Source organism: Marmota monax, unplaced genomic scaffold (genome assembly GCF_021218885.2).
Source record: "Marmota monax isolate L192 unplaced genomic scaffold, Marmota_monax_Labrador192_F-V1.1 WCK01_AAM20220418_F8-fsc00039, whole genome shotgun sequence".
Lineage (NCBI taxonomy): Eukaryota > Metazoa > Chordata > Mammalia > Rodentia > Sciuridae > Marmota > Marmota monax.
The window spans coordinates 54,291-126,379 of NW_026693602.1; the positions used below are offsets into that span (position 1 = coordinate 54,291).

Consider the following 72,089-nt stretch of genomic DNA (forward strand, 5'->3'; position numbering starts at 1 on the left):
TAAAACAATCTCTTTGCAGACTTCTATGCAGATCATCTTGGAGCTATTTATTCATTTTGTATCTTAGGGAAAGAACAAGGGCACTACACAACCAACAATATCTCTGTTCTAAGCTTAGATTAGACTTCTGGAGAAGGATCTCCACAGCCAGGAATTGGAGATAGCCAAGATAGGTCCAGGACAAATACCAAATATGGAGACTCCCCTAAACACTATACCAGGAATTTACCACTTGAAAGACTTACATTCCAATTCCCAAAGAAATCTAGACTGTGTTACTTCCCTTGGCAACCTAATAGGTGTAAATCTCTAGATTACATACTTGTGGAAATAACAGAGAAACTATTTCCACATCATTTTCAATGTTTACTGTGCACTAAATATTTCTTTTCTGATGCTACTGTTTTTGTTTTAGCTACCTGCCCCAGGTAGCCCATGTACCAGTCATCACTATACTTCTACTTCTTTTACAAGGCTTAAAAACTAACTCCTTTACCGGGGAAGTATTGACACAAAGAAGAGAGTTTCACAAACAAATGAGGTAAGACAAGTTTTTTCATATAATATACCACAAAACAATTCTCTATGGCCCCATAAGATAAGGAGTATGTTCTCACAAGCCTTCATAATACTGCAGTAAAAAATGTTATTTCTTGCAGCAGTTTAGCCTTTCCATGCTGGTGGAATGTGATGTGATTCAATTGTTACTTCATTCAGCCAAGCTGCAGGGACAGAGTATACATGTCCTAGTGGATTGTATCAGTACCACTAGTCTGTCATGGCAATGTAACAAATGAGGTGAAACAGAAATTTATTTGAGCTAATTCCATAGTCTCCATATCAAGGTGTCTGCTGGAATGATTGCCTTTGACTCCACTCTGTGACATGTCTATTGCTATCTTCTGTCTCTAAGTTTGCATGAAATTTTTCTGTGCTTCTCTGTGTCCTTATTGTTGCTTTTCATAAGGAGAAAAATTTAATTGGATTAGACTTTATACCAATTAACTAGATTAACATTAATTATGTCTTTAAAAATTATATATTTAAATAGATTCACAGTCTGAGGCGCTAGGTATTTGGAACCACAATATATGAGACTTGGGGAGGGGACACAATTCAGCTAAGAACATAAACTAGTCTCCTGCTGAAGGCAGACTTTCTGGAAAGGGAATACTGAGTGAAGGGATATGCACATGTGACATTTTAACAGCTACAATCAGATTACAGCACAGAAGAGCTGCTGAAGTTACATTGCCACAAGAAATCTCTGGTTGTCGCTGCTTCTCTGCAGCCAGGCTTCTCTGGGTGTTGGCATTTTAAAAATTATTTTTCTTGATTAATCTCTTTTCCATGTGGCAACTAAATTCACACTGTTCTATTTTTTTTCCAATTTCCCAACTGAAAACTTGAGTTACCTTTCAGTTGATTTATCAACCATTTAGATTTTTTTCTTCCCTGAGTCCAACCCATATTTTGGGCCCTGTTTTGTGCTCTCTTGTAATTGCCCCAGTGAGGAACCTGGGTTGACATACCTCTGTTACTAAAGTCTTCCCTTAACATGAAAGCAGGATAAACCATAGTCTCTGAACTCAAAGGGACCTCCTAGGACATCCTCACTAGGGTTGCTCTTTAAAATGGAGAAGCAATAATATTTCTCTATTTGAGAGGTGACAAACCAGACAAACCTGCAACATCCCCTATATCAGTAGCAAACCAGACTGAGAAGCTTAGAAAGAATTTCATGCAGTTCTTCTCTGGGCAGCTCTCAGTTCTGACACAAGCTGCTTGCTGAGAAGCCATTTGATACCTAGAAGCCTGTGTTCTCTCATCTCTACAATTGGATGTTTTAGAGGTCTCAGGTGGATAATGGCTTCGTGGGGGCTCTGATATAAGTAGGTGCTGTGCTTCCACAGCTGATGAAACACCTTGAAGTTGTTGTGTAGATACTGCTTAACCTTCTCTGACACCATATCAACTTTCTTTCAGAAGTTTATAACCTATTTATCATGGGCACTCATGTCCTTCACATGCCCCAATACAGTATTTCAAATCTTCCTGGTCTGACCTCCAGATTCCAATTCTCTGATGTTTCGTGTACTGCCAATAATTATATGTCATCCTTGGCCTCCTTTTGCTCTATGCCATCAACAAAAGAAATGTGCTGCCGGCCTCTATAGCCTTGTCCCTCTTTGCTTTGAAAACATAGAGCTTAGTAGTCCTTTACATCCCTCTAAATCAGCCTATTCTATAATTTATAAACCCTGATTAAACTTACATATATTCGATATCAACCTATATTTTCATTTGTAAAGGGTGTTGATTAAATTCTAGCTGGTGTTTGCCTTTGAGGTAAACTGAAACATGATTCCATGGAGCCTGGAATGGGAGCCCCAAGATAACAGAGATCTATGAGAATGTTCTGTTTGTGTGGCACTCTGTAATACGCAGGACTGCATTTTATATACATATATCACAAAGCCTGCTCTTTTGAATAAGTCACTTTCCAAGTCTGATGAGAATAAGGAATGTTGCAAGAGTCTTGTGATCTGGTGGAGGTGTTTCAGTTTTGGAATCAGACACAGCTCATCCTGTGTCCTGGCCCACCTGATTATTAGTTGTGAGAGTCTGTCCACAAGAGAAAACATATAATACAGCCTGGCCATTGGGTATAAACCCAAATTGCCAAATATGTTTGCATTTGATGTATTTAAACAGTAAAGACTGCTGAAGATTACAGCCTATGTGTTTCTAACCTCCTGGGATCCCATCTTCCTTTTCATTTTTTTTTAAAAAAAAATTATTTATTTTTTTTAAGGTGTAGATGGACACAACACAATGCCTTTATTTCTATGTGGTGCTGAGGATGGAACTTGGGTCCTGCCCGTGCTAGGCTAGCGCCCTACCGCTAAGCCACAATCCCAGCCCCCATCTTCCTTTTCTTGCTGTCCAATACCTACAATGGGAAAGAACCTGAGACCAGTATGATGTGGGAAAGAGTGATCTACTTTTGGACACTTCCTGGTTGGAGCTTCCTGCTCCCACTCAGGGCACTGTTTCTCCTAATTTTGGGGCTTGAGGAGAAATATTAGTGAGAAACTGTATTGCTCAGCTCTAGCATATAAAGAGATAGACCATGCCCTTAAAGTCCCTGATATTAGGGGATCCATAGCGCTCAAATCTGGAATGTGGTTCCTGTGAACTGAGATATGATGGAGCGAGTCAAACTTGAGGATGTAGTTCCAAAAGCACACATACTTCATTAGTAGTATTCTTAGTCACAGAAAGATAATATTCTGAATTATGTTATTAATATCAATTTCAACTGTCACTTTTAACATTATTAATGTGAATACTAGAAATATTTAAATTACCCTTGTGCCTTACGTGTTGTTTTCATTGGACATTGTTGTTTTGGGGGTTGCTCCCCAGTTCAAATTTCAATCTGTCTCCTAACAAGAACAGAGGCCAGAAAAGTTAAATGAAATTTTATAGTAATTGTCATTGCATTATTTTCATTCATGAATAATATACAGGCATATATAATCCGTAAACTGAAATGACCTTATACGCAAGGTTAGATGCAAATGTTCTGCTGGTTGGTCTAGATCCTACTTTTGGAAGGAAATCTTGCCATAAAATAGCATCAGCCTGAGGCTCTGAGGTGTAATTACCAGACCTCAAAAGAAAAAAGAAAAAAAGAACCTGCAACCAAGAATCTGTCATTCTGGCCTTATGCATGACTGGATTGGGTATTATTTCCTGTTACTCAAAAACAAGGTTACGGGCTCAGACTCAGGGGCACAGTCTGAAGCCCTGTCCATTCACGAGCACTTAGTGAGAACTGTCCAATCCGGTGTGCAGCCAGCGAGGAGGGGGCGGGCTTCCGCAATCGGGTCCTTCCCCCCCCCTGGAGTCCGCCATTTCTGCCATTTGTCTCCAAGTTTCACTCTCGAGCTTCGGAGTCCGGGTGGCTCTGCTGTGCAGGTTCTGAAGGTCCTTAGGGAGCAGCCTGGCTCCTGAGCACCAGGAAATGGTGAGTGTGCAGTGGCACCTGGAGCCTGGGCAGGGAGGCTGGGGAGGGAGGCTGGGAACCTGGGCACCGGCTGTGGCAGGACCGGGAGCTCGCAGACGGGAGTCCGGCAGTCTCTGGAGCCTGCAGGCTGAGCCCTCCGCTGGGGCAGTATGCCCCAGTCCTACCGGCCATCTAGGTGGGGAGACGTCAGTGGCAGAGATCCATAGCCACCTTTCTTATCCTCGCAGGGCCTCCTCAGCCCCTGCGTCAAATACTATCTGGCAGGTGTGCGCCTGCAGCCCAGACTCTTGACGAGCGCGGTGACAGGTGGGACGATCATCATGATCACATCTCCACATGTTCTTTTCCTGCAGGAGAGAAGCTGTGGTCTATAGGGACCTCACTTCTTCCTGAGCTAGCTCGTTTTCATTTTTTTTTTTTTTTTTAGTTACTGAAAGTTGAACTGCGGGATATTATACTACTGAGCTATATATATCCCTGGTACTATTTACGTATTTGTTTATTGAGACAGGTTTAGCTAAGTTGCTGAGATTGGCTTTGTTAGGTTTGATTTATCTAGACTTTTCTATTGCAATTAAGTATATATTTTTTACATACATATGGATTCATATATTGATTTTGCTAAATTGTGATTCCTTGATATTATGGTAATATAGTATAGTTTTATAATATACATGTCAGGTAATGATAAGTACTTATTTTGCTCTTATAATTGAAAAGTTTCTTGGCTAAAGTTATATATAACTTTGTGGATGAATTTTAGAACTTCATGCCTTGGTTACTTATTTCATTAAAAGTAAAGAATGTTGAATTTTTTTGTTATGGCATTATAGCTATACATAATATTGGGTTCATTTTGACATAATCATACAAGTATGGAATATAATTTGCTCCACTTCATTACCCAGTGATTCCCCTTTCCCTCTTCCCTTCCCTCTCTTCCATTTATTTATAGTTTTTAAAATTACTGCTTTATAGATACACATAAAGCTAGAATTTACTGTGATATATTCATATATGTAATAGCAATTTTGGTGGGAATATATTTTGTAGGTTAATTTGGGAAAAATTGTCATTTTTATAATGATGAGTTTTATCATGTACACATGGATGTGTAATTGAGTCTCTGATGTAGTTCTGATGACTTTTGTTTTCTCATAAGTTCCACATATTTTCTTTCTAAACATGTGTACATGTGAAATACACATGCATATATAAAACTTAAACATGGTGTTTTACACTATTTTTTAAACTGGATAACTATGACCAAAAATGTGACTGGCCCCTAGTGACTATTTTTCCACAGGTTATTATTTATCTGTTCCAAGATGTGCATTCTCTTGAACATCCCCCTGGGTTTCAAGTGTTTAGATGAGTACTGTTGTGTTCTTACATATTATCATGGTCACATATGCTGTAATTTCAGTAAGTCTATGATGGGGAGTATTGTATATATTCAATAGCATACAGTTTCCACAAGCAGGTAATAATAACTTAAACTGCACTTGAGTTTATGAGTATTCATTTGTTTTATATCTTCATCAATATTTAATTTTGTCTGTGATGGGATTTTATTTTATATTTCTCTAATTTTTAAAGATGTTGAATTTTTTATGATTATTGAATACTTAGATTATCTCCTGTATGAATTGGCAGTTCAAGGCTCTTCCCTGTATTTCTTTTGTGGTTTCTGGATTCAAAAATAAGAAAATAAATCCAACAAGGGAGATAGAGTTTCATTTCAAGAAAAAGCCAATAATTTTACTTTTAATTATTAAAAAAAAAATCACCTTTTTTCTTCCCCTGAGTATATATTGTATGTTTCTTGTCTGCTTTATATTTAGAGGTTATTTCAAATGAAATTCTAGACCTTATCTTTAGAAATTCTATTCTTTTTCTTTCTTTTATTTTTATTTTTATTTTTTTGTGGTGCTGAGGGTTGAACCCAGGGCTTTGTGCATGCAAGGCAAGTACTCGACCAACTGAGCTATACCCAGCCCTTATATTTGGAAATTCTAACAGGAAAAATAAATAAGGAAAATCTCCCTTCCCTATGGCTGCAGGAAAATGAATATATTTCCTCAAAATTATTTAGTAAGTAAATAAATTATTGAATGACACATTTACTAAAACATACACTCCTCTTCCTTGAAGGTTTTTTTTTTTTTTTCTTCTTGAATGTTTTTGACAGTGAATCATGCATTTTATTATCTAGATTTTGGAATTTACTACAAAATCATATGCGATAAGATTTGGCAAATCCTAGAAATATTCATCCATAATTTATTGTTTACTGAATGATGTGCTGAGACATATTTATTTTTTGAAATAGTTACATCATTTTTTTTTCAATTTGCTATAAGCCTTTTAGATGTATTTCTTTTCTGAGTCAGACTCCGGTCCTGTGGTGTGCTTTTTTGCACCCTGAAAGCTCTAAGCATTTACCCTCATAAGGAATCTGGGTTGATAGTTGTGCTGGGGAAGAGTTCCTTAACCTTAAAGAAGGAAAAACACTTGTGTTGCTCCTGGGATGTCTTTTCTAGGCACTCTCTTCAAAATGGAGAGAAAATATTTCTCCAGACTGACATCCGCTATATCAGGAGCAAACCAGCCTTTGAGGAGCTTTGAAGGGATTTCATACAGTTCTGTCTCTGGGTAGTTCTCTGTGTGCTACCGAGTTTCCATTTAATGTCCAGAAACCTGTGTTTTCTCATCTTTACAATGGGAATGATTTTAGGGGACACAGATGAATAATGCTCTTCATGGAGCTACTAATACATGTATGTGCTGTGGCCCACATCTAACAAACCACTTTGCAGATACTAATTGTTTAACCATTATTTGCCACTCACATGAATTTTCTTTCAAAAGGTTATACTAATCTTTTCACTGTAGACAACCATGTCATCCACATTCCCAAATATAAAAGATTGAATCTTCTTTGTCTGAATTCCAGATTCCAATTCTCTTGTGTTCAAGGTGGCAGAACTTCATTGTGTTTCTCCTTGTCTTTTTACTTTGTGTTCCTGACAAAATATTTTTCTGCTTTATGCCTCTATTACTGTTTAGCTATGTTTAGAAAATGACATAGAAACCTTTATTATTTGCTGATTGTAGAGGAGGGTTGAGAATACTTCTGGCTGGTGTCAGTCCTTGTTATAAATTGAACCAGGACTTTCCTGGGTCCTGGAAAGGGAGCCCCATAACAAATCAGGTACATGAAAAGGTTTTGTTTATATATTATATATAGATATTACATATGTGCTTATTATATATAATATATACATATTGTATACACACACACACACACACACACACACATAGGTGTAGGTAAGTCTATTGAGTGCATTTCTTTTAGGTGAGGAATACAGTTCTTTATCAATATTTCTTCTCAGGTTCAAAAGAGAGATATTGCCCTGTGTGAGAGCAGGGAGTTTACCCAGAAAGTTTCCAGAAGTAGACATTTTCCCACCAAATGCTGGCCATGATCCATTCCATTCCATATATCAGACAGCAAGCAATATATATGTATATGTAAATATAGTGTACAATATATAAGTGTATATATTACATAGTAGTATGTACACACTCATACATAGAAATCCTGCTTTTTTGAACAAATATCACTAACAACTCCTAAATTAATAAGAAAAGTTGTATGAGTCATGTGGTGTGGTGTAGTGGAGGTATTTGGGTTTCAAAATAGATGCAATTTGTTTGTTTGTTTTTATACTGGGATTGAAACCAGGGGCACTTAACTACTGAGGCACATCCTTAGCACATTTTAATATTTTATTTAGTTAACAGGGTCTTGCTAAGTTGCTCAGTTTTGAACTTGCAATCCTACCTCAGCCTCCCAAGCTGCTGGGATCACAGGTGTGTGCCACATGCATGGCAACAAAATTCATCTTTTTTCTTAATATTTATTTTTCAGGTGTAGATGGTCCCAACACAATGCCTTTATTTATTTTTTTTTAATGTGGTGCTGAGGATTGAACCCGGGTCCCACCCATGCTAGGAGAGCGCTCTACCGCTGAGCCTCAATCCCAGCCCCGCAACAAAATTCATCTTGATTCCAAACCCCTTGCTTATTGAGGGGCTTTCATCATAGGAAGAAAAAAATGTAATGGACTGGCCATTAGGTCTAAGGCCAAATTGCAAAATTTTGCAAAATTGCAAAATACTTCATTAGTAATTATGGTCACATATTGGTAATATTTACATAATGGGTATGTTGGATAATGTTATTAAACTCAATTTCTACTGTTTATTGTTTTATGTGAACACTAGAAATTTTTTTAATTACCCTTGCACCACATATTAGTATTGATTATTGTTGCCTTAGGGTGATTCTTCCCAGGTCAATCTCTTTCCTAATAAGAGAAGAGAGCAGGGAAGTTAATGAAATTTTGCAGGATTTTCACTTTGTTATTTCCATCCATGAATAATATAAGACTTATATAATCCAGAAATTGAAAGGCCTTATATGCAAGGTTAAATACAAATGTCCTCCTGGCTGGGCTATTTCCGACATCTCTAAGGAAACCTTACCTTCAATTAGCTGCAGCCTGAGGATATGGATTTCAATTCCCAGCACCTCAAAAGAAAAAAGCTACAGGCAAGGGCCTGCCATCGTGACCTCATTCATTTCTGCATTTAATGTCACCTCCTGTCACTCAGAAGACTCACTAGGCTCAGTCTGAGCATGTGAAGAGGTAAGCCCTGTCCACTCAGGACCCCTTAGGTAAGCATTGTCCAATCCAGCACACAGCCAGTAAAGAGGAGCAGGTTCTGACCATCTGGCGTGGCTTTTCTCTCTGGAGCCACCAGTGTTGGTGTCCATCTCTAAGCTTCCTCTTTTATGTCGAGGGGACCTGGTTTGCTCTGATTTGCAGGTGCTGGAAGATCTATATGGAGGACACTGGGCCCCTCAAAATCTAGCAAATGGAGAATGTGCAGTGTCATCCTGAGGCAGGGGGTGAGGCTGTTTGAAATTGGCTGCACCGACTATGGTGGGAACTGGCAGTTGTGGCCTGGAATACTGTGGCAGTCTCTAGTGTCTCAGGCCTGGGTCCTCCTCTGGAGAAGTTTAGCCCTGAATCCCCACTGGTCAGTCAAATGGGCTTATATCAGCAGTGGACTCTGGAAGTCCTGTCCTATCCCTGCAGATTATCTTCAGCCCCTACCGGAAGTCCTGTCTGAGCACATGTGTACCAGCATTCCAGCACCTTCCCGGATGGTGGGGGATTGTGGAGTGGAATGATGATCCAAATCTCAACTCCATGTATTGTTTTCCTGCACGAGGGGAGTGTTTTCTGTAGTGATCTAGGGTTTTCTTTCCTGATGAGCTTGCTTTTTTTTTTTTTTTCCTGGGAGGATAGTGTCATTGTGGATTAAACCCATGGGTCCTTTATCATTGAGCTACATCCCTGGTACTTTTTTATTTTTCTTTTTTTATTTTGAGTCAGTTGCTGAGTGTGGCCTTGAATTTGTGTCCCAGTCTCCTGAGTTGCTGGGATTACAGGAGAGTTCCACTCTGCCTGTATCCTCCTGAATGTTCTCAATGTATGGAAACAAAATGTCAAATCCAGAACCGGGTCTCCCAGCCTAAACCTTTATATGTGTATGTCAATAAAATCTTAAAATTCCAGCTCCCTCTCCACATTCCCAATGATAACTTCCCCTCTTCTCAGTATTGTCAGTTATTTTTCCCATATTACATTTCAGATGAACACAGTATTTTTTAATTGTTTTACCAAGAATTGGGTGAAATTATTTAAAGGATTTTTTTCCCCCACTGGCTGGGTGTAATATCACATGCCTATAATTCCAGAGACTCAGGTGGCTAAGGCAGGAAGATTGCAATTTTAAGGTCAACATCAGGAATTTAGGGAGACCGTGGGCAATTTAGAAAGATTTGTCTTGAAATTTTAAAACAAAGGTTGTGTATGTAGCTCATATTTAACATGCCCCTGTATCAAATCCCCAGTACTATAGAAAGAATCAAAGGCAAAGATTTTTGTTGTTGTTGTTTATGAGCATTTCACATGATAGAAAAGTAGAGAAGAATCACTTGACCTTTGCAATAATATATGTTTGTATTTTCCCTTTGTCTCTCAAGGCCAGACAGCCTGTCAGAATGTCTTTGTGCTGAGTGTCCCCTTTGTGGAATTTATGTCAGAGGGTTCTCATTTCCCCTTCTGGTATTTTCCTGGTACTGTGTTTCAGAACTGTCTGATATGAGGATCCCACAGCTAATACCTCTAATGTCTCCTGAGAGTCTAGAAATATGAGTTCTTGGGTCTCATCTTGTGAGCGAGCAGTCTAAATTTAGGGAACATAGTTTCCCTGGGAAGTAGCTGAGTGCTCTAAAACTGGGAGAAATCCCCCGGTGTACCCTGCATCCAGAAGGCACTTTAGTTGTTTCCTTCTCTTGGCTACTGTGAATACTGCTCCAGTGAAGATGAGAATGCAACCATTTATCTAACATACTGACTTCAACTACTGTGGAAATGCACCCAGAATTATTATTATTGTGTTAGATATTATAGAACTTTCAACTTCCAATGCTTTTTAAAAAGAAAAAAATGGCTCTACTAAATTCATATTCTAGCATATAAGCCTTACCAGTGATCCTTGCCTTACAAGTGTTGCTTTCTTCCAAATTCATATAATTGGAGTACTAGTTATTCTTCAACTTTTCATATTAGCCATTTTCTACAGCTGTGCTCAGGCTGCAGAAGGTTTTATAGTTGATTGCTGCAATAAATTCCTGATGCAATTTTGTTAGAATCCAGGCTGTCGTATACTCACTGAAAGAAAGGTGATGTAAACCTATTATAGAAATAAATGGGGATCAGTACTTTTAATCTCTCTTTTTTTTCCCCCTCACTCCTGGTAGGGATTGTATAGCCTATGGAAATGCTTGTACACCAATGTGAATCCACTCCTTTGTGATCTAGGGATACATGCACACACAGTTGCCATTGCTCCCAAATCTTGGAGGTTTAGGGTATAATACATTGAATGGAAAAAGATGAAGTTGTGACAAATTCTTTACAGAAAGAATTGTTAGGCTTTTAGTGAGGTAAGCAAGGGAGAAGGGTTCAGGAAGTGCTGAACTACCACCTGGGCTGCCAGTGGTGGACTAAATTTCCCCTGTAAACCCTTTGGTGCTGGCTAGATAAAAGCTCAGCTGTTGTCAACAGCAGTTTGCAGAGTATGCTGGCAAATCCCTTTTTAGGATAATCTGGGACCCTCGAGATTTAACTCCTCCCTTGAGATTTGGGGATTCTGTCCTAGTTAAATGGCACATTGCCCAAGGCAGGCTAGTGCCCAAGTATACTCCAACTTTTTCTACTCATCTGATGGTAAATATTTTTTTCAATTGTCCAATGTATGTGCCTATAACTTTAAGAGGGACTCAAAACTGAGTAGATAATTTATTTGGTATATCCATGAATGGAGGGAGAGTCAGGAGGCTCATATTCTGGTGTATTTTTAAAATTCTCTCTCTTACTATCTGCTTTCTGAGGAGTGCTGGGATATATTTCCAGCATCACATTCTGCACACAAGCCTTACCAGTGATCTGGGCCTATAGTTCTAACACCTACCTTTAGATTGGATTGCATTATTTATTCACATTAAATACTTTCCTTGATGTGCTTAGATTTATGTAGGCTCTTTTATTGCCCTTAACAATAAAAGTGATATTTACATACATATGGATTTACCTATGGAATTCTCTGTATTGATATTTATTAGCTTTAAATTACTGTAATATTATAATTTTATACCACACATTAGTGTCAGGTAATGATAACTTGTATTTTTGCTCTAACATTTCAGAGACTTCTTAGCTAATTTCATATATAATTAACCTTCCAGGAGAATTTTAGAAGTTTTTGTTTTGGTCCCTTCTTTAATTAAAAGTAAACATGGTGAAATTTTGATGGGGTATTATTATAGATTAACTTGGGCAAAATGGTCATCTTTATATTGATGAGTTTTATCATCTATACGTAGGGTGTGTAATTGATTCTTTTATTTGCTTTTCTGTATTTTTATTTTCTCAAATTCTCCACATTTCCTTTTTAAATATGCTTCCATATGAAATGCAACATTCATGTGGCATCTATATAAAACATACATAGTGTTTTATAGTATTTGTCAGTGGATATAACATAACAAAAATATGTCTGGCTTCTAGAAACTATTATTTCTCACAGTTTATTGTTTATTTATTCCTAACTGTTCATCCTCTTTAACCATGCTCCTGGGTTTCAACTCTGGAGGAATATGGTTATATCCTCATATGTACAGGTGCTGTAAGTTCAATCTGTATTCCTGGTGTGGGTGTATAATATATGTTGGATAACAAAGTACTTTCTACAAATGGATAATAACAGCTTAAACTCTGTCTTTATGAGAATGCATTTATTCCATATGTTCACCAACACTATTTAATTGTATGTATATAATGTGATTTTGTTTCACATTACCTAATTTCTAATTTCTATTAGAGTATAAGGTTTCAAAATAATTTTTAATTATCTTCCGTATTTCTGTAGTGTCTGTTGTGATATTGCCCTTTTCATCACATATGCTGGTAATTTGAGTTCTCTCTCTCCTTCTCTTAGCATGGCTAAGGGTCTGTCAATTTTATTTATTTTTTCAAAGAACCAACTTTTAGTTTTGTCAATTTTTTCAGTTGTTTCTTTTGTTTCAATTTCATTGATTTCAGCTCTGATTTTTAATTATTTCTTGCCTTCTACTGCTTTTGCTGCTGATTTGTTCTTCTTTTTCTAGGGCTTTGAGATGTAGTGTGAGGTCATTTATTTGTTGGCTTTTTCTTCTTTTAAGGAATGAACTCCATGCAATGAATTTTCCTCTTAATACTGCTTTCATAGTGTCCCAGAGATTTTGATATGTTGTGTCTGTGTTCTCATTTACCTCTAAGAATTTTTTAATCTCCTCCTTGATGACTTCTGTAACCCATTATTTATTCAGTAGCATATTGTTTAGTCTCCATGTGATGCAGAAATTTTTCTTCTTTATTTTGTCATTGATTTCCAATTTCATTCCATTATGATCAGAAAAAATGCACGGTACTATGTCTACTCCTTTGTATTTGCTAAGAGTTGCCCTATGGCATAATATATGGTCTATTTTTGAGAAGGATCCATGTGCTGTTGAGAAGAAAGTGTATCCACTTGATGCTGGTTGATATACTCTATATATGTCAGTTAAGTCTAAGTTATTAATTGGGTTATTGATCTCTATAATTTCTTTATTCAAGTATTGTTTGGAAGATCTGTCCAGTGGTGAGAGAGGTGTGTTAAAGTCACCCAAGGTTATTGTATTATGGTCAATTTGACTCTTGAACTTGAGAAGAGTTTGTTTGATGATAGCTGCACCATTGTTTGAGGCACATATATATTTATGATTGTTATGTCTTGTTGGTGTATGGTTCCCTTGAGAAGTATGCAATGTCCATCTTTATCCCTTTTGATTAACTTTGGCTTGAAGTCTACTTTATTTGATATGAATATGGAGACCCCTGCTTGCTTCTGCAGCCCATGAGAGTGGTATGATTTTTCCTAACCTTTCACCGTGTTGTGCAAGTTGGTGTGGGTGGATCTAATCAAAGAAGAAACCAAGTCATGTTAAATACCCAAAAATAAACAAAAATGGCTGGGAATACAAATCATGTCTCAATAATAACCCTGAATATTAATGGTCTAAACTCACCAATCAAAAGACATAGACTAGTGGATGGGGGGAGGGGGGGCGGGGGACAACAATATGCTGCCTCCAAGAGACTGATCTCATTAGAGGGTCTGGGTTGAAAAATCTGCTGAGATACGAATTGGTCTCCCCCTATATGTAATCTGATTCCTCTCTCTTGAAGCTTTTAAGATTCTATCCTATTCTGTGTGCTGGGCATTTTCATATAATATGTCTTGGTGTAAATCTGTTGTAATTTTGTACATTTGGTGTCCTGTAAGCCTCTTGTATTTGGTTTTTCAATTCATTCTTCATGCTTGGGAAATTTTCTGATATTACCTCATTGAAGCATTCCTTTGGTTTTAAACTCTGTGCCTTCCTCTATCCCAATAACTCTTAGATTTGGTCTTTTGATGCTGTCCCATAATTCTGGGATATTCTGTTCATGATTTCTAACTATCTTCACTGTGTGATCAACTTTATTTTCTAGGTTGTATACTTTGTCTTCATTATCTGATGTTCTTTCTTCCAAGTGATCTAGTCTGTTGGTTATGCTTTCTATTGAGTTTTTTATTTGATTTATTGTGTTCTTCATTTCAAGGAGTCTCTATCTCTCTTGAAGTAATCTTTTGCTACCTGTATTTGCTCTCTTTTCTCATTGTTGGAGTGATCAATTTTTGCCTGTATTTGCTCATTTAGGTCATTCTTTAATTCACAAATCATTTTAACTATGAACCTTCTGAACTCCTTCTTTGACATTTCATCAACTTCACTCTCTGTGGGTTCTGTTATTATAGTGTCCTGGTTTGTTTGGGGCACTTTCCTCCCTTGTTTTTTCATGTGGTCTATGTGTCTTCCTTTCTTGCAGTGTGGATCTGAGACATTACAGTTTCTTTCCTATATTCTTGTAGTATCTGAGCAGATTGTCTGTATCTCACCTTGATGTTGGACTTCCAGACCCTACTGGTGTTCCAATGAATTCTATTGCATCCTGGATCTGGGTCCTGTGCAAGTTGGTGTGGGTGGGTCTGGGCTGCTGGGCTTGACCTCCCTCAGTGTCTGCTGGTCAGAAGGGATGGTCCTGCGCCAGAGGCGAGGCTCTGGTGAGTGTCTGCCCTGCCAGGGGAGAGGTAGACCAAGCCTGCTGTGTACCTGGGACCCGCATAGGCTGGTGGGGTGGATCTGGGATGCTGGGCTTGATCTCCCACCAGGCTTGACCTCCTATGGTAGTCTGTTGGTAGGAAGGGGCCAGAGGTTAGGGTCTGGCAGGTGTCTGCCCCACTGGGGGAGGGATGAACTGGGCCTACTGAGAGCATGGGTCCTGTGAGAGATGGTGTGGGTGGTCTGGGCTGGATCTCAGCTCCCTCAGTAGTCTATTGGTTGGAAGGGGTGGTCCTGCACCAGAGGCTAGGCTCTGGTGGGTATCTGCACCGCAGGGGGAGGGGTGGACCAGGTCTGTTGTGCACCTGGGACCTGCACAGGCTGGTGCATGTGGACATTCTTTATTTCTCCCCCTCGAATGCATAAGTCGCACCTTTGCGCATTGTGATATATATCACCATTCCTTTTTATTTTATTTTGGAACAGGGTCTTTCTAAATTACTGAGGCTGGATTTAAAGTTGTGATCCTCTGGACTCAGCCTTCAAAGTAGCTGTGATTACATGTGTGTGTGTCACCCCTCCTGGCCCCTCCTGGCAGGGATTGCATTCAAAAAAAAAAAAACAGGGATTGAACCCAGAGTGCTTAAACACTAATTCACATCACCAGCCCTTTTTTATTTATTTTTTTTTTTTTAATTTTGAGGCAGGTTGCTTTGAATTTGCAATCCTCCTGCCTCTGCCTCTTAAGCCATGGGGATTACAAGCATGGGTTGCCAGGCAGAGATTATACGTGCCTTTTATATTACATTGGTTAAGGATGAAATCTAGACTAGCAAAACTTCCTAAATTACTGAGGGTTCCCTTCAATTTTTGCCACCACTCCCATCAACAACATACTTCTTTTAAAGGCTGAATGATAAGCCAAGTGTGGTGATACATGCCTTTTGTAATCCCAGGGATTTGGGAGGTTGAGAAAAGAGGACCGTAAGTTTGATGCCAACCTCAGCATCCTAGTGAGACCCTCTACATCTTAAAAACCCTGTCTCCAAATATTTTTTAAAAACTAAAAAAATTATTATATATGTATGTAAAATTTGTGTGTATATATACACAGCTAAATATATGTGTGTGTATATATATTTTTATTCTTCCATGGACATTTAGGTCATTTTTATGAAATGGCTATTCTGGATATTGTTGCAATGAACTTGGTAGAGTATATATTTCTAAAGGCGTATTTCATCTTTTTAAATTATTTTAATGATTAATTACAACTTGAGTGGATTGAGGTATGTCTAGAAAATTGGTATAGAACACCTGTAAATGTGTCTGTTGGTGTGTTTTCAGAAGATTGGGTTGGACATCAGTGGGAAAGACCTTCATGAATGTGTAGTACCAACCAACAGGTTTATGTTTTAAAAAATGCAGAAGGGGAACCTGTCACTGGCTTGAGATCCAAGCTTCTTGAAAGGGTCCTTTTTTCTGATGTGTTACCTGCATTAGGACAAACGACACACATAATATGAAGTCTAGAGACAGGAAGCAAACCTCGGATCAGCAAGCCATTCTTTATTCCAATTGGTGGAACCCTGGTGTGGCTTATTTTGTGGACAAAAAAAAATGGTGGTTCACTGAAGCAAGAATCTGGGTTATATAGGCTTTGTTTAGGTTGGGACAGGAGGGTAATACCTGGGGTTTATTGTACTGGGGTCCTGTGGACCCATTAGGGTGGGACTGGAGGACAATTCCTGGTGTCCACTGTATTGGGGTCTTGCTGAACATTAGGGTGAGACATGAATGTGAATAGGAAATTTCCTGGGGCTCACTGTATTGGTTTCAAGTAACCCTTTAGGATTTGGGGTCAGATGCCAGTCAGGTGGAGTTCATTTTGTGTTTCTTCCCTCTGGCTGAATACTGGGATTTAAAATGAGAAAAGCTTAGGGAAAATGTGCTTGGACTTATTTCCCCTATCCTTCCACCTGTGAGCATCTGACTTCAGATTCTTTAACTTTTGATTGTGGGCTTGAATCCCTCAAGTGTCTCTCTAGCCCTTAGTCTCGGACTGTAGCTGCTTTATTGACCTCCTTAGGGTGTGAGGCTTCCAGTTGCTTGGACTGAGCTGTTACCAGTCCCCCAGTTTTGCCAGCCTGCAGAAAGGAGTTTTGGGAATTTTATTACATAATGATGTGAATCCATCTAATAATCCCCTTCTATGTACACTTATACATTGCGTATTTTATTAGTTTTGTTTTTTTCTGAAAAACTCTGATATGCATAAGCTCAGCAAAATATCTGAGTCATATGGTATATCTTGTTTCCATTTTTTGAAAAACACCCATATTGTCTTCCATGATATCTGTACCAGTCTGTATTTCTGACAAGTGAATCCAGGAGTCTGCTGTTCTTCACATCCTCTGCAGTACATGTTATCTACTATGACTTTGCTAACAGCCATCATAACAAGCATGTGGTGGGAGCTCATTGTGATATAACCTGAAACCATGAATCTCCCAGAAGAAAATAGGAAAAATTCTTTGACATTAGTGTTAGTAATAGTTTGCAATAGGACAAAGAATGTACAAGAAAAGCAAAAATAAACAAGTGAGACTATATGAAGCTAAAAATGTTTCTATATAGCTAGGGAATCAATCAATGAAATGTTAAAGTAGACCATGGACTGAAGAAAACATTTGCTAACCACATATCTGGGAAAAGTTTAATATCCAAAATATAAGAAAATTATACAACTCATCAAAAAATAAAAAAACAAGAAAAGAACACTAATAATTAAAATATGGTAAAATGCCTAAGTAGACATTTTCCTAAAAATTAAACAAATGTATAAAGGTATGTAGAAGGTGCTAAGCATTATTAATTATTATAGAAATGCCAATCAAATTTATAATTTAGCTTCTCTGTCTCATTTATCTCACAGAAGTGTGAGTGCTAAATAGTATATATTCTCCATCCTACAGAAGGCATTAGTTCACAAAATGCTGAACCCTCATTTCCTCACATTATTCTTTCTCATTATTCCATCTTAATTGTCAAGAAAATCTAGAAACTGGAAAATAACAGCTTATAGATAAATTACTAGATAGCCATGATTTTTAAAAATTACTTCAAGAATGTATAGAATACACTAATAGACTTAGATGTGAAGAAAAATAACATAAAAGACCTACAAAATTGTGAGGATGGCCTTAGGCCTGAGCCTAAGCAACTCCATTTTAAAAACTTCAGTTTGAAACCTGCAGGCTCACCAGGCATGCCTAACAGAGCCTTCCATTATGGCCCTCAGGCACAAACAAGTCACCTCCCACACTGATAAACTCAGAGTGGAGTCTCTGGCAGGCTGTCCTCATCCAACAAGAGGGAAAGGCAAAAAGATCAAGGTGGGGACCACCAGATGTTTTAACCCCGGGGTGAATGATGTCACTTAGAGGCCCAGTGGCAGCTGATAAGGATTAAAAGGGAAGTCAAAAGCCCCAAGATTTGGTATAAATAATAGAGCAAATGAACAGACATTTGGCGAGCTGAAAATGATGCCTTCACACTGAGAGCCTGATGAGGACCTGGACTGATGTCCCAACACTTTTCATTGTTTGCCTAATCCTCTGCATTTTCCACACCACTGTCAAACTGTACTGAAACTTCTTCCTAGGACCCTCTTCTCAACTGGCTGCCAGCTCCACCCCAGGAGAAGCCTGCCTTGGTTCCTGACGTAATCACCATGGTCTGAGTGAATGTGCATCTGCTGTACTTAAAGCCTAAGGCTTGAGACTTTTGATCTGACACTTGAACTTAGCATGCAGAGGGAATGTCTGTCATGAGCCTCTCATGATTAAGTGTGTTTGGACTGCTTAGAATTAATCTGGAATTTTTTGCTGTGAATTGATTATGTCTATTGCAGTGTCTAGCATTAAGGATTGTCGTTTTCTTGATTAAGAACCTATAGAGTGAAATTGTATTGAATGAATTAAGTGAATACAGCATTGACAAAGGCAGAAGCACACGGACATTCTTTGTTTCTCCCCCTCAGCTGCATAAGTCGCACATTTTGTCCATCACGACAAAAATAAAATTTAACTTAATTACAAATATGCTCATAAGAACCTGAAAAACTGGTCATGAGAGTCCGTGCCAGTAGCCCCAGCTACTTGTGAGGCTAAAGCAGGAATTTGAGTTCAACCTGGACAACAGAGTAGTAATCTAGATCAAAAATCAACCAACCAATAAAAAACTAAACACCACATATTAATATTTTTTTAAAGGTACCTTCACTGACACTGGTGATTTCAACCAAACTTTTAATAATGACTCACTAATAATAATTCATGATTACTTCTAAAAAGAGAACAAGCAGACCTTACCAATTCTTTTTATAAGGCCAGGTTTACCAGATAACACATCACAAGAAAGAAAATTATAGGCTATCTGCCATTATGGATGTTTACTAATATATTCAAAACTGCTAGTAAACTGAAGGTAACAACATAAAAAGGAAAATTAGACCTCATGACTAAGAGGGACATCTCTCAAACTCAGCAATATGTTATAATAATGTTCAATATAGAAAAGCTTTTGGCAAATCTTATGCCAATTTATGGTAAAATATGGCAAATTAGGACCAGAGGAAAACTTTTTTTTTAATCCACTAAAGGGCAGCTGAGAGCTACCTTCAGTAATCATATTTTATGATAGAAATCTAAGTGCTTCACAACTTAGTTTGGGAAAAAGGAAAAAAAAATAGTATGATTTTCTGACTTCTACTAAATATTATTCTGAGAATATTAAACATGGATATTATACTTCAAAGAAAAAATAGCATATGCAGATGATATTATCTTTTATATAATGTTTCTAAGGAATTTTCACACACTAACAAACATTAGAACTACATCAGTTTAGTACAAGCATAGGTTATAAGGTCGACATAAAATTATATAAATTACTCTAACAATGAGCAGTGTCAAAATTGAGACACAAATCCATTCACAAATGTAGGAAAAATAATAAATAAATTTAGGATCTGTCCACTGCAAAGTAAAAAGTAAAGGTGAAAATCAAATGCAAAAAAAAAAAGTATTGAAACAAATGTGAGAGTAGCTAATATTTAATGATCAAAAGTCTAATTTTGGTAAAAATTATAATACTTGTTTGCAGTCATAATCTAATCATTTCACCTTGTAGTGGCATCCCCTCTCCACAGAAAATCTTAAGCTTCTCCAGAAATCTTCACCATAATTGACCTTAGGACTATCAGCAAAAGAGTTTCTACAAAAGGGTTCAAAGTAGTTAAACTTCTTATTTCCTATTGCTCTATCTTCCTTGGCCACCAGCCTGGAAGAGATCAGCACTTCAGGTGCAGAATGCCCCTTTAGATCAATGTCACTCCACAGGATCTCCCCATGCCCCCCTCTCAATTCTTTTCCTTTATCTTAATATTTTATCTTTTACTTTCATGAGATTCTTTTTTTCTCTGTTGCTTCCATATATGAGAGGAAATGTACAACATTTACTTGGTCATGGCTTATTTGTCTTAACATATTGCTCTCCATTTGCATACATTTTTCTACAAACAGCTGATTTTTGCTCTTTCTGGTTGAATAAAGCTTCATTGTGTGTATATACCACATTTTCTTTATCCTTTTATTTGTTCATGTACATCTGGACAGATTCCATGACTTGGTTATAGTGAATTGTGCTGTTGTAAACACAGGAATATATCTATAACTTGCTGTTTTTTAGTCTTTTAGATGGTGAGGAGTGGTATACATTAGCTGTATCATATGATAATTCTGTTTTTAGTTTTCTAAGGAAGTATTCATAATTGCCACTACCAGTGTGGCCAAATTAGGAGGTTCCATGAGGGGTGATGGGAGATTGGAAGAAATAGGACTCACATATGCATGTCTTGAAGATAAAGCAGCTGGGATTGGGTGGAGTGAAGCTCTCTGATGGAGAAGCAGGTCTAAAGAATTACACCAGCAATCTTTATTATATATTTCTCATTAATCAGATTCAAGCATTATTCTTTGTGTTCATGAAAATTACAGAATTAGCAACATTATGCAACTTATTCCTCAGTTATATTCTACAGTTACAATGTGTAATGTTAGGAGCATTGTGTAGCTCTCAAGAAAGTCCATTGTTTAAAGTTACTATTATGTGGGCAGGTTCAGGTGCAGCAGAACTGGTGGAACATTGCAGTTGTCTTAGGAAGAGAATTCCTTCATTCCCAGGAGCTCTGTGCCTGAGAGCAAGGTTGAGGCTGATAATAAGACTCAAGCACAGAGCCTCCATGGAAAGCATTACCATAGCAACCAGGCACCCTGCACCTTTGCACAGAAACTTTCCCAGGCACCAAGCATGCTACAGCCATGAAGTCATTAGGGACCCCAATCTCAGACACTGATATCCCAATCACTGTCACTGCTCTCCACACATAATGATTTTCCCAACAACATTTTACAGGGTTGCCTTTCCCCAGATGCTTGCCATTTCTCACGATGATGCCCATTCTGACTAGAGGGTGATGAAGTCACAGTAGAGGTTTGATTCGCATTTCCCTGGTGGCTAAAGATGTTGAAATATTTTACATAATTGTTGGCCATTTGAACTTCTTCTTTAAGAAGTTTCTGTTTATTTGCCAAGTTGATGAATGAATATTTTTTTTTCATGTTGAGATTTTAAAAATTCACCATATATTTATATATTAATCATTTGTCAGTAGTAAATGACAAAAAAAAATCTCATTCAGTATGTTGTCTCTTCATGCTGTTCATTTTTTCCCCTTTGCCTTGCAGAAGCATTTTTGTTTTGCTCCCATGCTATTTGTTCTTGATATTATTTGTTGAGATATATGAGTATTTTTGAGGAAAAGGCTGCCTACTCCTTAATGTTGTAGTGTTACCCTTAGGGTTTATTCTAGCAGTTTTTAAGTTCCTGGGATTATTCTCAGACCTTTGATACATTTTGGATTGACATTTATAAATGGATATTCCCATTTTCCCAGTATAACTGGGTAAAGAGGATTTCATCTCACCAATGTATATTTGGGGACCTTTATCACTAATTAGATGAATCAAGGTTCATATGTCTGTGTAGCTCCTATTCTGTTTCATTTTTCTCTGTGTCTGCTTTTGTTATTATGGCTCTGTAGTATAAATTGAAGTCAGGTATAATGAGGCCTTCAGGTTATAGTTTACAGAATTCCTTGCTTTTCTGGTTCTTTTGTTATTCCATGTGATTTTTAGGATTGTTTTTTTCTAGGTATAGAATAATATGGGTATTTTGATGAAGACTGTATTGATTCTGTAGGTGGATTTAGTTAATCTGATGTCTTTATTTAATCTCCAGATGGCTTTAGTTTATTTAATGTAGTTAATGTATGTGGCTTTAGTTTATATGTAGATGACTTTAAGTTTTTTAGTAATTTTTTTGTAATGTTTCTTGTAGAGATCTTTCCTTTCTTTGGTTAGACTTATTAGACTTATTACTAAACTTTTTCTTTTTTTTTTTTTTTTTTTTGTACTAGGGATTGAACTCAGGGACACTCAACCACTGAGCCACATTCCTAGCCCTATTTATATTTTTTATTTAGAGATAGAGTCTCACTGAGTTGCTTCATGCCTCACTGTTACTGAGGTTGGCTTTGAACTGCTGATCCTCCAAGTTGGGATTACAGGCATACGGCCCTGTAACTGGCTTACTAAGAATTTTTTAGTTATTTGGAATGAAACAAGTTTCCTCATTTTTTCCCAACAGATTCATATTGTGGGCAAAAGCTATTGGTTTCATATCTTGATTTATTTATTATGCAACATTGCTGAATTTGTTTATCATCACTAGGAATCTTCTGGTGGAACTTTTAGTATTTTCTAAGTTTAGAATTATATCATCTGCAAACAGAGACAATTTGACTCCTTCCTTTCCTCTTTGTAACCCTTTTATTTCTGCCTCTTGCCAAATGCTTCAACTAAAAATTGAGTATTTATTGTATAGGAATAGTGGCAGAACATCCTTCTATTGTTCCTCATTTTAGAAAAAATGCATTCAGCTCTTCCCTATTAAATAGGATGTTGGCTTTAGGTTTGTCATATATAGAATTTCTTTTGAATTGTGTTTGTTGCACTCCTGTAATGAAAACAACTTTATCATGTTGTATGATCTTTTTAACATGCTATTGAATTTCATTTGAATTGCTACTATATTGAGGGGGTTTTATCTAAGTTCATCAATTATATTGGTGTGTCGTTTTCTTTCATCAGAGAAGTGTTCTTGTCGGGATTTGGATTTTTTTTTAATAGTACTGGGGGGGGCTGGGGATGTGGCTCAAGCGGTAGCGCGCTCGCCTGGCATGCATGCGGCCCGGGTTCGATCCTCAGCACCACATACAAAGATGTTGTGTCCGCCGAAAACTAAAAAATAAATATTAAAAAATAATTTTCTCTCTCTCTCTCTCTCTCTCTCTCTCTCTCTCTCTCTCTCTCTCTCTCTCTCTCTCCTCTCTCTTTAAAAAAAAAAAATAGTACTGGGGATTGAACCCAGGACAATTCTAACACTAAGTAGAATCCCAGTTCTTTTAATTTATTTGAGAGAAGGTCTTGCTAAGTTACTGAGGCTGGTCTTGAACTTGTGATCCTCCTGCCTCAGCCTCCCAAATTTTGGATCATGTGGGTGCTGGTCTTTTGGCTGGTTTTTAATATCATGGTGATACTGGCTTCATAGAATAAATTTGGGAGGGTTTTTATTTTTCTATATCAAGGAATAACTTGAGAAGCATTGTGTTAATTTCTTCTGATTATCTGATGGAATTCAGTATTGAATTCACTTGTCCAGAAGTTTTTGTGTTGGAAGGCTTGGTATTAGTGCTTCAGTTACATTGCTTTTTATTGTTATTTTAGGTTTTCAATATCCACTTTGTTCATTTTGGGTAGGTCATAGGTACCTAGAAATTTAACCATTTCTTTTAGATTTTCCAATTATTAGAATATGAGTTTTCAAAATAATTCCCTGATAATCCTCTAAATTGCATTGGTTTATGTGATAATGTGAGCTCTTTCATCTCTAATTTTATGAATTTGAGTTTTCTCTTTTGTTTGAGTTGTTTGTCTAAGGGTTTATTCATTTTGTTTATTGTTTCAAAGAACCGACTAGTTTTTTTTCATCAATCCTTTATATTCTTTTATTCTTTATTTCATTAATTTCATCTCTGATTCATATTCTTTTCTTGTGCTCATTTGGGGAATAATTTGTTGTTATTGTTATAAGGCTGGGAGATTGACATGTAAATTATTTGATTTGAATCTTTCTGGTATTTTATTTAGGAACACAACTGCATTTTCCTTTTAGAACTGCCTTTAGAATATCCCAGAAGTTCTGGTACATTGTATTTCTGTTGGTTGATTCTAAGATTTTTATCTCCTGATTTTTATGACATACACTCAAAAGTGTGTGATTCAATCTCCATATGATTGTATACTAGCTTAATTTTTCTTGCTGTGTATTTTAGGCTATAATTATCTGATAAGATACAAGGCATTGATTCTACTTTTCTCTATTTGTTAGGACTTTATTTGTGGCCATAAATATGATTTATTTTAGAGAGAGTTCCATGATCAGGTGAAAATAAAGTGTGATCAGCTATTGTTACTCAGAATATCTTATAGATCCTTATTATTTCCATTTTATCTATAGTATGATAGAATGCAAGCCATTTGTTTTCTTTAAAATTAGGGTTGATTTTGTAATTGAAAGGTAGATATGGTCATGTTAGATCAGTTTCATATGATTGTAGGGAAGGCAAATGGATACAGAAGTGAAGTGCAGAGGCAAAAGCAAAAACTGCTCACCTTAGATGCCAGCTTTATTTATATCAATAGATTACTTTAGGTCATTGGCTTCATTAGTACACATTGTTCATTGTCAGGTTACAGATTTAGCAACATTATGCAGCTTATCTCTCAGTTATATAATAAGTTACAATGTGCAACGTTACGAGCTTTGTGTAGCTCTCAAGAAAATCCATTGTAAAAAGTTACTGTTATGTTGGCAGCTTTAGGCTCAGTGAAACATTGTGGTGTCTAACAAGAGAGATCCTTTATTTCTAGGAAGTGTGTGCCTGAGATCAAGGTCAAGGCTGATAGACTCTAGCACAGAGCCTCCTCATAAAGGACATTATCATAGCAGCTAGGCATTGCACATGTATTAGTTATCTTACTAGTTCCAGGGAGTAACTGCAGAGCATTCTAAGGGTTGGAAACAGGGTGCCTGTTATCCCCCAGGAGTTTGCTCACCAGAGGAATGCTTCCCTGTATATTTCCACAGTCAGAATCCCTACAAATATCATAGTGAACTTGGAATAAAACTGTGGAAAACCTGTGGGAGTTGGATTTTGAAATAGTGATGTTAGTAATAAAATGATCAGGTAGCTATCTAAATTGGATTTTTGTCATGAGCCTATGTCTACAATATTCATAAGGACAATCTAAAAATAACATGTTAGATATCTTCTTTATGTTCTACTTATTAGTCAGGTTTCATTTTTCTATTATTTATTGTCAATATGGCTCATTTCTCATGCAGGTGACTGTCCCTTTTGTACAGTTGCTTCTGTGTTAGTACAGGAATATCAGATGTAGGTTTTGTTTGTTTTTCCCAGCACAATCTTGTGTCTAGGTGTGGTAGATACAAAAGTAGGGCTTATGTACTAGTGTAGATTGGAGCTAATGCAAGACTGAGGAGACTATAAAGTCCAGAGTACTGAATACATGGTGAGAGGGATGACACTGATCATCAGGGAAACAAGGTTTGATTTTGAGTTAGATACACAGGCAATTATAGAAGACATGTGTGTAAAATAGTACAAGATTGTGGTTGATCACATGGAATTCTTAGCATGTGTATTGAAGATAATTAATAATAACAAGAATAATAATGATGATGATGATTATAATAATAGGATATTACTTAAGATATGAGAAAAAATCATTTTAACAATAATAATGGTATAAAACAATAAATATAAGAAAGAGTGAGATTAGATTATTTAACAGAAAGAAATAATCAAGATTAGAAATACATTTGTGCTGGAGATGTGACTCCATGGTAGAGAAGTTGCCTTGCTTGTGCAAGAACCCAGGTTTAATTCTCACCACTACAAAAAAAAAAAAAAAAAAAAAAATTAAAAAGGAATTTTTTATTAGAGCATTATAGTTATACATATTAATTGTGTTTATTTTGACAAAATCATACAAGGTTCAATTTGATTTGCTCTCTTTCAATCCTCATTACCTTCTTTTATCTCCATCCTCCCTCCCAATATTCTCCCATCATCATGCCCACCCACAAGAATAGGATCCTAATTAGAATACAATATATCCCATGCTTGTATAGAACTAAGAAGAACCAATAAAATTAAATAAAACATGAAATTGTTTGAAGAGTGAGATAAGTTTATGCTGTTAGAAACATCACATATTTATACATGTATCAAAATTTTTATTGCATAAATATGTACAATTTTTATTTTATTATTAAAAATAAGTTTAAATTTAAAAAACAAAAATATTCAAACAAGATTGTTGTTGCTATTTGTTATTTTAATAATATACATAAATACCATAAAATATTTGAATTCAAATTCAATATTTACTAAAGTATTTACTAAAATAAATATTTCCTTTAGTTTTCTACCTCATTGCATTTCAAAAGTTTGTCTTATACCACTGGTATTGGAATCACTAGAGAGGTTGCTACATATTCAGAAAACTCAGTTCCATCCCAGAACTATTGAATCATATTCTGCATTTTAGTAAATCTCTGATTCATGGTTATGCTGAGAATTCCCCTTCTTAATCATCATAACTTTCTCATCTGAGAGATATATACAACTTAGATTATGATATAAAATAACAAATGTATATTCTTGTGTTGATGCCTGAATTTTTATATTTTATTTCATAAAAGTGGAGCATATACACTCTTTTTGGACTTATGTCACTTTTTCTTCAGAGGTAGATAATGGTATCACTGTGTTTAAAAGTATCTTTATAAATAATTAAAGTCATCACATGAGAGTCTTTTTACAAACTCTCATCTCAACTTTAATTAGATCACAAACTCTGTGGATTATCATTTGGTCAATGTGCTATTTATTTACCTATTCTTGTTTCAGGAACTGTTGACATTCAGGGATGTGGCCATTGATTTCACTGAAGAGGAGTGGGAATGCCTGCAGCCTGCTCAGCAAAAATTATATAGAGATGTAATGTTAGAGAACTACAGAAACATGGTCTTCCTGGGTATGTATAACTTCCATTCAGAATTCTTCATTATTGTTATTTAATTTTCTTCCCTTGCAGAATATCTTCTGGGAACTTCTCTGCAAGAATGAGTTTTAGGTTTGTGCTTTCAAGAAAAAGGCATTGTTTGGTACAGATAAGTGTTAATGATATTCCTTTGAGTCTTTGATCTCTTCCTTTCTTGGTTAGTTATATATTCTTCACTTTACATAAGTGGTACTTAGATGAATTCAGTGATGTAAAATATTGTGGCCTACACATAGCATTGGACACATTGAGAGGCCCAAATGTCAAGGAGGACGTCAAACTTCAAATGTTGATGGAAAAGTTATCCACCAGAAAATATTTTTTTAGAAGCTTAGGTTTATTTCTCTTGTTATCATTGAACACATATGCTCTATGTTTATCATGCTTTCAAATTCTTTAAAGTCTCCTTTTTTCTCCAGTGATGTACCAGTACATTCAAATTAACCACCAAAACTCCCCTTAGCTTATGAGGATCAGCATGGTCTAAAAGAGATACCATTATTTGTGGGTCTCTAGGAAATTGATGCACATTTTTGGAGAACTCTAGGTCAAACCATTGTAATAAACTAATATTATAAAGCAGTCTCTCTAATAATATTCATATATTTATTCATTAAAATTTTCTTATTAGAGCTCTAAAATACTTGTAATGGATTTTCTGTGAAGTGAATCAAGGTTTTCAATGAATGCTCTTTTGGGGTCTGTAGTCACAGTTGCAAAATGTAGTTACATAAAAGGGCTTGTAAAATAGTATATCTGTGGTTATATACAATTTTGTTGGTTAAATTTTCTTTTTCTTCCATTTTATTGAATAGGTTTTATGTTGTGGAGTAGATTTTCTCACATAATTTGGTTCTGCTTTATTTTTATCCATTTTTTATGATTAGATGGCAATTTCCATTATTTTACAAATTAGGACAATGTAAGTTGAAATTAAGATATGCATGATCCTTGTTTCTATTGCCAATAAAATTACATGTGCTTTTACTTGCTTGCATAAATATTATTCCCTTTTAATGACATTTATATTTTATCTGTATTAGTTTTTCATTCTCCCTATGTACAGAGTAATGTAAATTTTCTATATGTTAATGTAATGGGGATAAAACCAGGCATGATCTAATAATGAGCTATGCCCCAGTCCCTTTCTATTTATGTTTGGAGGAAGGTTCTCACTAAATTACTGAGGATGGTCTTGAAATTGCAATCTTCCTGCCTCAGAATTCCTAGTACCTGGATTACGTGTGTGTGTGTGTGTGTGTGTGTGTAATGACATTTTTAAGGTAGCTTTAAAATATTTTGGAATTATTTTTATATTTTATGTGTTGTTTGAAATTTTAATCAAAACCACAAAACAAAACTTGCTGTCCACCATATCAAGTATATTGTTCAGTAATGTTAATTCAAATTTTTATGTAATATATCTGTAGAAAGTTTACATCTCAAAAATCAATACATAAATTCTTATGTAAACAAAGGCTCATTTCTATCTTCTCTCCTCAGTAATGCCATTCTCATTTCTGTTCAGAAAGTTTTTGTTTGTATATTTGTTTTTGTTTTGTTTTGTTTTAGGCATCTTATATAAGTAGAATTCTGCCATATTTTTCTTTTTGGTAGGGACTTATTTCAGTTAACCTAATATACTGAAGATTTATCCTGATTATAGATTTTGCAAAAATTTATGGATTTTTTAACGTGAAAAATATTCTCTAGTTTCTATATTACAAATTGTCTCATCCACTTGTTTCAAGGAATATTTGGTGTGCTTTCTCATGGTAGCTCTTTTAGATAATACTGTAACAAACAATGGCATGAAATGTTTTAATTTGCTACATATGCAAGGGATTATCACACTCCCAATTTAATATGCCTATCTGTTTAACTTGATGTCAGTACTACCCATTGTATATTGTAACTTATAATGTTTTTAAGTCATGACACAACATTCTCCCAATTTTGTTTATACTTTGAAATTTGGGGGGCTTTTCATAAATTTGAGATTCCATAAAATTTCTGGAATATGTTTTTCTGTTTGCAAAAGGAAATGGGAGTTTGATAGATATTTACATGAAGTCTCCAGCTAACTGAGGTGTACAAAGTTCTCTTAATTTTATCTTTCAATTCTGGAACAAGACCATGTTCAAGATTGTTCAACCAATTGCCACATATTTCTAGATTTTTGAGCATCCCTTCTACTTTTGATTTCTAACTTTATGCTATGATATTTACAAAATAATTTTACTATTTTCATACCTATTAACCTTTGTTTTATTCCTTACCAGTTGGTCAATCCAGTTTAATATTCTATTTGCTATTGAGAACATTTAGTATATAAGTCAAATATGTTTAAAGTATTTTTCAAAGTTTTTGTTTTGTGATTACCATTTTGTTTGACTTTTTCTTACAGTAAATGGGGATTAGTGTCTCCTAGTATTATAGTGTTGCTTTCTATTTCTGTATTTACTTTTTTTAATCTTACCTTTTTAATGTCTGAGAAGACTTGAAAATATATCTATTCTCATGGCAGTATTCTAAGGAAAAGTTCTTTTTATCTTTGTATAATCTACTTTGCCTCTTTTTAAATTTTTTTTTTAATTTAGAATATATTTTATGCCATATAACTTCTTGTTTTAAATGGTTTCTGTATCATAATTTGGCAACCCCAGCTTTTTTTTTTTTTTTTTTTTTTGGTGACTTTTGTATGTAACACTCATATTTTCTTGCTTTCATCTACTTCTTTCCTTAGATTTAGAGTTCCCTGTAGATTACATACAATTAAATTTCTTTCAGATTTATTATTTTTTGAAATTTTTATTTGTTCTTTTTAGGTATACCATAGTAGATATATGTATTTTGACATATTTTACATACATGGAGTATAACTTCCCATTCTTGTGGTTGTACAAAATGTGGGGTTACACTGGTTGTGTATTAACATATGAATATAGAAAAGTTATATCTGATTCATTCTTCTTTCTTTCTTATTCCCATCCTACTCCCTTCCCTTCATTCCCCTTTGTCTTATCCAAAATGAACTTCTATTTTTGCCCACCTTATTGTGTATAAGCATCTGCATATCAGAGATAACATTCAGTCTTATGAAGTAATATTTTACTTCCTCTATATTTAATACACAACAGTCACTTCTAAACATCTATACAGACTAGATTTTTCAATTAAGGACTCAATTTGTCTACTACATACATGACAGTCTTGAATAAATTGCACATATGTAACAAGAGTCCTAATTTGAAAATGTCTTCAAAATATGATCATTCTGGCCCTTCCCCAACCCTGTGAACTCTAATGATCACATTTTTAGAAGACAATTCTTCCCAAGAATTTTAACACAAAACATACAAAACTTGTTTACTCATTATACTTTTGTCATACACTGGCAACCTCTTTAACAGCTAGAAAAGCTAGATGTAGATTAGGACTTGTTGGTCCTTTATATACACTAAGTACACAGCACAGTAAAACAAAACCCACAGACATAGGAACAGTGGTTACTCTTGCCTCATTGTAAGCACACTGGCATGGTGCTCCAGAGAATCAGCACACAATATATATTACCCAACATATTTTGGGGGGTGGCTATTTCCCCACCCCCCAAAAAATTTTTATATAAATTAAAAAAAAAAATTTATACAATGTGCTATATTTACTTCTACTTTTGACATATATTAAGTACATCTAGAAAGTCTAGATATTTCTTTTAAAAAGTACTTAGCATTAGTAATTAGTACTTAGTAATGAGGAGTAAAATACACATACAAAATAATGGTTATAATATATGAAAAATTTCTTTTACATATAACCAGTCTGGCACAGGACAATTTCTTCTTGTGGTCCAAGTCTTCATGATGTCTTCTAACCCACTGAAAAAAAATGTGGATAACTGCCACTGCTAGATGTGGTCTAAAAACTCCATTTCAAGATCAATTCCAGAAGATGTTTCTGATTTTTTAAAACAAATGGCCATTTTCAAGACATTATTATGTAACTCTATTATATGTTGTCAAACTGTTTACATTTAGAATATCCAGATGTGTGGCCTGGGGATGTGGCTCAAGCAGTGATGCGCTTGCCTGGCATGCACGGGGCGCTGGGTTTAATCCTCAGCATCACATAAAATAAAATACAGATGTTGTGTCCACCAAAAACTGAAAAATAAATATTAAAAAATTCTATCTATCTCTCTCTCTTCTCTTCTCTCTCTCTCAAAAAAAAAAAAAAAAAAATGAATGTCCAGATGTGGCAAAAGTTTTAAAAGTTGAGAACAGCTTTTTCATATTATATACACAGGCCTTGTACAACAGGCCAGTAAATCTACCTGAAGTGTGGTAGACATTTTCAATTGATCAAATATGGTATGTTACCCTACAGTTTCTCTCTTTGGTTGAATAAACACCAAATACCCAAGGGTGTTCACCCTTCCACCCATCATGTTCCAGGGCTTCACTCACATTCCAGGATGGATAAGGCCTTTGTTTTCCTTGTCAGGACAAGTTGTATTCTTGTGAAGCCCTCCTGGAGTGGTCACTGAGAGCCCTAGTCTGTGCTGATTGGCTGCACAATCCATCATCCACTCACCTTCTTAGGCCCTTAAAGCCCCTGATGGCCTCTAGGCATTTGGTTGGCCACCAGTCTTCTTGACATGCCATGCCCCCACCACACAGAGTTTGCCATTTTCTCAGTGCTGGCTTTGGCTAGGATGGACAGGATTGGGCCAGGGGATTTGGCAGCCCAGAGATCCTGGGTCTGAGGTTCTATAGATCATTGCCATTATCAGGTCATCCAGGCAGGGGGAGAGGCTTTTAGGTTCTTCACAGCCTTGGCCAACCAGTGGACAGTAACATTGGGAGCTCCAGGGGTCTGCAGGGCAGAAACTTTAGGCTTTTCATGGGCTCCCCAGCTCCTCACTAGCCTGGGGCTGGAGCACCCCAGAGCACCCTAGGGAGCAGGCCATGCTCCATTTTTTACCACACTCTGTGGAATTAATTCAGCAACTCTTTTTTCCTTTTTAGATTTAATTTTGTTAGTAAAGCTTTTCCTTTTGATTTGTGGCTTGCAATAATGCATTAATAATCAAATGAATTTTTAAAAGTGAAGAACTTGCTACTGTTACTTTGAAAGTTGTTTTCTATATTTCTTATAATTGTTTTTCCTACTTTGCTTAATGATTTAACTTGTGGCTTATCACTTTTCATAATGGCATACTTGAATTTCTCTACCACTTCCCTTTATATATTCTATAGGTTTTTAATTTTGCACAGGATCTCACTATGTTGCTAAAACTGGACTTGAGCTTATGGGCTTTCTGCTCAGCCTCTCCCAGATGGCTAAGATTACAGCTTTACACACCATGACTGCCTCTTTCAGACATTTTTTTCTTGAGGAATTATTCGCATTCACAATTTCTGCTTATTTATATTAACAATCTTTGTCTAAATTTAGTTATCTAATCTCCCTTCAAATGTTTACTTAGTGTAGTTTTGGGTAATTTATAACTCTCACTATCCTAATGTTCAATTCCTAATGTTTCGGGGTTTTTTGTTGTTGTTGTTGTTGTTGTTGTTGTTACTTTGATTAAACCATGGTTTCCTTTATCTTTATGTGCTGTATATTGTTAATTGATTTGTCCATTAAAAAAAAAACGGACAACAGTAGATTATATAGTCCTTGTGGAAAATAGTTTTAAAATAAATTTTAAAAGGCAAGTATAGTGCTACTAGCTTGTAATCCTAGCTAATTGGAGGCCATGCAAAAGATTTCAATTTTGAGGCAAGTCACAGAAATTTAGGAACATCATGTCTGAAACAATTTTAAAAGCTGTGTTGTAATTTAGTAGTATAGAACCCTTGGGCTTAATCCCAAGCACAACACATAAATAATTAAAAGTAGAATGACCTCATGATACAGAAATGCCAATATTAAATATGTATCCATAAGAAATGAAATCAGCACGTGGAAGAGATAGCTCCACTATTGTGTTCAGTGAAAACATTGTTCTCAATATTCAAGATATGGTCTCAACCTGTGTGCCCATCAATGATCAAGTTAGTAAAATTGTGGTATTTATATGCCATTGCTATTTACATATCAAAATATCTTGCCATTTAAAGTAACATAGGATGAATATGCAGGACTTTGCATTAAGTGAAATAAGGCAGATACAGAAAGTCAGTTGCAGGAAAATTTGACTAACATGTGGAAGTCAGAAATCCACAGAGTAAAATTGTGGTGACCAGGTACTGTGTTTTGTGGAGTGTTGGCATATTGTTAGTCAAAGTTTAGAAATTTTTATTTGAATGGGCATAAGAAGGTCAAGAGTATTTTTGTATCACATGGTGAGTATGTTATGTTCTTAGTAAGTACTAATAGAATGAATGCAATACTTTGTTAAGCACAAAACTGATAAATATATGAAATAATGCATGTATTAATTCACTTCATTTAGTCATTTCACCATATATATATATATATATATATATATATATATATATATATATATACACCTTAAAATACCATGATATACTTAGCAAATACACAAAGTTGAATTTTTCAATAAAACAAATCAGCAAATAACACAAATTAAAAAACATAAAAAACAACTTATTAGTTTTGAGTGCCATGTTGGCTTCATCCAAATAATATGGATGTAGGCTGTGTAAGGTTTTTATTCCCTCCCAAACTAGTTTTCATGGAGAATTTTCTAGACATATTGTGTATTTTTCTTTTTAAAAATTTTGTCCTTATTTTTTTAAGAGTCCATAGTCTCTTTGCTCTTGTTGGATCTGTGGTATTATCATCCAAAATCTATCTGTTATTTCCAGATCTCTCTGTCATGGTAGATGGAAAGTAGTTTTCAAACACTTCAAGAAAGCCACAAATGCTTGTGTGTCTTTTATATTTTTCTTATTCTACTGAGAATGAAGGTAGCTGGTGGATTTTTTCTAATTGCACAATGCTATATTGTGGAGAAGCAATAGCTGTATTTGGAAAAAGTTACATTTTTTTCTCTCTACTATATTATTCTCCTTAGTAATATAATCATCTTGGATACTATGGTCTCTACAATAGTTTGAGTAATTTTCACAAGGTAATTTTTGTCTGTACATTTTTACTTATATATTTCTGGAGTAATGATGACCTTCGATTTACTAATATGCTATCCCACTGATTTCCTTACATTGTGATAATTTCATATCTTATCTATGCAAAATATATTCATCCCAGTCTAGTAAGTAAAATAATTTCTATATTGGTTTATTTCAGGCATGGCTTCTCATTATATGCAAGAATTTTCACAAGAACAGGGCATAAAACATATATTTCAAAAAGTAATAAATGGAAAATATGGAAATTATGAACTTGACTATTCACAACAAAGAAAAATATGGAAAATTGTAAGTGAGAATGAACATCAGAAATTATATTATCAAAAGTCAGCCCTTATTCACCACCATAGAATTCATATTGAAGAGAAGCCCTACAAATTTAAAGAATGTGACAAAGCTTTTAATGAAAAATCTCACCTTATTTGCCATCGGAGAATTCACACTGGAAAGAAGCCCTACCAATGTAAAGAATGCGGCAAAGCATTCATTAAAAAAACACACCTTATTCACCACCAGAAAATTCATACTGGAGAGAAGCCCTACAAATGTACAGAATGTAGCAAATCTTTCATTAAAAAAATGCACCTTATTTATCACAGCAGAATTCATACTGGTGAGAAACTCTACAAATGTACAGAATGTGACAAAGCTTTTAGTAAAAAATCAAGACTTATTCGCCACCAGCGAATTCATACTGGAGAGAATCCCTACCAATGCAAAGTATGTGACAAAGCTTTTAATCGAAAAAGTAGCCTTATTCGCCACAGCAGAATTCATACTGGAGAGAAGCCCTACAAATGTAAAGAATGTGACAAAGCTTTTAATGACAAATCAAACCTTACTTACCACAGCAAAATTCATACTGGTGAGAATCCCTACAAATGTAAAGAATGTGGCAAAGCTTTTATTAAAAAAGCATACCTTATTCCCCACCTGAGGATTCATACTGGAGAGAAGCCCTACAAATGTACAGAATGTGACAAAGCTTTTAATGAAAAATCAAGCCTTGTTTGCCACAGCAGACTTCATACTGGAGAGCAGCCCTACAAATGTACAGAATGTGACAAAGGTTTTAGCAAAAAATCAAGCCTTGTTCGCCATCAGAGAAGTCATAGTGGAGAGAAGCCCTATCAATGCAAAGTATGTGGCAAAGCTTTTAATCGAAAAACTAGCCTTATTTACCACAGCAGAATTCATACTGGAGAGAAGCCCTACAAATGTGAAGAATGTGACAAAGTTTATAGTCAAAAATCAGCCCTTAATTACCACAGCAGAATTCATATTGGAGAGGCTTACAAATGCAAAGAATGTGGCAAAACTTTTAATCATCCATCAAACCTTACTAGACATCAGAGAATTCATATTGGAGACAAGATCTACAAATGATAACAGTATGCCATTTCTTCAAGGGTGGGTCAAAATTTATTCCACACCAGAGTAATTACAGCAGAGAAAAATTATTCAAATGAAAAAACTGTGACAATGTAAAAATGTCTCTAACAGTTGGTCACCCCTTACTCAGCACCTGAGAAAACATACTAGTAGGAGAGAGTATGAGTGGAAAAAATTGTTTTAAAACTCATAGCCATTGCTCAGACATTATTGAACTTTGGAGAATTCATAGTGCTTAGCAATCTTAAAAAGTTAAATAATGTTTCCAAGCCTTTATTTAAATTTCAAATTTATTGAACATCTGAAACCTTATACCTGTAGTGAAGGTTAAACAGCATTTGTCCAAAATATGTGTTGTATATAAAGGCAAAATATTTACAATAAAAAAACTTTGACAAGTATAAAAGAAGTATAGTAAAGTCCTTATCCATACCTCATAACTTGATATATTTGAGAGTCAGTAAAAGAGAAAATCATTTAAATATAGAAAATGAGCAACTGGCTTTAATATTTGCTTAAAATTTATTAATTATTATTAGGAGATATGGAGAAATAACAAAATCATTGTAAATATTATACATCCAGAATGCAAATAACTCATCTTTGAAAGGATACACATTTCTTATAAATCAAAGATTACTGAATATTTGCACTTTTGAATACTGGAGAAAACAATTATAAGAAACAATTATAAGAGGCTTTACATTCAATTTTAATGTTTTAAACTTTATTTCTTGTACTGTGGGTTAAATTTAAGGATGCTTAACCACTGAGCCGCATTCCCAGTCTTCCCCCCTGGCCCTTTTAAATTTTGAGGCAGGGTCTGCTAAGTTGCCTAAAACCTCATTAAGTTGCTAAGGCTGATTTTGAACTTGTGAAAATTTTTCCTCAGCTTGCCAATGTGCTTGGGTTACAGGCATGGGCCACCATGCCCAGTTTACAGTGCATTTTTACCTATATTCACATTATGTATGCAACATGTTAATGAATATAAGTGAATGTTAATATGTTAACACTGTCATATATTGAATCATGTCATTATCTCAAAGATATCACAGTTTTCCACTTGACTAAGGGATTTATGTAACAGACATACTATTGGATAAATAGTACTGTAACATCTCTTATTTAACACACTAATCAAACTTATTTGGGAAATATAATTTGCATAAATCAAATTGTTATAGTTTTTCTGTTTGTGTTTGTGGAGATATTAAGACAGTTATAAGAATGATATAGAGAGATGAAAATGAGCCCTAGATCTTTATATTTTGAATTACAATGTTAATATCTTACCTTATAGAATGACAGTACTCCTAAAGGCTGGGCATCTCTGGAAAGTCATAAAATCTCCCAATCAGGTGGATTATGAACACCCCAGAGACTAGGATCCTACAGTGCATATTTTGTTTTAAGGAGTCATTGAAGAGAGAGATATTCTTAGTGCTTGCATGGGAAATCCTGTGGTCAACAAGAAACTGGCCTATCATGGCTCTTGGCATGTTCGGTAGAGAAAAAAGACTGAGGAAGACAAGCATTCCTCATAAACTAAATAAGAGTAACTCCTGACTGACCTCCAAAAATTTAGAAAAACAGCCCAGAATAGGACCACCTGTTTAGTCTTGGACACCCCACAAGGAAATATGACCAGAAAAAAAAGTTTAAAATTATATAAACTTTTAAAACTCCTACAATTTATTTTATTAGGTATCTTTTGATTTTAGAGACCTCTTTTATTCTACTTTATAATATATAAGGGCTATTACAGATTGTATGATAGATAGTATATGGCATGCTTTCCCAGTACATCTGCACATCTCAGTCCTTATATTGTAAACTAAACCTGTCCCTTTTTAGGTCTTACAGGTACAGTAGCACATGTCTCCACACAGAAACACACAAAATTTGATTCAAATGAACACCAAAAACACACAAAAATTATCCTATATTTCCTCCATGTGTTAGCACTGTGGGTCAACAAAACACCCACAAACTTTGATTTCATTTAAATTAACTTGGATATAAAACATTGCAATCTAATGATAACTTTTCTGGGCAAGAGAACTGTGGAAATAGTAATAATGTGTGTGTAATTTTTTTAATTTATTAATTTATTTGTTTGTTCAAATTTGTTATCCGTAACAGCAGAATGCATTTCAGTTCTTAGTACACAAATGGAGTACAATTTTTCATTCCTCTGGTTGTGTACCAAGTAGAGTCACATCATTCGTGTCTTTATACAAGTATCTGGGGTAATGATCTCCATCTCATTCCACCATCTTTTCTACCCCCATGCCCCCCCTTCCCCTCCTTCCCCTTTGCCCCATTTGAACTTCCTCCATTTCTCCCATGCTCTCCCATCCCCATTATGGATCAGCATACACTTATCAGAGAAAACATTTGGCCTGTGGTTTTTTTGAGATTGGTTTACTTTACTTAGCATGACATTCTCCATCCATTTACCTTCAAATGCCATGGTTTTATTCTCTTTTAATGCTAAGTAATATTCCACTGTGTATATATACCACAATTTCTTTATCTTCTCATCTATTGAATGACATCTGGGTTAGTCCCACAATTTAGCTATTGTGAATTGTGCTGCTATAAACATTGATGTGGCTACCTCCCTATAGTATGCTGTTTTTAAGTCTTTTGGGTATAAACTAAGGAGTATGCTAGCTGGGCCAAATGGTGGTTTCATTCCCAGTTTTCCAAAGATTCTCCATATTGCTTTTCATATTGGTTGCACCAATTTGCAGTCCCACCAGCAATGTATGAATGTGCCTTTACCACCACTTCCTCACCAACACTATCTGTTCTTTGTACTCTTAATATCTGCCATTCTGACTGGAGTGAGAGAAAATCTTAGAGTAGTTTTGATTTTCATTTCTCTAATTGCTAGAGATGTTGAACTTTTTAAAATATATTTGTTAATCAATTGTATATCATCTTTTGAGAAGTATCTGTTCAGTTCTTTAGTCCATTTATTGATTGGGTTATTTGTTTTTTAGTGTTAAGATTTTTACATTCTTTATATATCCTGGATATTAGTTCTCTATCTGATGTGCAAGTGGTAAGAATCTGCTCTCATTCTGTAAGATTTCTGTTCACCTCACTGATTGTTTTCTTTGCTAGAAGAAGATTTTCAGTTTGAATTCATTCCATTTATTGATTCTTGATTTTATTTCTAGTCCTTTAGGAGTCTTGTAAGGAAGTAGTGGCCTAATCTGGCATGATAAAAGATTTGGACCTACTTTTTCTTCTATAAGACACAGGGTCTCTGGCCTAATTCTAGGTCTTTGATCCACTTTGAGTTGAGTTTTGTGCATGGTAAGAGATAGAGGTTTAATTTCATTTTGCTGCATATGGATTTCCAGTTTTCCCAGCACTGATTGTTGAAGAGGCTATCTTTTCCCCAATATATGTTTTTGGCACCTTTGTCTAGTGTGAGATAACTGTATTTATGTGGATTTGTCTCTGTGTCCTCTGTTCTGTACCATTGATCTACAAGTCTATTTTGGTGTGATTACATGCTGTTTTTCTTACTACTGCACTGTAATATAGTTTAAGGAATGGTATTGTGATGCCACCTGCCTCACTTCTTCACTTTTCTTGTTAAGGATTTCTTTGACTATTCTGGGTCTCTTATTTTTCCAGATGAATTTCATGATTGCTTTTTCTATTTCTATAAGGAATGTCATTGGGATTTTGATTGGAATTGCATTAAGTTTGTATAGTGCTTTTGGTGGTATGGTCATTTTGACAATATTAATTCTGCTTGTTCAAGAACAAGGGAAATCTTTCCATGTTCTAAGGTCTTCTTTAATTTTTTTTCTTTAGCATTCTGTAATTTTCATTATAAACATCATTTACCTCTTTCGTTAAATTGATTCCCAGGGTTTTGTTTGTTTGTTTGTTTTGAGGCTATTATAAATGGGGTAGTTTTTCTAGTTTCTCTTTCAGTGGATTTGTTACTGGTGTATAAAAATGCATTTTTTATGGATCTTAATTTTATATCCTGCTATTTTGCTAAATTCATTTATTAGTTCTAGACGTTTTCTGGTGGAATTTTTCAAATCCTGTTAGAATCATATCATTGGCAAATAGTGATAGTTTGCTTCTTTTCCTATCCATATCCCTTTAATTTCTTTCATCTGACTAATTCCTCTGGCTAGAGTTTCAAGAACTATGTTAAATAGAAGTGGTAGAAAAGGGCATCCCTGCCTTGTTCCAGTTTTTAGAGGGAATGCTTTCAATCTTTCTCCATTTAGAATGATGTTGGCCTTGGGCTTAGCATAGATAGCTTTTACAATATTGAGATACGTTCTTATTATTTTATTTTTTCTAGTGTTTTGAACGTGAAGCAGTGCTGTATTTTGTTGAATGCTTTTTCTGCATCTATTGAGATGATCATACAATTCTTGTCTTTAAGTCCATTGATGTCATAAATTACATTTATTGATTTTCATATGTTGAATCAAGCTTTAATCCCAGGGATGAACCCCACTTGACAGTGGTGTACTATCTTTCTAATATGTTTTTGCTTTCAATTTGCCAGAATTTTATTGAGAATTTTTGCATCTGTGTTCATAAGAAATATTAATCTGAAGTTTTCTTTCCTTGATATGTTTTTGCCTGGTTTTGGAATTGGTGATATTGACCTCATAGAATGAGTTTGTAAGTGTTCTCTTTTTTTCTATTTCATGGAATAATTTGAGGGGTATTAGTATTAGTTCTTCTCTGAAGGTCTTGTAGAACTCAGCTGTGAATCCATCTAGTCTTGGGCTTTTCTTGGTTGGTAGGCTTTTGATGGCATCTTCTATATCACTGCTTGAAATTGATTTGTTTAACTTGTGTATAATGTCCTGATTTAGTTTATGTAAATCATATGACTCTAGAAATTTGTTGATGTCTTCAATATTTTCTATTTTACTGGAGTACAAATTTTTAAAATAATTTCTAATTATCTTCTGAATTTCTGTAGTGTCTGTCATGATAGTTTCTTTTGTATCACAGGTTTTAGTAATTTGAGTTTTCTCCTTCTATTCATTAGCATGGCTGAGGGTTTATTAATTTTACTTATTTTCTCAAAGAACCAACTTTTTATTTTGTCAATTTTTAAAAATTGTTTCTTTTGTTTCAATTTCATTGATTTCAACCCTGATTTTAATTATCCCCTGTCTTTTATTGCTTTGGGTGTTGTTTTGTTCCTTTTCTAGGGCTTTGAGGTGTAATGTTAGGTGATTTGTTTGTTGATATTTTTCTTCTTTTAAGGAATAAACTTCATGCAATGAACTTTCCTCTTACTACTGCCTTCATAGTGTCCCAAAGATTTTGATGTGTTATATCATTGTTCTCATTTACCTCTAGGAATTTTTTAATCTTCTCTTTGATGTCTTCTGCAACCCATTCTTCATTTAATTACATATTATTTAGTCTCCAGGTGTTGGAGTAGCTTCTATTGTTTGTTTTGTTGATTTGTAATTTCATTACATTATGATCTGATAGAATGCTGGGTACTATCCCTATGTTTTTGTATTTGCTAAGAGTTGCTTTGTGGCATAATATGTGGTCTGTTTTTGAGAAGGATCTATGTGCTATTGAAAAGCAAGTATATTTACTCATTTATGGATAAAATATTCTATATATTTGTTATGTCTAAGTTATTAGTTGTATTATTGAGTTCTATACTTTTTTTGTTTAGCTTTTGTCTTGAAGACCTATCCAGTGGTGAAAGAGGTGTGTTAAAGTCACCCAGTATTGTTGTGTTGTGGTCTGTTTGACTCTTGAAATTGAGAAGAGTTTGTTTGATGAATGTAGATGCTCCATTGTTTGGGGCATATATATTTATAATTGTTATGTCTTTTTGATGTATGGTTTCTTTAAGCAGTATGAAATGACCTTCTTTATCCCTTTTGGGTAACTTTGGCTTGACATCTACTTTATTTGATATGAGGATGGAAACCCCTGCTTGCTTATACAGTCCATGTGAGTGGTATGTTTTGTCCCAACCTTTCATCTTCAGTCTGGATTTCTTTTCTTATGAGATGAGTCTCTTGAAGACAGCATATTGTTGGGTCTTTTTTTTAAAAAAATCCAATCTGCCAGTATATGTCTCTTGATTGATGAGTTTAGGCCATTAACATTCAGGGTTTTTATTGAGACCTAGTTTGTGTTCCTGGTCATTTTTGTATTTTAACTTAACTTGATTTCTCATTTGATTGATTTTTTTTTCTTTAGTGTAATACCTCCCTTTGTTGATTTTCTTTGTTTTTATTTCCTCCTCGTGAAATATTTTGCCACAGATGTTCTGTAGTGCAGGCTCTCTAGTTGTAAATTTTTTTAACTTTTGTATATCATGGAATGTTTTTATTTAATCATCAAATCTAAAGCTTAATTTTATTGGATATAAGATTCTTCATTGGCATCCATTTTCTTTCAGAGCTTGGTATATGTTGTTTCAGGATCTTCTAGCTTTCGGGGTCTGGCTTGAAAACTCTGCAAAGATTATAATTGGTTTTCCCCTATATGTAATCTGATTCCTTTGTCTTGCGACTTTTAAAATTTTCTCCTTATTCTGTATGCTGGGCATTTTCATTATAATGTGACTTTATGTAAATCTGTTGTGATTTTGTACATTTGGTGTTCTTTAAGTTTCTTGTATTTGATTTTCCAATTTATTCATCATGTTTGGAAAATTTTTTAGTCAGAAATTTTTCATTGAATAGATTGTTATTTCATTGAATAGATTGTTTTTGGTCTGTAAGTCTATGCCTTTCTCTATTCCAATAATTTCAAATTTGGTCTTTTATGATATCCCATAATTCTTGAATGTTCTGCTTATGTTTTTTTGCCATTTTCACTGTGTGGTTGAGTTTATTTTAAGGATTATATAGTTTGTCTTCATTGTCTGAAGTTCTGTCTTCTGACTGATTTAATCTGTTGGTGATGCTTTCTATTGAGTTTTTAATTTGGTTTATGTTTTCTTCACTTCAAGGATTTCTGTTTGTTTTGTGGTTTGTTTTTTTTTTTTTTCCAGAATCTCTATCGCCATATAAATGTAATGCCTTGCTTCTGTATTGCTTATGTAGCTCTTTATCAAAATGATCTTTTATGCCTGTATTTGCACTCTTATATCATTCTTTAAGTCAAGGAACATTTTAATCACATGCACCCTGAACTCCTTCTCTGACATTTCTTCTTCTGTGCTGGCCGTTGATTCTAATAATGTAGTATCTTGGTTTGTTTGGGGTACTTTCTTCCTTTTTTTTCCCATGTTGGTCTTGTGTCTTCCCTTCTAGTACTGTGGATCTGAGGTGTTAAAGCCTTTACCCTATAGGTTTATACTGTATCTGTAGGGTTTCAGTACTTGTCCTTTAAGGGGCAGATCAATATTAACAGATCCCAATTCAAACAATACACAGCCTTAAACCAAATAGCTCCTATTAAGACATTTATGTTTTTGTTACAATATACAGAAATGGTGAGTTCACTTATTATCTACAATATAAACAGTAGGTTTGCAAAAGGGTCTATAGGTTTTTTTAAATTTTTTTTTTATTTTTTTAAGTTGTAGATAGACACAATATCTTTATTTATTTATTTATTTATTTATTATGTGGTGCTTAGGATCAAACCCAGTGCCTCACATGTTCAAGGCAAACACTCTACCACTGAGCTACAACCCCAGCCCAAGGGTCTACAGTTTCTGATGGTGGACAAAGAGAGAACTGGGGGTGGGGTGTAGGATAAGACGGTAAGATAGTGGGAGGTAAAGATACAGAGGTACTAGATTTTAGGAAGCATGAAAGAGGAATTGAAAGAAGTTGGCTGTTAGCAGGAGAAAAGAGAGAAAGTGATTTGGGGAAGACAGGTAAGTGGGAAGACAATAGAAAGAGTACCAAAAAAAAACCAAACAAACAAACAAAAATTAAGAAATATAAAAATAAGATATAAAAGAATATACAACACAACTGTAATATACTATTCTTACATCACAGTCCTCAGTAACCTAATCCATGAAAAGTATTTGGGCAAAAAAAGAGAGAGAGGAAAGAAAAAAAGAAGGAAAATCCTGAAGAAAAAAAAAAAGATTTTTTTTTTCTGTTGGAGTTTCGTATCTTTCCTGCTTCCCTTCATATCCAGTGAGAGGGGTTGTCTGCTGGTTGCTGGTATCTTCACCCTCAGGGTGGTGAAGGTTGTCAGGGAGGGAGGGTTGGTCTTGGAGGTGGGGTATAGCCCTTTCCAGTCCTTGTTGGAAAATTGCACCCCAAAGGTATCCTTTGGGTCCTGCACCTGGTCTTTTCTTCTTATCTTGCCTATAGATCTCACAATTCCTGATCTCTACTTTAGCCTTTAAACTGTATCTCAATCACCCCCTCCCTTTCTACTTCTCAATCAGGAACCTCTCTCTGGAGTTTTTGTGAGCTGCACTCTGGGGCATGTGCACCTTTCTCAGAGGTGTTTTGAATCAGGCAGGTCAGGACTAGTCTTTGCAAGCTATATACTGGCCACATAGCTGCAAGTGCTGTGCCAGGTTAGTGGCTAAAGGGGAGAAGGGGGAGTTGGAGTACTATAAATACTTGATATTGCTTTTAGGCTCCAGCCAGTTTCCCAAGCTGAGAGTTGCCCCAACTAAAGATGGCAACAAAAGTGTCCCAAGCTGGAGGTGTCTGCTTTCAGAGTTGGGGTGTTGGGTCGAGTTGGGCTGAGTAGTGGCATTGGGTGGCATGTTAGAAGTCGTAGCTCTGTGGCATGCAGTGTTGTGGTTGGCAGGTTTCTCCAAATGCTCTTCCGTGTCCCCAGATGCAGGTGACTATGGCAGTGATTGAAGTGTCCCAAGATGGAAATGACCAAATAGCCCTATGGTGGTAGAAGGGGGTCCACGTGGGAGCAGTGGCCAGAGGTCCTTTGTACAAGTGGTGATTGGGGGTCCCATGCAGGAATAGGAGCCAGGGGTCCTGGGCTGACCCAGAGGCCAGGATTCCTGTGTGGGAGCAGCTGTTGGGGTTCCTCTGATAACTCACAGAGAAATGTTATTCCCACTGCTTGAATCCCAGGTCATGGAGTGACAAAGAATGCAGCCTCCCTCTAGATTCTCTCTGTGAGTAATTCTTTAATGTTACTTTTATCTATGTGGTCATCACAGCCATTCTCCTTCATTCCAATGTGTATGGCTCCAGCTCTCATGCTTATCTCCACTCCATGTCATCTCACATGGGAAACTTTTTTCGATTTACATGTAAGAATTTTAACTATTTATGAGGTTCAGAAGGAAGTTTCAATAATAAAGTGTTAAGATAAATATTAAAGATCTTCCCTGTCCATGTGCCTGTGTTACCTTTGTAAATCCTTGATGGTATATCTAATGAATGCCTCTCTCTACTCTGGTTTTGTGTCTGTCCATATGTTTTTTTTCTTTTCCCCATGCTTCCAACATCATGCCACACACCATACTGTATTATATCAAACTGGGTACATGCTGGGTTCAGAATTGGCTAGAGATGCCACAAATGCTTGTGAATGAGAGAACACTGCAGAATTTACCTTTGCTGATGACATATTTCTAGGAAATAGGAAACAGATAAGTTGCTAGTAGAAAATTTGAGGTCATTTTCAGTAAGAGGTCACTTACGAGGAACAAATTAAGGACTGAGGGGCTGCTCAGGGTGGAAGCCCATGTGCCAGGCCTTCTGTGCCATGGTATGAGTATATGGCTGCCCCACGCAAATCTTCAGAGAATGCCAAATTAGCTAAGAGGAGTGGAAGAGATAGAATTAACAGCAAACTATGCTTCTTTGGGAATCTTTTGCATGAATTCTGTGTTCACCAGTATGTTTTTTGTGAAACTGATGTTCTAGGTTAAGGCTGTGTGTATTTAAACTTGTCAGATATTGCCTAATTGTAGTCCAGTGAGGAAATACATTTCACTTTGCTGTCACTAAAATGGACACTATTTATCTTCACCAATCACATAGGCAAAAAAAATGACATTGATTACTAAATTTTTATCCATTTTTGTGGGGAGGGAGCTACCAGTTCTCAGGGAGAAAGAAAGAGAGAGAGAAACTTAATCTTATTTTCTAGTGATCAACAACAGTCCCACATCCGTATCAGCTCTTTTCTGTTTGTTTACAACCTGGATCCTTATTCAGGACAAATATGTTCTTACCTTTATGTCTACCCACCCATGGAGCTTTCTCATTGTTTACATGGTGGTACATCTGTGTGGATTTACCACACCTAATCACTGCAGGGACCCTGATAAGACTGCCTTCTGACTTCTTATATGCACAGTTATGTATCTCCTGGTAGTTATCCTGGAGGCAACATGTCATTTTATGGTCTAGACATGAAATGGAATATTTTTGACCCTAATGAGAAATGAAGTTCTGATACATGCTCAAACAAGTTGATTCTTGAAAACATTATGCTAAGCAAAAGAAGCACAGGCCAAAAAACAAACACGGTCTCTTCAAATTGAATGAGATTTTAGGAGTGGATAAATTTACATATAAAGAAAATAGAATGCTGGTTATCAAAAACAGGGGGAAGAAAAAGATTGGAAGTTAGTGTTAGAAACTAAACCTTACTGTATGATTTTAGTTTGGGGTGATAAGCTTCTGGAGATGGGGAGTGATAATGATTTTCCAAACCATGGATTTACTTAATGTTATTTAGTTGTGTAATTCAATAACATGAGATGGGAAGGCCATCCTGGATGGCATGGTGTAATTGACAAAATCCAAGTAATCCCATGGATCTTTAAAATGGAAGAGGAGATAAAGAAGTCTCGTGATGGATCAGGCACTCTGCCAGCTGTTGCTAGTTTTGAAGGTGCAGGAAGCATCCACTAGCCAAGAAGTGGGTGGCTTCTAGAGCCAGAAAAAGCAAGGAAGCAGGAAGTGCCCAAGGTCCTCCATTGGGTGATACAATGATTGTATCAATGTAAACAAGTGATTGTGTCCCCCAGTGATTCTAGGCCAGTGGGACCCCTGGTGGATTCCTAACCTACAGCTCTAACATAATGAGATGTGTTCTCAGCCGTGATGTTTGTGGAAAGTCGTTGCCACAGCGATGGAAAATCAGCACTAGTGCTACTTTCTCTGACTTCAGCAGTGAGGAGCTCTGGGGGACACGATGAACTCTGTAAACCCTGAAGGTCTTAGGTCTTAGGTCAGCAGATCGAGAGACACTGTTATATATTTTAAGTGCTACAATAGGTACTTGTGCTCTATTTTCTTTTCTGTCCCCTTTTATGGACTTTCACTCTATTTTCCTCACAGGATTCCTCCATGGATTTTATTTGAATTAGAGAAAATTGGAAGACAATGGTAGTCATATAGACTGAGGTTTCCCTCTTTTCTTTTTTACAGAATAAGTTCTGTTTCTGCCACACAAAGGGAAAGAATAGACTTATAAAAAATCACATACTATAGAATCTGCCTCAAGGATATTTTGCTGTCACCTTTTAAAACATTATTAATTCAAACAGTTATTTTTCTACAACCATAAAAGGGGAAATACAATAGCTTTAAAAGGTTTTCTCCAAAAGTAGCTGGGGACTGTATTCACCAGTTTTCAGACTTACAAGAGGTGATATGTTGTTGTCATCGTAAAGTTGCTACTTAGTAAACTGACTCGAGGTGTCCTGTGATCACTGATTACTTTATCAAGGCCACCAGCCCTTGAAGCACAGAGATAAAGGAAGAAGATTTTCAGGCTGCTGCAATAAACTGAGGGCCAGAGGTTCTTACCATTGGCTGATTTGTCTTTAAATTCAGTAATTGGTCTGGGGAGTTTTCAACCATTCAGCTAATTCTACCAACAAATTCCTCTGTATTTCAAAGCCAAAATCACTCATGCAAATCCTTAAAACACCCAAGTGTAAAGCACAGGTTGACTTCACATCTCCCCACAGGAGTGGCCATGTCTCTACAAGGGAGGTCTATTGAAGGGTCTTTGGTTGTTGCTGCTGGTAATGGTGGTGGCTTTGTTGATAATGTATACAGTTTTTGTTCTGTCATTGTTTGTATTTATTCTGAACTATTTCTAGGAAATAACTGTAGACCAATTGCCTTATTTTAATTCTGGAAGGTGAAAGAACACAAGAATTTCCTGAAGGATTATTTTAAGATTTTTATTTCAAAATTTGTGGAATGATATTTTTAATTAAGGTTTTTAAATAAATTTATTTTTGTGACTCAATGACATGCACAATGTGTGTTAAACTGTGGTCTGTGGCCCACCTGTATCAGAATCATCAGTGTGTTAAACTGTCTGCATCAGAATCACCTGGGATACTTACATAATAATGCAGATTCTAGATTAGAGTCCCACAACCAATAAAGTGCTTGATATTACAGTCCAGGGAGTCGCTCCCACAATCCCCACAACTGATTGTGAAACAGACCCCCCACCTTTGAAATGAAAATCTTCAAATTCTTTTTAACTTTTGATCTTCTTTATACTGAGGATGGAGGCTGATGGACTGCCCGGCCCTGATAGGTACTTCAAAGGGGAACATGCACTGAGACAGATTTTTGCAGCCTAACTAAATATATCCTTGGGTACTTCATGCCTTTTTCTCCACTGTGCCCTCTGTTCTTACAAAAGCTTTCCATGCCTCTCAGTCACCAAAGATGGAGACTCGTGAAAGAAAATGTTCTCCATCTTGCTCAAACCCAGGATGGAGAGAAGCCCAATTCTCCATTGCCATCCTGACCTGAGTTTTAATGCTGCAGACTAAACAGCAACATACACCCTTCCCTGTGAAAACTGTAAAGGCACATCAAAGTTAAGAATACTGTCCTACCTTAGAGATTTTTGCAAAATGGCAAAGAGGGAAAATTGAATTTTTTTTAAATTAGGCTTCAGAATTAGCCAATAAATTTCTTCTTGACAGTTTTATTTTCTATTCTTTTAAGAAAAATTTATCTTTTTAATTTTAATTTTTTAGGTTGTTCTAATGAGTTACACATGACAGTATTGTACACAAATGGAGCACAACTTGTCCTTCCTCTGGCTGAACATGGTGCAGAGTCACACCAGTAGTGTAGTTACACATGTATATAGAGTTTTACAGTCCCTCTCATTCCACCATCCTTCACACCTCACACCTCTCCCCTTCCCTCCCTCCACTCTGCCCAATCCAAAGTTTCTTCATCCCCCCACCTCACTTTATGGATCAGCATCTGCTTATCAGAGAAAACATTCAGTATTTGGTATTTGGGGTTTGGCTTATTTTATTTTCTATTCTTAACACTTGTTCTAGGGACTGGTGTACAAATGGGAAACAAAGCCAACAAAAAGAAACTTTTATACAAATTTTGCTTAAAAAAAATAGCCACCAAAAGACTGTTATGGTATCTCACCCTCCCTGTCCATGAATGATGTTGGCCTTCAATGTATGGCTACAGCAACATAAATAGATCCCTATCTTACATTTATACACATCTACTCACATCCTAGGAGCATTCTGAAGACAAAAAGAAGGCTTCAGTACAATTGGGGCCTGGCCCACACCACTAAGAAACAAGTAGAGGCTGCCATGTGAAAGACTTTGCATAGTCTTGGTGTGGACATCAGTCCCATATTCCCCTGAGGGAAGTTAGGTTAGCAAAATGGCACAGCATACTTAATTGGGGGGGGGGGGGGCAGTAAAAATAAAGCAAGCAGATTGTGCTAGGCTATGAATGAGAGGGCGTCTTAGGGAGTCACCAATTTCCTTCCTTTCATAAACTCAAAGAGGTCAGTCCTGATGGTACAGTGCAAAGTCCAGCCTGGCTTGGCCCAGAGGAGCTACCTGGTCAGGTGGGGATCTGTGAAAGATGTTAGCTGAGTTCCACTAACATTGTCCAGAAGTGCCCCACTGCTCACTAGGGTGCTTCTAGAACTGCCAAGGAGTTCCACCTTGGGACCACATGACCATGTGTAGGAGGCAACCATTTCCCCCAAGTTGATCATCTGAGGATGGTCCTGCTGAGGTGAGAACCATGCTGTGGCAGGTGCTGTGCCACTGAGGTTCTCCAGAAGCAGTGTCACAAGGTTTACCATGCAATGTTAGGTGCACTTTGCCTAGTGCTGGGCCTGGTGGTATTTGACAGCTGGTATTCCATCACTGCCAGGAAGTTATCCTGCCTTTCTGTCTACCCTAGTAGGAGACATCTATGATCACTTCTTCAGACCTGAACCAGCTTTGAAGGAATAGGGCCCAGATGCTCTTTAGTAGATAGTCAGTTGTTCAAATGTGGGGAGGGAGGGAGGTCTAGACTTCCTCATGCTTTAGGGACCTGTGGTGGCTTTGCTTCTTGTTTGGCTCCTGGAAGGCAAGGGTCTCAAGGCTGGAGCACACAGCAGGGCCCTAATGATTTCACCTGCAAGCTAACATAAAAGAATCCTGTTCATATGGAACTGTCAGACACTACTGATGATGCCCAGAGTCTGAAATAAGGACAAAGCATATAGGAAGTCAGGAACATGGTAGAAGGTGGTTAAAAGGATGAGCCCAGGGAATGCACTGGGTCTGGAAGAGATTCCAGGTTCCATCTTAGAGGATAGGCCTCCCTTGTGCATTCAATCCTTGCTGCCCCAGCCACAGCCCTACTACATGCCATATAGTCAGATCCTACTATTTTTCTTTTATTAGCCAGTTCATGCTACAGGTTATGTGGTCTGAAGGGAAATAAAGGTCTTTGTCATCTTCCAGGAAAAGAAGGATGGAGCATGAAACACACACATGGAGAAATCAGCCTATTTGGAGAGAACACGTTGGGGATAGTTCCCCTGTTAATTGTGTGTCTCAGTTTTCTTAAGAAGAGGTAAAATTGGCAGGGACTTCAGATGAGAGGCAGCAGCTCACCGAGACAAAGGGGCCAGCCAAAGGCATATGTTATAGTTAAAGCTTCATCCCAGGGTTTCATAAATTGACTTCCAAACCACTCACATATAATCAAATCAAACTTTTATTGAAGCACACCAGTGGTGGCTGACCAGAACATAAAGCTGTTCCCCTGATCAGCCCTGAAACATTGCAAGGGCACTCCTTATAAGCCTGAAAACCACAAAAGGGATGTTTGGGGATCCAGCCAATGCAAGCAAGCCAGGTTACAGAAGCAGGACAGTGCAGTCAAGTGGAGAGAAGCCTAACCAATCACAGCTAGCCCAGTCACCCCAGTTACAGAAACAGAGCCCCGTTACCTAGTTACAGAACAATGCCCCATTTGGTATTTAATATCTATTTAATATAGATGTCATTAAAGTTAAAAGCCACAGGACATATATTAGTTTAAGATGTTATTTAGTTTAGGATGTTAAATTAATACTAAATTTCACAGGGCATCTATTGTATTAGTTTAAGATGCTAATAAGGATATTACTTTAGTTTTGAAAACTCAGGGTAACTGTATTATAGTTTGAGATCATATAATTTTATCACAAAAGGCTACATGAGCTATTACATTAGTTTTCAATTCTATGACAAGGATTTATATTAACATTAAAGGCCACAAGGCAGCTATTATATTAATTATATCAATTAGAACCAAAAGCTACAGAGCAGCTATTATATCAGTTTTCAATGCAATATTATGTTTAATATATTTAATACAAAAGGCCACAGAACAGTTATATCAGTTTTTGATACTATAGGATGGACATAATAATTGTATTAAACACAACAGGGCAGCTATTATATTACTTTTAGATGTTGCAATGTAGATATCATATTAGCTATGAAGGCCATAGGGCAAATACTATATCAGTTTTATTTATTTATTTACTTACTTACTTATTTATTTAGTACCAGGGATTGAACTCAGGAGAACTCAACCACTGAGCCACATCCCTGACCCTATTTTGTATTTTATTTAGAGACAGAGTCTCACAGAGTTGCTTAGCACTTTGCTCTTGCTGAGGCTGGCTTTGAACTCACGATTCTCCTGTCTCAGCCTTCTGAGCCACTGGGATTACAGACATGTGTCACTGCGCCTGGCCCTATATCAGTTTTAGATGCACATTAATATCAGAGGCCACAGAGCAGCTCTCATATCAATTTTAAATGCTATATTAGTCTTAAAGGACACAGGGAAGCCACTTTATCCATTTTTTATGCTTTAGTATGAATATTATATCAGTATTGAAGGCCATGGAGCAGGAATTACATCACTTATAGATTATATGGATATTGTATAGTATTAAAAGTTATGTGGAATTATTATATTAACTTGAAATGCCATTATTTTATTATTATTATTATTAATTAATGGATATCATTTTATTATAAAAGGCTACAGTGCATCTATTTTAATAGTTTTGGAAGCTCGAGCATGGATATTAACATTAAAGGCCACAGGGAAGCTAGTATATTAATTTTACATGCTGTTCTATGGATATCATAAAAATATTAAAACCACAGGGAAATTATTATATTAGCTTAAGATGCAATAGTATAGTTACTACATCAATATTAAAAGCCACAGGGAATACATTATATTTCTTTCAGATGTTATAGTATAGATATTATATTAGTATTAAAGGTCACAGTGAAGCTAAGTATTAGTTTTAGAGATGATACTAGGATATGATGTTTGTATTAAAGGCAACAGGGCAACTATTATATTATTTAAGATGATCAAGTATATATACTACATTAGAATGATAGGCCACAGGGCTGCTATTTTATTAGTTTTAAATGCTATAGTATTTAATATAGTATAAAAGAATTGAAGGTTACAAAGTATGTATTATATTCATGTTAGATGCTGTAGTATAGATTTTATGTAGTATTAAAAGGCCACAGGGCAACTATTATTTCAGTTTTAGGGGGCACAGTGTTGATATTATATTAGTACTAAAGGCCATAGGGCAACTAGTATATTAGCCTTAGATACTATATGTGAATATTGTATCAATATGAAAGGCCACAGGAGAGTTCTAGTATTACTTTTTTTTAATGATGTTCATATTAAAGAAGCCACAGTATGGTTATAATATTAATAATAATGTCACAGGCAGTTCCTACAGTACTTTAAGATGCTGTAGTATACACACTGTATTAGTATTAAATCCCAGCCAGGCAGTGGCACATGCCTGTAATCCCAGTGCCTTAAGAAGCTCAGACAGGAGGATTACAAATTCAAGACCAGCCTCAGCAACTTAGTGAGTCCCCAAGCAATTTATCAAGACCAAGTCTCAAAATAAATAAAAACTTTAAAAGGGGATGGGGATGGGGTTAAATACCCCTGGTTTCAATTCCTAGTACCAAAAAAAATGTATTAAAGCCAAAACTTCAGTTATTATATTAGTTCTATATACTATACTATGTTTATCCTATTAGTATTAAGCTATTATATTCATTTTAGATACTATAGTTTGAATATCATATTATTATTAAATGCCAGAAGGCGGCAATTATATTAACTTTAGATGCTTTAGTATATATATCATAATAGTTTCAAAGTCCACAGGGCAGCTATTATATTAGTTTTAGATGACATAGTACAGAGATTCTATTAAATTTAAGGCTAAAGGCCATAAGGATGATATTATATTCATTTAAAATGCTATGTTTATAGATATCATATTAAAGGCCACAGAGCAGCTAGCATATCAATTTAAGATGCTATAATAAGGATGTCATTTTGATATTAAAAGATACAGGTCAGCTATCATATCAGTTTTGGATGTAATCATATGGAATATTACATTAACGGCCACAGAGTAGATATTATATTAGCTTGAGATGCTATAGCATGAATATAATTTAGTATAAAAGACTACAGGGCAGCTATCATATTAGTTTTGGATGATATAGTTTGGATATTTTATTAACATCAAAGGTCACAGGGAAGCTATTATATTAATTTTAAATGCTGTGTATGGATACTGCAATAGTATTAAAACCTCAGGGCAGTTATTATATTAGTTGTACTTGCTATAGTATGAATATTACATCAATATTAAAGTCAAAGAGCAGCTATTATATTAATGTAGATACTGTAGTATGGATATTAATATTAAAGACAATAGGAGAGCTAAAATATCCTATTCTGTAGCCACAGTATGCATATATTAATACTAAATGCTATAGGGAAGTTTTTACAATACTGTAAGATGCTACAGTAAACATACTTCATTAGTATTAAAGACCAAAGTTTAGTTCTTGTATTAGTTTTAGATACTATATTATGTTAGTTTTTGATACTATTATGGATATCATAATAGTATTGGCAGCTATTATATCAGGTTTAGATGCTATATTATGGAGAATTTATTAATATTAATGGCCATAGGGAAGCTGTCTTATCAGTTTTAGATGCTAAAACAGATAATCAAATTAGTACTAATGGCTGCAGGACAGCTATTATATTAATATTGAGACTACAGGGGAGATATTATATCCATTTTAGATGATAGAGTATATATATCTTATTTGTAGTCAAGGCTACAGGGCAGCTATTATATCAGTTTTAGAGGCTATACTAAGCAGCTTTAGATGTTCTACTAATATGATATATTAGTATTAAAGATATTAGGGCCAATATTTGTTTTAGATGCTACAGTATGTATATTATTTAGTGTTAAGGCTACAGTGCAGCTATTATTCTGATATTATATTAGCATCTAAGGCCACCATATGAATATTATATTACTGTTAGAGACCACAATATGGATATCACATTAATATTAGAAATCACAGTATGGACATTATGCTAATCAGAACTAATGTTAAAGATGATAGGGCTGAATGTAATACAGCTATGGGCACTATATTACTATCAGAGGCCACATGTGGACACCTTAGTATCAAAAGTCACTATGGATAATGCATGAGCATTTGAGGTTGCATATAAATAACACGTTAGCACTATCACATTAACATATCAACAGCAGGTTACCACTGGGTCTGGGAAGGTGGCACGCCCTCTGATAGCTGCTGGGACTCAGCACAGGACACTGCAGCTCAGAGGTGCATGCCCATCCCCTCCTGGCATTCCTGGGAAATAGAATTAAAATCCTTTTCAGAATTGCAAATTTTAATTAGAAATAGAATTAAAATCCTTTTCAGAATTGCAAATTTTAATTAGAAATAGAATTAAAATCCTTTTCAGAATTGCATATTGTAAGTAATTTGTCCCCGTCTATAGCTTGTCTTTTTGTTCTGTCTTTCACAGAGTATAAAATTTAATTTTTCAGGGGGCCTCAGTGGTAGGGCTCAGTAGTAGAGCGCTTGCCTAGACCCCCATACCCTCATGCATTGCTGGGAGAACATAAGGCACAACCACTGTTGGAAGACAGTGTGCCAATTCTTTCTAAAGTGAAATAAGTCTAATCTATGACCAAACATTGTACCTATAAATTATTTGCATTTCGACAAGTGCATGAAAAAGATGTCCAAAGAAAACCAGAATGTAATTATACACAGAAACTTTAATGATGCTGATCAAATCATAAGTCAGAATGTCCTTACATAGCTGAATGCACAATCAACACAGAACAGAAAGAAATGAACTACCAACCTACACAGAAACACAAATTTATCCTACCTGGTAATGCTGCTAAGTAAAATAAATGAGGCTGAAGAGGCAACATACTGAATAGCCCACCTTTTATGACATTCTAAGAAAGACAAAATTACAGTCAGATGAGATGTGCAGGATGTGCCCCATACAGGAACCTCTGTCCACATGGAGGTAGGAAGCACCACCTTCCCTACACATGGATTTTTTCAGCAATTCAGAAACCCCCTGAACTACTTATTTTAGAGACTTCTGTGGAGACTTAATCATGTAGTCATGATGGATTATTAACTCAATCTCCAGCTTCTTTCACCACAGAATGGGGTGAGGGACTGAAAGTTCCAAGCTTTTAGTCACTGCTTGATCTTTCTCATGACCATCCTCCAAAGGAAAGAACTCCCAATTGTTAAAGCAGGAATGAATTGAGCAACATATGACTATAAAAAAGGATAACAAAAAACAGTTCAAGGTAACTATGCATATGACACACTGGTGCAAATAAATGACTGATGGGACAAAAAAATGGGGTTGGCTAGAAACCTCTTATGCAGAAGAATTCCAGATAACTAAGGCAGTCATGGCCATTGAGGAGTTGGAGTTAACTCCCTGCTCCTTAAAGTGACTTCCTCCAAAAAACACAAGCAATGTGGACATGCAGAGAACAGTAACTTCACAGTGAGAAACGAGGTGACCACAGTCAATACTAACATGATAATTCATCTTGAGGGCTTGAGATGACAGAGGAGCCCTCTACCTCCCAGACCCACAGCCCCAGGATAACTAAAAGAAAACCTGAAAGGTGCTACCATATCATCTTGAGGGCCTGAGATGACAGAGCAGCTCACCACCTCTGTGACTGCTTCCTCCAGGCACATGGCCCCAGGATAAATGTGAGAAAATAACAAGTAAATCCCAAAGTAGAACAATCTTAAAAATACCTGACAGGTCCTCCTCACAGTGCTGAGGTCACTGGAACAAGAAAATTCAGAGAAACAGTCATCCCAAGAGGAATCTACAGAGACATGTTGCCTGGACATTATTTGGAGTCCTAAATGGGGTCTTGGAACAGGAAGAGGCAGAATTTAGAATCCAAAGTAAATACAACTTCAGTTAATTGTAGCACACCAGTATTTGTTCTTCATGACAAATGGTTTCAGATGTTAACACATCTGAGATAGTGCACATAAGTCATCACAAGGGGAAAATCAGATTGAGGTTACTTGGGAAATTGTTGCACTTTCTTTGAAATTTCTGTATAAAGATAAAAATACTGAAATAAAACCTTAAACATGGTTACATTTTTCAGAAACACCTATTTGTTTAATTATTTATATAGTTAATTACTGGTAAATGACAGTATTTTATTATGAACACAAAATTTATTATAAAACAAAAAATCAAATAATTCAAGCTAATATTTAATTCAAGACAAATGCCTCTTTTATGTTCTGTGTTGATGTAACTTTGTTAAACTTGTTATATTCTTTCCAAAGTAAAACTTGTTACATTTTTATGCTGTAACTAGGTCCTCCTAAAATTTGATCACTTTAGACTAGAGGAAAAAATAACATTTTAGAGATTCTATTTCAACTCATGGCTGAATTTGATCAAAAGAGTGGCTTCATAAAAATATACATTCCAATGGCAAATTGACTCACTTTGACTTTGGATTACTTATCCCAAAGACTCCTTTTCTTTATTTTGTTTCTATGCAGACCCTTTAGCAGTAATAAAATAAAATATTTGCCCTGGACAGATAATCAAAAAAAAAAAGAAAGAAAGAAAAAGGTAACAGCACTGGTGATGATGATGAATAACACCTTCTGGGCAGAGGAGTTTAAAAGGACACCGGTGATGCTCAGCAAGAGGTGGTGAGCGCAGAAGCACAGGTGGCAGTCAGGCTAAGAGTGATTTAGATGCTTCTGTGTTGTGGGAAAACATTCTACCTTCTACAAATCACAAGGAACTATCAGAGGCCCAAGCTCTTGAATGAAAAGAAAGAAGTTAACAAGATTGGCAACCATGATTGTGGCCTTGAGAGCAGTAGAGTTTAAAACAACACCAAGGTTCATTGCCTCCATGACATTCTGAAGAAAATGGTGAGATACAAGGAGCACAGGTGGCAGCTCTGTCCATGCCTGATCTTAGATGCTGTTGTGTTATGAAAAAAAAAATACTCTACTTTCTAGAAATCACAAGAAATTTTTGGATGTCCAGACTCTTGAATGTTTCCAAATTCAGTAGAACTTCTACATAATTTTATTATCACTATAGCTAGTCATGAAGCTAATGATAACTAAAGGATCTATGGAGCTGTCAATGCAGCTCAGTGGAAGAGTGTTTGCCCAACTTGCAGGAGGCCCTGGGTTCAACCCCAGCACCACAAAAGAAAAAAAAAAAAGAATATGTCTTATTTGTATAATCAAATAGGAAATGAATAATCACTGCTTCTAGGAAAATATGTTGGACCTGAAACATCATTGAGACTATCAGAATCAAAATACTCTTACTGTGAATTGCATAACTAGACTATCATGAACAGTGGGGACACGTCATAAAGCATGTTCATATTAAGCATACCACTGAAAAACAAAAAGGCTTTATTGACCATGGAGATGAAAATGGACATAATATAGCTTATGAAATTATTAACACATTGGAAACATGTGATACTGACATTAAAATCCTCCAAGACATGCTAGGCATTTTAACACATGCCTGTCATCCCAGTTACTTGGGGGACTAAGGCAAGAGGATCATAAATTTGAGGTTCACCTGTATATATATAGCAAGACCCTGTCTCAAAATTAAATTTTAAAAAGGGCTGGGGATGTATGTAGCTAAGTGCTTGACAAGCACATACAAGGCCCTGAGTTCAACAACCAGTGAATAAAAAAAAAATTCTCCAGGCCAGACAGCAGATCATAGACAACCATAGCAGGAGTAAAACAGGGAAAAAGCCATATGTCAACCTCCCAAAAATCATTAAAGTAAACCTGCACTTTGTTCAGCTCACAACACTAACATATCTAACCTCTGCTTCTATTAATTCAAATATAACATTTTAAATATGATAAAAAGTATGTTACTTTTCTAATGAATACAACAGATATGAGATATACTCAACTCTGTTCTAAAAGCCAACTTATAAGTACATAGGGGTAAAACATTAGGATAAAATGTAATTATGGCACTTCATATGAAATACCCTAAATACTAAAAAACATAATCTCAAAAGAAAAAATTCAAATTTCTGAACTCAAAACACAATAGTATATTTTTAAATGATACTTTGAACAGATACAAAACACTAATAGAGTTCTCCCACAAGAATTCCCAGCAATATATAAAGTATTATGCTCATCAGAAGAACCAATCCCTTGCTTGCAACAAATAAGAGAACCAACTTTTTATAAATGTAGAACTTTAGGGACTGGGGTCGGGGCTCAGTTGTAGAGCACTTGCCTAATATGTGTGAAGCACTGGGTTTGATTCTCAGCACCACATAAAAATAAATAAACAACAAAAAATGTAGAACTTTAATAAGACATAGGGATATGCTTTCTAAATTGAAAAGTAGAAAAGAAAATGTTTTAAAAAGTTTGTTTTTAGTAAATATTTCTTAATTACAAAAATCAGCTATTGACTTATCTCTTACGCTTTGTAATGATTTGAGTCCTGAGGAAATTCCATCTGTAGTGGTTTTAAGTATCATGCAATATAATAGTTGACATTGAATTTTTTTCTTAGAATAATTTTATCTAAATCTGGAAGAGGTATTGTTGTGTATGTGTATATGTGTAAATACATGATGTTTTTAAACATACCTCTGGATACCTCTGATGCTTGAATCCTGTCAAAGGACATTGTGTGGGGAGGGGGATGGGGGAGGTGCTGGGATAGAATCCAGGGCCTCTCAATTGCTAGGCAAGTGTTCTGGCACTGAGCTGCTTACCCAATCCCCAAAGACATCTTAATAAGAAAAAAATAATTAAAATCATTTAAGATTATTATGAGAATTTTCAAACAAGACAATTCTCTCAATAAAAAAACCAAGAAAGCTAAAAGTGTATCTTAAAAATATTGCTGATGGACAACAGCAGAAGTTCACAGGATTAAGAATTCTGTAGAAAACTAAAAAGAGAAGAAATTAAAATTTATATATGAGAAACATACTGCACAGAACTGGAAACCTAGAGGACATGAGGCATTTCCTAGTAAGTACAGACATTGCAATACAACTCTAAAATAAGAAAACTCAATCAATCAATTAGCATAGAAAATTTTGGACTGGTGCTTACAGAATTCCCACTGGAAAAGACCCTGGAGTCATTGGGGCTCACAGCTGAGTGTTACCTGACCTTTAATAAATTATGGTTTTATTTTAAATGTTTATGATCTAGAAAGAAAAAAAAGAGGTGACTTTCCTAAATCCAGTTTGTTTCACCAACGCCTAATATAGTCAAGATATTTCATCCAATGTAGAATGTCAATGTTTATACAACAGGCTATTTTGTGCACCACTGAAAATGTACTGTCAGTTAGTGCACCGAGCTGTGGCTGTGAGAGTGGGGCCTGGAGAAGGGCGGGGCCTGGGAGAGGGCCGGGGCCTGGGAGAGGGCCGGGGCCTGGGAGAGGGCCGGGGCCTGGGAGAGGGCCGGGGCCTGGGAGAGGGCCGGGGCCTGGGAGAGGGCCGGGGCCTGGGAGAGGGCCGGGGCCTGGGAGAGGGCCGGGGCCTGGGAGAGGGCCGGGGCCTGGGAGAGGGCCGGGGCCTGGGAGAGGGCCAGGGGTCAGAAGAAGAGACACAGCCTGGAGTAGGGGCAGGGTCTTAGAGGCTCAGTCAGGGGAAGAGCCTGTGGAGGGTGTGGTCTGGAGGATGGGGGGGGGGTCAAGAGAAGGGAGGCAGGGCGTGGAGGAGAGGTCTGGAGGAGGGTCAAAGCCGGTAGAAGGGACCACAAATGGTGAGAAACAGTAGCCTTGGTGATCATTAGCTCAGAATCCCGTGTTCTCTAGCCTTCCATCCCAACAACCCACTTGAGGGAAACTGACCTAAGCTGGGCAGAGGCAGTGACAGACTGCCTGACCCATCACCTGCCATGCCACTAGGCACCCACCACCTGCTGCACTAGGCACCAGCAGCTTCCCAAAATCCAGGGCAGAAGTCCCTGGGCCATCCACCACCACTGCCTGCTCTGTACCAACCACCTTAAGTGCATGGAAGTGGCAGGTATTCCACTGAAAGAGGAGAGGAGCCAGGCATGGTGGTATAAACCCATAATCCCAGCTACTAGGGAGACTGAGAAAGGAAAATCCCTGGTTGAGGCCAGTCTGGGCATTAGCAAGATCCTGTCTCAAAAAAGAAATGAGGGTGTTGCTCAGTGGTAGAGCACTTATATCGGATGCATGAAGTCCTGCGTTCAAACCCCAGTACTAAAATATATACATATTTTTTAAAGGAGAGGGATACACTTATTATAAAACTCAATTCCTTTTATTCTACATTCATCTTTATCATCATTTAAATGCATTTTAATGTTCATGGACAATGAACTATTTTGGCAGAAGCTGTAGAGCACCTGAAAACTAAAACTCTAGATAAATGATTACTAAAATTAAGATGTAAGTCAGTGGAAAAGCTAGATTGAGCTCATAGAAACCTGATTCTCCATCATACTGATGTAGGCACTGACTTTCTCAACGAGATCCATAAAGTTCAAAAAATAAAACCAAGACTCAATAAGTGGGATGCCTTCAAATTAAAATGCTCTGCCCAGTAAAGGAAACAGGATCATAAAGAGAGCCCCTCAGAATGGGAGAAAATATTTTCCATCTACTCTTCCAATAAGTGATAAATATCCAGAAATATAAATAACTCAAAACACTTAACAACAGAAAAATTAATAGCTCAATAATGGGTAAAAGAACTAAACAGATGTTTCTCAAAAGAAGAAATACAAATGGCCAAAAAATACATGGAGAAAAAAAGGTTCAACATCCCTGGCAATCAGAGAAATGCAAATCAATCTACATTACGATTTCATCTCCAGTTAGAATGGCAAACATCAAGAATACAAAAAATAACAAACTGTGGTGAGGATGTGGAGAAAGAGATACTTTCCTGTTGTTTATGGGACTGCAGACTAATGCAACCACTCTGGAAAGCAGTATGGAGATTTCTCAAAAAACTAGAAATAAAGTCCTCACATGATCCAGCTGTCCCCCCTACCTTTTTTTTTAAATAAAAAGAACTAAAATCAGCATGCTATAATAATACAGGCATATCAATGTTTAAGCCAGCATAATTCACAATAGCCAAGCTATGGAATCATCCCAGGTATCTATCAACAGATAATCAGATAAAGAAAGCATAGTATATACACACAACACAATTTTACTCAGCCATAAGGAAGAATGAAATTACTGCATCTGCTGCTAAGTGGATGGAACTGGAGACCATCATGCTAATTGAAATAAGCCAGACTCAGAAAGCCAAGGATCAAATGTTTTATCTTATATGAGAAACTAGAAATAAATAAGGAAATATAAAAATGGGGAGATCCCATGAAGCTAGAAGGGAGGTCAGTGGAACAGAAGGGGATGTAGGGGGAGAGAGGAGGGATAGGAAAAGGAAGGAACCGCAGAATGAAACTGACCAAACGATCTAAGTACATATACAACTATACCACAGTGAATCCCCCCTTCATGTCTATCTATAAACCACCAGTTTAACAAAACAATAAATAAACAGAAGGAAGACCAGTAGAGAAAGGGGAGCAGGAGGAAGGAGGTAGAGAGGGAAAATAGAAATATTGGGGTGAAATTGAACAAATTATATTCCATGCATGTCTACATCAAAATGGACCCCACTAGTATGTATAAGTAAAATGCACTAATAAAAAATATTTTCAAAAGAGAGAAAATGCACATATACTGACAATTGAACTGCAATTTTCTTAACCAAATAAAAATGTGGTTCATGAGTTTAGTTCCATGAAAGCCATGGAATAAATTTTCTTAATATTTTTAGGTGTAGATTGACCCAATAGCTTTATTTTATTTACTTATATGTGATGCTGAAGATCAAATCCAGTGCCTCACACATGCTAGGCAAGCACTCTACCATGGAGCTAAGCCCCAGCCCTGGAATATATTTTTATAAATAAACTTGTTACAAATAATATACTAAACTGAAATAAAGTAGTGGGCTGTTAACACACGTGCTTTTCTGTATTTTCATATTTTTTTCTACTACTTTAACATGCAATTTGAAAAACTCATTAGAACAATAAGGAAAACAAATAATGGAGTCCCTCCCAGTCTTAGAACTCTCATTCATCATTCCTCCTTCATGCCATCCAGGTTCCCCAGAGACCACTTGGGGTTAACTGTATTAAGATGATGAGAGGGCTAGGGTCATGGCTCAGTGGTAGAGCATTCGCCTAGCAGGTGCAAGGCCCTGGGTTCAATCCTCAGGACCATATAAAAATAAGTAAATAAAATGAAGGTATTAGGTCCAACTACAACTAAATTTTTAATTATGGCAAAATATACATAATATAAATTTTTTAAAGAAGATGATGAGGTCACAAACTAAGGCAGGACCCTGCAGCACAGCCAATCTGAATGAAATAATAAAGGATCAGGGTGCACAGCCAGGCTCTCCTCAGCTCTCAGTCCCAAGATGGGCTGTCTCCTCACCAACACCACATTTCCCACACTTTACATATAAGTAAAACTTCTAGGGCATCTCCCTCAGGCAGCTCTGAGAAGGGAGCTTCAGGCATCCCTAGAGACATGACTCACAGTGTCCCCAAGCCTGGCGGCTCAGTGAGGCAGCTCTGAGGAGAAGGGAGCTGCAGGCGTCCTTCGAGGCAGGACCCATGGTGTCCCAGAGCCAGGCGGCTCCCTGAGGCAGCTGTGAGAAGGGAGCTCCAGGAGTCCCTAGAGACATGACCCACAGTGTCCCGGGGCCCGGCTCTCAGGAATTGGCCCTGAGAAGAAAGCCCAGGCCTCACTGGGAAGGAGGGGAGAGCAGCATCAAAGATGGGGGTGAGGCCACACCCCGATGGCCACACCCAGCAGGACGCTGCTCACTGCTTAGAGGAATGGTTCTCCTGGCTTCTTGGTGAATCTCAGCCCTTTCTCCATCCTTGGCTGTTACTGGATGAAGTGTGTTCCCACTGTTGTCACAGGTCTGGCAGTGTTGTCTGTGGCATCTGGAGTGGAATCTCAGGAGAGGAGAAAAGGGAGTCCAGGAGACGCCCTCCCTGTGTCACAGGAACGCAGGGAGCTGAAACTCCAAATCTGGGCTTTTGTGTTCCAATGAATAAAGTCAGACCCCAAAAGTCATGCAAGAGACCTTTCTTAGAAGTGAAAGTGAGGTGAAAATAAAGTAAAAGAAAAGTGAGGCTTAAGCAATAGTACTCTCAAGGGGGAGAGTGGACGTCTCCAGGCAGAGAATGACAAAGGCGAAAATGCTGTCCACAAATTTCATTACTGTTTGATATTTACTAGGAGAACTGGGGACCACGTTCTGTACTCTGCCAATCAGGTGTTCAACTCCTCCTTCATTCTGGGCGGTGGAGTTTTTGACCTTAGCTGGTCCTCTTCAGAACAGTTACGATGCCCATCCTATTTAGGGAGCTTCATCTACAGGTCAGTCCCATGTTAATGTGAGCACTGGGGTCAATCGCTGGTCAGAAGTTACCTTAGTGCGCCTGAGCTACTAAAGGAAACTTCCTTCCCACACAAATGGATACAACTTTAGCCATAATTTCTAGCTTCACACCAACCTCAGTGGACCCTGTCAAGAGCTAGTCCCATTAATCCTTTCTTTTTTATTTATTTTTATTTTTTTATTTATATATGACAATGGAATGCATTACAATTCCTATTACATATATTTTTTCATATCTCTAGTTGTAAACATAGTATATTCACACCAATTTATGTCTTCATACCTGTACTTTGGATAATAATGATCATTACATTCCACTATCATTAATTACCCCATGTCCTCTCCCTTCACCTCCCACCCCTCTGCCCTATCTAGAGTTCGTCTGTTCCTCCCATTCTCCTGCTCCCTATCCCACTATGAATCAACCTCCTTATATCAAAGAAAACATTTGGCATTTGGTTTTTGGGGATTGGCTAACTTCACTTAGCATTATCTTCTCTAATTCCAACCATTTACCTGCAAACGCCATGATTTTTAATCCTTCTTTCTTGATGTGTCTTCCCATTAGCTCCTTTGCTTCTGTTTATTTTCTACAAATCAACTACCACCCTTTGCATTCTCATCTACTTTGGAAGTAGTTTAAAGAAGACCCTAAAGTAATTTAAAGAACACTTGTGACCTTGCCTGCATTTCACTGCTCATCTCTAGCTACTACTAACACCTGCACCACAGCCCTGTGCTCCACCAGGCCAAGTGCTGCTGCAGCCAGGGGCCAGGTGGGAAGACATTGGCAGCTGCAGGAGTCCCCCAGACACTTCACTCATGCACCCAAAAGCAGAACACCAGAAACAAGCCACTGCAGAGGTCTCTGGGCAGTGTGGTCTTTGAGACAGAGTGACTTGGCAACAGGCTGCCCAATTTGAGGATCATGATTTTTAAGGAAAAAAGTTATGGCTGGATGTGGTGGCACACACTTGTAATCCCAGTGGCTCTGGAGACTAAGGCAAGAGGATTGCAAGTTCAAGGCTAGACTCAGCAATTTAGTGAGCAACGTAGCAAGACCCTGTCTCAAAATCAAAAATAAAAGGGTGTGGCTCAGTTGTTAAGCATCCCTGTGTTCAATACCTGGTGCAAAAAAAAAAAAAAAAAAGTTATATCTGAGTCAATGGTGGCCTCTGTCGAGGTGAGGAGAGCCTGACTTCAGATCAAACCTCCTGGTGGCCTCTGGGAACATCAGCTTTATCCCCGTGCCCTGGAGCATTTTAGATAATTCCTTCTAGATAATTCAGTTCTCATTGTGGATGCCTCTGGGATCTGCAGGCTACACGTTCATTCAGAATTCCCAGGGATTCTTGACTGTGTAATCTGGTGTTCTGCCCACACTGCCCTTGTCACAGAGGACCATGGGGGCTGTGTACCACATGCTGGTCCAGGCACCCTGAATGTGTCATCTGCTATTCTGCCCACACTGCCCTGTCACAGAGGACCATGGGGGCTGTGTGCCATGTGCTGGTCCAGGAACCCTGGAGGACCCTGCAGTGTAATCTGCTCTTCTGGCCATTTAGCCCTTGCCACAGATGACCTGAGAGCTTATGCCACATGCCGGTACGAGCACCCTGGAGGACCCTGGCAGTGTTGTGACGTGTTTTTCCCATGTATCCCTCACCCCAGAAGCTTATGGATGCTGCAAGTAGCACATACCCCCAGGATTCTGCCTAGTGTAGTCCAATATTCCACATTACAGCCCCCATTGTAGATCCTCTGGGAGCTGCAAGCTACCTCATCACAGGGAAGCCCCTGGGTTTTCTGGGAAGTGTATTCTGGTGTTCTGCTCATGCAGCTCTCACTACACAGGTTTCGGGGAGCCGCAAGGCTTCAAGGATCAGGGACATTGTAGTATGGTGCTATGTTGGTGCAGACTACACTATAGTGACACCTTGGAGCTCTGAGCCCCAGGAATTCTGGATATTGTAGTCCATTCTACTGAGGCAGCCCTGACCTCAGAGGTCTCTGAGAGATGTGGGCCATTGATTATTCTGGGCAATGCAGTCCGTCTTACCTAAGTAGACCTCACCATCAAAGCTCCTGTGATCTTCCTGGACACCCCAGATAAATCTAGGTACTCAATACAAAGCTTGTTTATGCAGCCCTCAGTAGGGAGGTGTCTGGGTGCACCAGGCCCCAAGGGATTCTGGATAGTATAATCTGGCTTTCTGCCTGCACAACCCTCACTGTGAGGTCTCCAGGAGTTGCAGGCTGCACACTCACCTAGACAACACCACCTTCCAATGATTCTGGGTAGTATAGTTAAGTTCTCTGCTCTACTGTTCTTACCACAGAGGATCCTTAGAGCTACAGCCTCTGAGGGTTGTGAGTCATGTAGCCAAGTGTTTTGCCCACTCACTGCAGAGGATTTCCAGAGCTAAAGCAGTCTATAATTTGACCTATGCTGCCCCCACTGAAGGCTCTGGTAACGGCAGGCCCAGAAGATTCTAGGTAGTGCAGGGTATTCTGCCCTTTTCAGCTCTCACCCCAGACTCTCCTGGGAGCTGCTTGCTGCATTCTCACAAACCATCCTGGGGACTCTGGGCAGTGTAGTCCAGGATTCTGCTGCTTAGCACCACCAAGAAGGGGCCTGGAAGCTTTGGCCTGTGTGCTTGCCCTGGTACACTGAGGATTCTGCGTAGTACATCCCACAACTGCCTGCCCAGCCAAGTATTCTCTACAAAGGCCTCTGGTACACTGAGAATTCAGAGTAGCATATCTATCCCAGAGACTGCCTGCCCAGCCAAGAATCCTACACAAAGGCCTCTGGTAACTGCAGGCCACACGGTTGCCAGGAGCCCCCATTAATTCTGGGCAGTAGTGGTCTGCCTAAGCAGTTCTCACCAGAGGCTCTTGGGAACTGTGGGCCCCAGAGGATTCTGGGTAATGCCATCCAGCATTCTGCCCACATGACCCTCAGTGTATGGCCCCTAGGAGCTGCAAGCCACATGCTGGCCCTAGTACCCCAGGGATCATGGGTACTGCAGCCAAGAAACTGCCCATGCAGCCAAGAAACTGCCCATGCAGCCATCACCATTGTGGTACTTGCCAGATGGCCCACCACACTGGGAATAGACTCACTTAGCAAACCCCAGCATTATCAGGTTTCTTCTAAAATATTGTAGTCATGTATCAGAAAGAAGTCCTTAATACAGCCACAATTTTAAATAATCATAATTCTTTAATATCTAATACCCAATTAATTAATACACAGATCTCTCTAGCTACTTCAAATAAATTTTATAGTTAGACACAAATTAGGTTCAAATTAGGAGCATTTATTGCATTTGGTTAATATATCTTCCTTTACTTGTCACCTACTTATTGACAAAGGTGGTTAATTTATACTGTAGCTCTTCAAGTCTGCGTTTTACTTCTTTGTTTTACTTCATAGTGCATGGGATTGAGCCCAGGTCCTCACGCATGCCAGGTAACACTCTACCCGTGACCTACAATCCCACACACAAGGTTCTTCTTGTAACCAACACAAATACAAATATTGATGGAGTCGGCTAACCATGAACTGAAACTCTGAATCCATGAGCCCAAACTAAATTCTTCCTCCTGTAAGTTGTTCTTGTCAGATACTTTGGTCACAGCAATGAAAAGCTGATGACTTTCAGCAATGTCCACTGGATTCGTTTATAAAAGAACCCAAGCCACAGAAACCTGCATGAAACAATAATCCTTCTTTATGCCACACAAATAGTTTTTATTTGTTGTATGTGCCACAAAGTATGGAATAGTTGGCAAATAAAATGCTCTATCTTATTTCTCTTTTTTTGCCATTTTTTATTTGTTCTTTTTAGATATACATGACAGTAGAGTGTATTTTGACATATTATACATACATAGAGTATAGCTTATTCTAATTAGGATCTCATTCTTGTGCTTGTACATTATTTGGAATTATACTGGTCATACATTCATATATGAACATAGGAAAGTTCTGTTCGACTCATTCTGCTGTTTTTCCTATTCTCATCCCTTTTCCTTCCCTTCATTCCCTTTGTCTAATCCAATAATTTTCTATCCTACCCTCCCCGCACCACCACTTATTGTGTTAGCATCCGCATATCAGAGAGAACATACAGCCTTTTTGTTTTTGAGATTGGCTTATTTCACTTAGCATGATAGTCTCCAGTTCCATCCAAAAATAATAACTTTTTAAAGTGGTTGGTAACTTTTATTTTGTGGTGAGATGATTCTTGATAGATTCTCTTGAGTATTTGATATTGGGCTGAGAAATGAATAAAAAGTTTTGAAATCTTTTGATTCTAGAGCACAGAAAAGGAAGAGATTATGTAACATCTTTGAAAGAGGAAAAAAGAAAAAAAAATGGACCTACCAGAAAAGTAAGGAAGAAGGGAAGGGAGGAAGGACAGTACCTCAAAAATGAGCACAAGCTGGGCATGGGGGTACACGACTGTAATCCCAGCCACTCGGGAGGATGAGACAGGAGGATCCCGAGTTCAGAGCCATCTTCTGCAATGGCAAGGCACTTAGCAACTCAGTGAGACCCTGTCTCTAAATAAAAATACAAAATAGGGCTGGGGATGTGGCTCAGTGGTTGAGTGCCCCTGAGTTCAAAAAAAGCACAAAGTACAAAAAAAAAAAAAATCCCCAATACAAAAAAAGCACAAAGTACAAAAAAAAAAAAAATCCCCAATACAAAAAAAGCACAAAGTACAAAAAAAAAAAAAAAAAAATCCCCAGTACAAAAAAAGCACAAAGTTGAAACAAGTTTTATTTATAGACCATATGGTACACATTCTCAGTGGTGCCCCTATCCTGCCACCATCTACCATAAAACAGGGAGGACTACGCCTCTTCCAGCAGGTGGTGCCACAATAACCTCCCCTAGGAATGAGAGGCAATGAAAGTAGAAATCACTCTTTCTCCCTCAATATCAACATATATTTAAATTTTAGTTGACATTAGAAGGGCATGCTAATTATTCAAGTATTTTCAGAAGATTCTTTCCTCTATGTGTTATCCATTCACTAGTGTGGTTCATTGAAAGATCACAATGCTCTAAATGAAATCAACAGATTAGAAATACAAGTGCTGTGGAATCAATAGATTAGAAATACAAGTGCTCCGCATTGCTTCACTTAAGGAGCACATTCTCTAGTGGTTCTGATACACGCCATGAGCAGGTTATACAAATTAGCTAGAGAGGAGGGAACTTAGATGGTACCATTTTCACAATCCTTTCCTGATCTGCAGGTGAAGATTTTCTACACCCGAATATCTCCCTGATGCTAAGCAACCTCTCAGACTGAGGGAGGACCCTGTGCCGGAGATAGCGTGCATTTTTGACCTCTGCAAACAATTCTGAGAAGGCTGGCTTTGTGGTCTCACCTTTGCAGCCTCCTACACATTCCATGGAATGTGGGGGAAGTTGTTCCACAGCATTCCTACATGGCTTTAGATTGGCATCTTTTGATCTAATCTCATCAAGGTTGACCATTCCACTACCACAGGTACTGCTGGAAGCCATTTGGTCTTGATGGGCCACAGAGGTGCCCTTGTTGGGGTCTATGCCCTGAGGTGGGATTACAGACTCTTTCTCCTGGGCTGGCAGCTTTTCTGCCATGAAGCAGGCAGTTCTGTGACTCTGAGATCGCCAGTTCTCTTTTCTCCTGGTGGGGTTTTTGAGGCCAGTGTGACATAAAGGAGGCATCTGGGACTTGATTTTGTACATTTCCTGGGTCGTGTTGGTTGCCAATGCTCTGGGAAGAGAGGTAAGAAGAAGAAAGATCTCTGGAAACTGAGAAGAGACTCACATTTAGACTTCTGGGTCACTGTATGGCAGCTCCATCAGTGTGGAGTCTCCTGAGTCATGGGAGTGTGGGAGTGGAAGCAGGTGAGAATAGAGGCTCTGGTGAGCTGACATGTCTGTCTCAGCAGAGGAAAGCAGCATTTCCTCGGGGAAAGAAGCACATTTCACTGACTCAGGAGATGAGGAATTCAGGGTCACACTCATGCATTTAATGAGTACCTTCTTACCTGACTTCATGTTTTGGAGGTCTGTGCTTCTGTCCTTGCTGTGGTGGGAAACTGAGGACACATTCTGGCCTTTTCTGAGTTCCATTCCCAAGAGAAGACAATCTCACCTTGACAATATCTGCCTTGAGTTAATGAAAAAGTTTACGGGAGAAATTATGCTCCATAACTTGGCATGTTGTGGTCCCAGCCCCAGTGCTTCACCCCTCAGGCTCTTTCCAATAAAGCAAGGCCTTTAGGGTGGGTCCTGATCCATTAGGAATGTGTCCTCATTTGAACTGAGACACATGGGACACAGGAGGGCACCCTGTGAAACACATAAGGAGAGGACAGCTCCCCCACCTGCTGGAGAGGTCACAGCCCTTCTTCTCTCCAGTACCCACCTGTGCAAGGGGCAGCCCCACCCCCACACTTTGCTTTTGGCTCCTAGACTCCTGAGTCAAGAGATCATGAAGTTTCTGTTAAGTCACCTGACTTGCTGTGCTTTGTTAGGGAGCCCTGGAGAACAAATAATAAGAGAAGAGATTCTGGGAACAAGGCTCCAGTGTGAGGCATTTTCCCATTACATACCAGGCTGATCTGGCACAACCAAGGAAACAGAAAACCTCTGTGCAGCTCTCAGTGTTTATACACACCATGTTGGAGAGGATTTATAAACATCAAGAACAGAGTTTAAACAGCCCAGGCCCATGGAAGTTTACTTGGCAAGCACAGTGTTTCCAAAGACAAAATAACTGGTGTGAGCTTTTTGTCTCATTCACTGCAATTATGTGACCTGTGCACCGATGGCAGGAGTTTGCAGCTGCCAGCCATGATCAAGGGGACTCCACTGGCTGAGGGGATATCTCTTCACCTATGGTCTAACTGCCACAGGGGACCACCAAGTTCTCAAGACATCTTCAAGCTGGTCACTTGAGGATGAGAGTCTTGGAATAATATGCTTTAAAGAGAGTGAGTCCCCTGAGGGCAGCGGTTAGCACTGAGCACACAGCTCAGTGGCAGAGTGCTTTCCTTGCCTATGCAAAATTCTGAGTTTGATCCCCATGCCACAAGAAATGAAGACAGAACACACACAGTCAGAACAGTGGTCGGCAGGTACAGGTGGGGATGAAGAATTCACATTAAACTTCTAATCTCTGCAATCTGATCACTTCTTTGTGAAGCAGTTGGGACAAGAGATAGTCCTTTGTGGGCCACTCTTCTTTGGCAGTCTCCTTGGGGAACTCACCTGTTCCCTGTAAACTAGGGAATGGGGAGCTGCTCCTCCTGCCAAGCCACATGTCTGCAGCTCAGATCTGTTGGGCTGGCAGGTCCAGGAAAGAGCTTATTGATTCTCTGCAACATGTTGTAGAGAATCTCCCCAGCACACTCTCTGTGGAGGCAGACCCTGCATCCTCCTCACATCCAGCCAGCCAGTCCACGAGTCTGCATCTTGGTTCCTTGGACAGGATATTAATCATAAACCTCTCACAACTCTATTTGCTAAATACCTTGGGAGGCTGGCCTCATTTTCTTCCCCTGACCAGTGCCTGAGTTCAGCCCTCAGGTCATGCCTGCACTCTGGAATTGTATCAGATCTGCTCTGACTTCACCCGGTGGCAGAGTGAGCCCCAACATGTGAGCAGGTGATCTCCCCACTCCCAGCCCTGCAGGGGAAGCCTCTGTTGCAAGACCTGTGGAGCTGTCTGTGACTGGAGATGCTGGCTGTCCTGCATTGCCTCCAGCAAGCCACACATGCCTCCTGCAGCTACCCTACTGCAGCACTGTGCAAGCTGCGCTCACTTAGCATCTCATGCAGACTGCAGGTTTCTGCGAGGATTGGCCCTTCCTGCCCTCCTGACAAGTGCCCTATCCCCCTCATCCCTTCTCCTCCAGGCTCTGCTCACACACCACCTATTTTAGGAGAGCTTCCTGAGGGCCCTTGACAGACATCAGGAGCTTCCAATGCTCCTGCCCAACTTTGTAAGTAATTCTAATTTAGCAGTTAGCATTCTGATTTTTTGTAAGCACAGCTAATTTCCAATCTAAATATGAACATCTCAGGAGCAAAAACCACGGTTTTCCATTCCAGCTTCTGAGTAACCATAATAGTGTTTTTGTAAAGGTGATCTGTGAAACACCTTACCCAG

General features: G+C 37.5%; 2 protein-coding genes across 9 annotated transcripts in view; one reads left to right on the top strand and one right to left on the bottom strand.

The window, feature by feature from the left end:
• The first annotated feature begins 3,907 nt into the window (after positions 1–3,907).
• LOC124103126 (zinc finger protein OZF) lies at positions 3,908–47,919 on the top strand. 4 transcript variants are annotated; one of them, XM_058584041.1, is made up of 4 exons: positions 3,908–4,033; positions 27,043–27,137; positions 27,230–27,302; positions 34,475–47,919. In XM_058584041.1, the coding sequence occupies exon 4, from the start codon at positions 34,480–34,482 to the stop codon at positions 35,704–35,706; it is 1,227 nt and encodes a 408-aa protein (XP_058440024.1). In that variant the 5' UTR covers positions 3,908–4,033; positions 27,043–27,137; positions 27,230–27,302; positions 34,475–34,479; the 3' UTR covers positions 35,707–47,919. The 4 variants fall into 4 exon arrangements, with proteins under 4 accessions (XP_058440024.1, XP_058440023.1, XP_046315600.1 ...); XM_058584040.1 differs by having other exon boundaries at positions 27,043–27,132; XM_046459644.2 differs by lacking the exon at positions 27,230–27,302 and having other exon boundaries at positions 27,043–27,169; positions 34,478–47,919.
• Positions 47,920–68,680: 20,761 nt separating this feature from the next.
• Positions 68,681–72,089, bottom strand: part of Ccdc190 (coiled-coil domain containing 190) — a 6,885-nt gene continuing 3,476 nt past the window's right edge. For all 5 annotated transcript variants that reach the window (XM_046459516.2, XM_046459519.2, XM_046459518.1 and 2 more), the window contains exons 3-4: positions 69,964–70,081; positions 68,681–69,686 (exon numbers count right to left, since the gene is read on the bottom strand). In XM_046459516.2, the coding sequence (XP_046315472.1) occupies positions 69,125–69,686; positions 69,964–70,081 (680 nt within the window). In that variant the 3' untranslated portion in view covers positions 68,681–69,124. The remainder of the gene's footprint in view (positions 69,687–69,963; positions 70,082–72,089) is intronic.

Excerpts from the sequence above, each read along its gene's own strand:
- LOC124103126 (XM_046459644.2), top strand. Across the intron at positions 27,170-34,477 it reads CAGAAACATGGTCTTCCTGG|GCATGGCTTCTCATTATATG; the intron begins GTATGTATAACT and ends GGTTTATTTCAG.